This window comes from Triticum aestivum, chromosome 3A (genome assembly GCF_018294505.1).
Source record: "Triticum aestivum cultivar Chinese Spring chromosome 3A, IWGSC CS RefSeq v2.1, whole genome shotgun sequence".
Taxonomy (NCBI): Eukaryota; Viridiplantae; Streptophyta; class Magnoliopsida; order Poales; family Poaceae; genus Triticum; species Triticum aestivum.
In genome coordinates, this window is record NC_057800.1 from 628,468,988 (window position 1) to 628,541,076 (window position 72,089).

General features: G+C 47.4%; 2 protein-coding genes and 1 long non-coding RNA gene across 3 annotated transcripts; 2 read left to right on the forward strand and 1 right to left on the reverse strand.

Moving 5' to 3' along the window:
* The first annotated feature begins 7,551 nt into the window (after nt 1-7,551).
* On the forward strand, nt 7,552-31,733 carry LOC123062722 (sterol 3-beta-glucosyltransferase UGT80B1). The gene is made up of 14 exons (XM_044486359.1): nt 7,552-8,054; nt 9,254-9,387; nt 9,767-10,009; nt 10,627-10,738; nt 11,037-11,207; nt 12,529-12,592; nt 13,423-13,480; nt 13,630-13,804; nt 14,575-14,705; nt 15,852-15,954; nt 29,646-29,722; nt 30,257-30,304; nt 30,896-31,045; nt 31,221-31,733. The coding sequence occupies exons 1-14, from the start codon at nt 7,994-7,996 to the stop codon at nt 31,419-31,421; spliced, it is 1,728 nt and encodes a 575-aa protein (XP_044342294.1). The 5' UTR covers nt 7,552-7,993; the 3' UTR covers nt 31,422-31,733.
* Nucleotides 31,734-35,167: 3,434 nt separating this feature from the next.
* Nucleotides 35,168-36,621, reverse strand: LOC123058838 (peroxidase 2). The gene is made up of 2 exons (XM_044481517.1): nt 36,328-36,621; nt 35,168-36,241 (listed from the first exon to the last, which is right to left on the reverse strand). The coding sequence occupies exons 1-2, from the start codon at nt 36,553-36,555 to the stop codon at nt 35,471-35,473; spliced, it is 999 nt and encodes a 332-aa protein (XP_044337452.1). The 5' UTR covers nt 36,556-36,621; the 3' UTR covers nt 35,168-35,470.
* A 3,876-nt stretch (nt 36,622-40,497) lies between these two features.
* LOC123058839 (uncharacterized) lies at nt 40,498-42,180 on the forward strand. Its single transcript, XR_006427307.1, has 3 exons — nt 40,498-40,661; nt 40,734-40,868; nt 41,779-42,180. It is a non-coding gene; the product is annotated as an uncharacterized lncRNA (long non-coding RNA).
* Nucleotides 42,181-72,089: the final 29,909 nt, after the last annotated feature.

Genomic DNA, 72,089 nt, shown 5'->3' on the forward strand with positions numbered 1-72,089 from the left:
CGCGATACATCAAGATCGTTCCGAATCAAGAACTCGAGAGAGAGAGAGAGAGAGATCAAACACATAGCTACTGGTACATACCCTCAGCCCCGAGGGTGAACTACTCCCTCCTCGTCATGGAGAGCGCCGGGATGATGAAGATGGCCACCGAAGAGGGGTTCCCCCCTCCAGCAGGGTGCCGAAACGGGTCTAGATTGGTTTTCGGTGGCTATGGAGGCTTGCGGCAGCGAAACTCCCGATCTAGGTTATGTTCTGGAAGTTTGGGTATATATAAGAGGTTTTGGCGTCGGGAACAAGTCAGGGTGGTCACCAAGGCGCCCACAAGGTAGGGGGCGCGCCCAAGGGGTAGGGTGCCCCCCACCCTCGTGGGTGCCTCGGGACTCTTCTGGCCCATCTTCGATACTCCGTGGGCTTCTTCTGGTCCAAAAATAATCTCCGTGAAATTTCAGGTCAATTGGACTCCGTTTGGTTTTCCTTTTCTGCGATACTCAAAAACAAGGAAAAACAGAAACTGGCACTGGGCTCTAGGTTAATAGGTTAGTCCCAAAAATCATATAAAATAATATATGAATGCATATAAAACATCCTAGATGGATAATATAATAGCATGGAACAATCAAAAATTATAGATACGTTGGAAATGTATCAGCGGCCGAGGAGAGGATCACAGTTTGGCCGCATACACATCAACCATGATAGAGCGGAGGGTCATGCGAAGATCATGAGAGACTACTTTGACCCAAAGCCAACCTATCCGGAGAAGTATTTTTGCCGGCGCTTTCGGAGGCTATGCAATCAATGACTATGTCTGCATTGGTGAAGACACAATCTTGGAGGCTGTTCGAAGGTTCACTAAAGTAGTGATCGCTGTCTTTCGCCTGGAGTACTTGAGAGAACCAACCGAGGAAGACATCCAGAGGCTGATGACTGAGGGTGAAGTAAGAGGATGGCCTGGGATGCTTGGATCACTTGACTGTATGCATTGGACATGGAAGAATTGCCCTGCAGGGTGGATAGGGTCAGTACAAAGGCCACTGCAATGATCCAACGATCCTTCTTGAGGCAGTTGCATCGAAGGATCTTTGGATATGACATTCATTCTTTGGTTTTCCTGGCTCTCACGTTGACTTGAATGTGTTGTCGAGATCACTATTGTTTTTTAGGCTTATTAAAGGTGAAGCTCCTGCTTGCAACTACTGGGTCAACGGGCACAACTACTCGATGGGTTACTACCTTACGGATGGCATCTATCCACCATGGGCCACCTTGGTCAAAACAATTATGCGTCCAAAAGGTAACAAAAACATTCACTTTGCCCAATGTCAAGAAGTTGCTAGGAAAGATGTTGAGAGAGCCTTCGATGTGCTTCAGAAGCATTTTGCAATTGTTCATGACCCTGCTGAGTACTGAAACTGCAAGGTTCTATGGCGTATCATGATTTGAATAATTCGGTTTGTAAGCTTTGAACTCAGTTTGTAAACTATATTCGTGATTTGCTTGAACATTCAAATTTATGTTTAGTTCCTATATATGTGTTAATATGTAGTTGCAATATATACTAGAATTGTAAATTGCAAAGTTTAGAAAATACAAAAATTTACTCTGTTATATATAGGAAATCGGCTAGGTCCGGCCAAAATTTATTGAAATATCCGCATAGTGGAAGAAGACGACGATGACTTCACTAAGGGTTTACTTCACCGGATACTCCACTTTTTTTGGGATATATTAGTAATGTCCTTATAGAGGTATGATATACGTGTGTGCGTTTATAGGAACGAGTATTGCGAGCATCTCCGACTGTGCTGTGTTATTGAAAAAGTCAAAACGTCACAATGTGTTTTTTTTGAGACAACCTCGCGAAGCTTTTTATTATGCCGTCACAATGTTTACAGGGACGAAAGAAAGGTCACCCGGATTGCCTAACCACACACGGCGGCCAATCCCAAGTGAAAAAGCATGCTTCGCTAAGTTGTGAGCCTCGAAATTCGAGCTCCTAAATTCGTGATTGAAAGAACACAAAGTAAAAGTTTTAGAGTGGTCTATAATCTCACGAATAACAGCACCATAAGTAGTTGCGCTGCCCTTGTTGATATCCTCGATAACCACCTTGCAATCGGAAGATACAAAAATCCTGCGCTCATAAAGATCTTCAGCCAATGCTAGCGACTCCCGGACTGCAATTGCCTCCAGAGTTGTAGGGTCCTCAATTCCCGTTAGAGTAAAAACGGATGCACCCAAAAACAAGCCCTGATGATCCCTGCAAATTGCTGCAACTGCTCCTGCAACATGTCTTCTGTTAATCACCGCATCTACATTGATCTTAACCATGTTCTCTGGAGGGTGGATCCAGTGATTCAGTCGGGTCTGCACCTCCCGTGGTTCACTTGTTGGCTTCTGTAGCACCTGAAGATCTCTTATAAAGAGTTTACAAAAGCATTTGTGGCAAAAGGAGTCTGATGTATATCCTCGTGAATCACTTTCCTTCTAGCGTACCAAATTGCCCAAAGTGTAATGCCCATCCTTGTAAATTCCTCATGAGATAGAAGATTTTACATGTTGAACAACCAGCTTCTAGCATTTGTGTTTGCATCCCTGCTCATCTGCTCCACTATGGAATCCGGCGCCAATGCCCATACTGACCGCGCCATGGAACACTCGAGCAGCCCATGTCGCCAAGAGTCCACCGAGCCGCACAACCGGCACATCGACGTAGTGGCCATATTGCGGTGGTGAAGGAGATCGCTAGTAGGGATTGATTCCCTGGCCAGGTGCCAGAGAAAGACACGGATCTTGTTTGGTACTTGCGTGCGCCACAACATGGTCCATCCGTTGCTCTCATCGGCGCTGGATGGTCCTCCCGTCTGATATAACCAATCCTCTCTGGTGAGCTTAGTTTTCGGAATCATTCTGTATGCAGAGCGCACAGAGAAATTGCCCCGAATCTCCTTGCTCCAGGCCCAAAAATCATCAACATGTCTCGTACACAGCGGTATTTTAAGTATTGCCTCTGCATCTATGGGTATGAAAACAGACCGGACCAGCTCCTCCTTCCACGATGAGGTAGTGTGCTCAATCAGCTCGTGCACATACGTTGGCGGATCGGCCACCAGAGATGTCATAGGCCGCATTATATCCCCTCTGGGGATCCAGTTGTGTTCCCATATGAGAGTATCTTCTCCAGTCCCAATCCTACGTATGACACCTTGCTTCATTATATCTCTGCCGTCCAGTATTGCACGCCATATTTGAGATGGATGTGAGCCCAACTCAGCATGTAGAATATCACAGTGAGGAAAATATGCAGCCTTAAGTATGAGCGAGCTGAGAGTATTGGGAGTTTGAAGAAGCCTCCATGCCTGTCTCGCTAGCAACGCGAGGTTAAAAAGCTCGAGGTCACGGAAGCCCAATCCTCCCATGTGTTTAGGCCTTGTCATAATATCCCATGCCACCCAGGATGGCTTGCGTTTACCTTGTTTACTGCCCCACCAGAACTACCTAATTATCGAAGTGACATTCTCACACAGGCCCCAGGGAAGTCTGAAGCATGCCATTGAGTAGACAGGAATTGCTTGAGCAACTGATTTAATAAGAATCTCCTTCCCCGCTGCTGAAAGAAGCTTCTCCATCCACCCTTTAATCTTCTCCCACACACGGTCACGCAAATATTTGAAGGTACCATTCTTTGAGTGTCCCACATCCGTTGGCATACCCAAATATTTATCACTCAATGATTCCTTATGGACTCCCACCGCTTGTTTAACATTATCACGCACCACCTGCGGGCAACCTCGATTGAAGAAAATAGATGATTTCTCATTGTTCACCCTCTGACCCGATGCTCCACAGTAAGCATTCAGCAGGTTTGATACCGCATGTGCCCCCTCTGCACATGCCTTGAAAAACAACAGGCTGTCATCTGTAAACAAAAGGTGGTTAATAGACGGAGTTGTGGGTGCCACCTTGATTCCGCCAAGTACTGATGACTGAGAACTGGATTTTAAAAGGAATGAAAGGCCCTCTGCTGCAATCAAAAAAAAGTAAGGGGAGATGGGATCTCCCTGTCGAATACCTCTCGAAGGTTTAAACTGATCTAGCTTCTCTCCATTAAAAAGAGCTGAGAAGGATACCGAAGTCACCATGTTCATTACTATGTTCACCCAAGACTGAGCAAATCCTAACTTGGTCATGATAGCCTTCAAATATTGCCACTCCACCCGATCATAGGCCTTTATCATGTCAAGTTTGAGAGCACAGGAACTATTCGATTTTGCTCTAGACCTTTTCATGAAATGCAAGCACTCATAGGCACATATGATGTTATCAGTTATGAGTCTCCTTGGGACAAAGGCTGATTGCTCCTCAGAGATGATGTCCGGAAGAATCTGCTTGAGCCTGTTTGCAACCACCTTCGAAGCAATCTTGTATAGCACATTGCATAAACTGATAGGTCTAAACTAAGGGAGTAGTGTTGGATTCATTACCTTTGGTATTAGAACCAAAACAGTATCATTTATGCTCTCAGCACTCTCCTCCCCTCTTACAATTCTGAGGACGGCTCTAGTGACCTCCTCCCCGCATAAAGACCAGTGTCTTTGGTAAAATGTGCTGGGAAACCATCAGGACCCGGCGCCTTTGTTGGTGCCATCTGAAACAGGGATGTTTTCACCTCGTTGCTGGTATATGGTGCGCATAAAATATCATTCATCCCTGATGTTACCTTCTGCGGTACATGCATCAACACCTCGTCCATGCCCGTCACTCCTTCCGATGTGTACAGGTTCTGGTAAAACTCATTGACCATCTCCCTTAGGTCTCCAGGATCATCAATAAGCACGCCAAGTGAGTTAGCCAGTGCCTTAATCATATTCTTCTTTCTCCGGATGCTTGCTCTCAAATGGAAAAATTTTGTGTTTTTATCCCCTGCGGCCAGCCACTCTATCCTGGATCTTTGACGCCACATCAACTCCTCCCGATGGTAGAGCTCCACCAACTTATCATTGATCTTGATCTCCGCATGTGACAGTCCAGTCCTCCCCGGATTCCCTCTCAAGCGCTCAAGTTCAGCTTTAAGAGATTTTATCTCCTTTCGGACGCTGCCGAAAGTGTCATTGTTCCACCTAGACAGGTCTGTAGCAAGATCAGACATCTTCCTCCTAATCTCCTCAACTGTATGGCCCGGGTGTTTTGAGTTCCACCTCTCCAGAATGGTGTCCCTCCACTGCTCGTGGGTCTCCCACATGGTCTCGTACCTGAAAGAACGTTTACATGTAGGCCTATGATGCTCATTAATCTCCAGTAGAATAGGACAATGGTCTGAAGTTGCAGCAGTGAGGTGTGATAGGCTTGCAAGAGGGAATTGAGCGCTCCACTCAGCCGATCCAAGAGCCCTATCCAGCCTCACACGGGTAAAAGTTCCTCCAGCGACCTTCTTCTCGAAAGTCCAAAAGTGTCCCTTATAACCCAGGTCCATCAACATGCAAACATCAAAAGTGTCTCAAAAAGCCTGAATTTGGGCATTGCTGCGCTGTCCAATACCCACATGTTCGTCCGGACGTAGAACCTCGTTGAAATCACCAATACAGAGCCAAGGGAGTGCACTCAAAGTACTTATATTTTTTAACACTGTCCAAGTTTGGTGTCGGAGATGCGTTTGTGCCTCTCCATATACACAAGTAAGCCTCCATGGATCCTTGCCAGGATCAACAACCGAGCAATCAATATGATAACACAAGTAACCCAAAATATCAAATTTTATTGGATTGTTCCAGAAAACTCCAATTCCTCCACTCCTCCCTTGACTATCTATAGCATAACAATTATCATAACCCAATGTTCCAGCAAGAGCTTCTACCCTACCTCTCTCTACTTGAGTTTCTACGATACAGAGGATAGGGGGGCAAACTTCTTCGCTAGATCGTGAAGCTCATTAACTGTCACGGCGTTGCCCGCGCCACGACAGTTCCAGCATAAGGTATTCATTGCACCCGGCGTTCCTCCGAGGTGGAGGACGCCGATTTGGGATCTAGGGTTGTAACAATCTTTTGTAACCTTCTCTGTTGACATCTTGGTCCGCTTCGGCTCTTGCTTGGAGCTTGGACTGACTGGAGGGGGGGGGGGCGCCAGTAGCATCAGCGGGGTCTTCCCTGCTAAAATATTGGCGTCTGCAGGTGTCACATGCGCTGGAGGGTTTGCCACCAACAGCTTTGCCTTCATATCATCTTGGGTATGCTTCCGGTTCTCATCGGCCTCTTTCATCGCCGTGTCATGCTCATCTTCTGCTTCAGAGTAGAACTCTGTTGTTGCTCCTCTCCCAGCAGTTTGTCCCGTCCTTCCTGCACCTCTTCCACGACCTCCACGAACACCTCTTCCCCCATTGGGATTCTGCCCCGGTCCCGGTCCAGCACCTCTGAACCACCCCGCGCGCAGTTCTTTAAACACTAAAGCAGATTTGGCATGGATGCCGTCGCCGTGCTCTTTGTACTGATGTCCCAAGTGGCCGCATACCGCGCACCAGTCCGGTGACCTCTCATATTTAACCTTGAAGATCTGCCGCTTCCCCTCATGAACCAGACTGACAGCATTCTTAAGAGGCTTGTGTACATCAATGCGGATTCTCACTCTGTAGAAATTACCCTCGAAATCTTGTGACTTAGGTTCAGCATATATATATTCTCCCACCTTCCTTGCAAGGGGTTTGATGAGAGGGTAGAAGCCATCAGGTAGATCATGTATCTGCAGCCATATCTCCAGGGAATCAAGCTTGACCAGCGACGGCTTTGTGAACCCGTCATATTCAGCAAGAATCACCGCATTGCCTTTGTAGTTCCAGGGCCCCTCATCCATAGCTCTCTCCCAGTCGCCTAAGCATGCAAATTGCAGAGTATAGAGGTTCTCCTCGAGGGGTCGAAACTGCACTGGTTGGGCGAGATCCCATGCTGCCCTCATTGTCTTGAAGAAACCATATTGACTGTATTTCTTTTCCGTATGGACTCGCGCTATGGACATCCATCGAGTTTCCGTCGGCGGCAGCGGATCTTCCTTCTCCACCACCACATCATCCATGTCCTCCTCTTGGAGTCCCAATTCACTCATCAGCGTCTCCAGGTCCGTCGCAGCGTTGGAGCTCGACGCCTCAGACGCCATCTTCTTTCCCTGACCCGAAAAGAGAATCGATCGGGTACTTTGTGACCTAACCCTAGCAACCCCCAACGCCAGAACCCGAGCGCCAAGACTGGGCAGCGCTCCAAAGAGCACCCCCTTGATCAGTCCGAACGCTACCGGCCGGCGAGAACGGAGGGAGGGGAGATGAACCCTACAGTGGCGATCAAATCGCCGCCGAGGGGAAGAGAAACCCTAACAGGAGGGAACGCGTGCGAGAGAAAGCAGCGCACTGTCACAATGTGTTTGTGGACCGCAGTAAAAAACTGGATATTTTTATGTCCAAAACGAAGCCCAAGTTGCTACGTTTTTTTTTCCGGCACGGTCTGCCTGGTCCCGCGAGCACGTTGCCAGCTTCCAGTCGGCCAGGAGTCCATTGACTCCCCCACGCCAGCGGAAACGGCATCTGGACGGGCTCCACCCGCCCGTCGTCGCTCCCGCACCAAACGCCAGCGAGTCCACCTCCACCTCACCCTTCTCGGCAGCGAGCCGGCAGCCTCGTAGCTGCACGTCCCTCTCCGCTCCCCCACCTCGCGCCGCGCCCATACTCCCCAAGGGCCTCGAAGCTCCCGCCTCCACGCGGCGCGGCCAATGCGAACGCGGCGTCGCGGGCGCCAGTAGCAGTAGCACAGCATCTCCCCCGGCCGGCCCGGTCAACCCCGTCCTCGCCTTCCACGAGGGGGGCATGGGGTGCAACAGCGAAACGTAGGTGGCCGGAGAGGGGACCGGGAGCGGCGACCTTCGGAGGAGGAGAGCGGGGCGGGACGGGGCGGGCGCCTCGTCGTCCTCCTCCTCCTTCGCCGAGGGGACGAGGGAGTTCGTGCTGAGCTCCATGGACGAGCGGTTCTCCGGATCGGTCGACGCCGATGGGTTCCCCTCCTCGCGCCGGGAAGGTCTGCTTCGAGATTTTGTTTTCTGTTCTATGCTCAGTGGGGCGTGTGATTTGTTAGGATTCAGCATACATCAGGGGTTTACAGTCAGAAAGTCAAACCTTGCCTTGTGTCTCCAAGTTCAGTATCACTGACAATGTAAATGTCTGGCGGATTGGGTGCTTTACGTTTTGATGAAAAAAGGGGGCTGCCTTTATGCTTTAGTCAAGGTAACCTCCAAATGTTGAAGGGCAGTTCGAGCCAAGGTGTAAACTGTAGTGTTCAGTGTAGCAGGTTGCTGCTTTCGGTTTTCCAATTTCGCTCCTACTGTAGAGAACCAGTGGACTGGCTATCATTTGTTTTTATTTTGATTTGTGCGGTTTACTAGCCATGTTCTCTATTTATAATTGGGTCTGTCTAGGACACATCTAGATGTGACACCTGATGTCCACTATGTTTGTGGTCTATTTCTTTTATCCCAGCTTTTTTTTTGTTCCTTGTTGCTGCCTTATTTGTTGGAGCTTAGATGTGGCATCCTTAGAAAACATCTGGATGTGAATTAGACAAGCTGTTTATAATTGGGTGTGTCTAGGGCACATCTAGATGTGCTCTAGTTATTGCACATCTAAGTGAGTGAATCAAGTATAGAGAGGAAAAAAAATTAAAAAATATCCACACGAATCTCAACGTAAGATCAATGACATAGGACTTAGATGTGCAATACTTATGGCACATCTAGATGTGCTTTAGCAAAACTGTTTATAATTAGTATGTGCATCAATCTATTGCACTTTCAGTTCCCCTTAAGGAACAACGACGTTTTCAATGGAACTGTGCGGAACACCATGTAGAAATCATCTGTCTCAGACTCTCAATATTAAAAAAGGGCAGCCCCAGTGCATGTAGCTCCTGCTTGCGCAGGGTCTGGGGAAGGGTCCGACCACTTTGGGTCTATTGTACGCAGCCTTTCCCTACATTAGTGTTGAGAGTCTCAATATTAGTGTTGCAAAATTTAGTTCCCAATTGTATCAGGTAGTCCGACTGATGACGCCACTTTGCACTCTATTCAGAATTAAGTCATTTTCTCTTGTTAAACAATATCTGGAAAATCGCCTAATAGAACAACAGAAATGTCAACGTGCATAGTAGAATTGGCTTATTCTGTACATGTGTATTTTTAGCTCTGAAACATCATTGTTCACAGCTGTTCTGGTTTTCTACAGGATTCGGTCATAGTAAATCCACAACTGCAACTTCTAGTCGTTTTAGAGGGCAAGATCACGATTTTGTAAGGTCATACTCTGATAGGTTGCTTAAGTGTGACCTCACGTTGGATATGCTATCAGAAAATGAGAAGGTAAGCCTGCTAGCACTTACTTTGATTGATACCTTTGCACATTTAGTATAACATGTGTCATTTTTCCTCAAAAACTGTTAACACACTGTGAAATTGTTAGTCAGTCTGTATTTATACCAGTGATGTAGTAGTTTTGTTGACCTTCTAATATTAAGAGTTGGTGCTAGTGCATACTAGTCTCCTCCAGTGGAGCAATATATAGCCGCAGTTATGACTCTGTCTGCTTGGTTATGCTGGTCCCGAAAATAGATTGATGTTTGGTCTGCTGTTTACCACAATCTTGGCGGACTAGAGCTTGGTTTTAGTTGAGAAGAATTTGTGAACATCCAGTTTCGTCATACTACTTGTTATAACTATTCTTTGTTGTTTGGTATTTCAGATGAAGATAATTGAGAAATTGGTAAAGATCCAGAAAGATGGTACACTGGAGGTAGATGTGACCCGTAGTGCCCTTGTCGCATCAGAGCTCTCAGAGATTGATGCTTTTGGTTCTGTGCCACGTGACGTTGAAGAAGTTAAATCTGGATTTAGCAAGTCTGTCCCGAAGTTGAAGATTGCTATACTTGTCGTTGGAACACGAGGGGATGTTCAGCCGTTTATAGCATTAGCTAAAAGACTTCAGGCAAGTGAACCTGCAACTGCCCATTAGATATCCCAAATAACAAACGGGCATTCTTGAAAAAATATATGATATTTCTGTACTTTATTGGTATGCACTCAAATAAATAGGAGTTAACTTCACATAATTTCTCTGGAATTTCTGGATGATGGGATTGTTACTGCCTGTCCCACGGTTGACATTATCAGCGAGCTGATGCCTGTTTCGCTATTCTTTGAAATCACAACTATGTTGATTGTTTACTTATCTGCAGCACTACCCAAAATTTGATATATCCAACATTTGAGTAGCACTAGTTTTACATGCATAAGGTGGCTTCGTCATCGACCGTTAATTAAAGGAAGAATAACTCAGCAAGTGTCTACCTTGGAGGTGCTTCCGTGCTTGAACCCCCTCGAACTTTTCACAGAAAAGAAAGACATCTGCATTGCTGTTTAAGTTTACAAGTAATCATGATGTCCTACAGCATCTTCGGTCTTCGCAAAGACGAAAAAATATATCTTACAATGTTGTTCAAGTTTCACGTGTAACTGTCAGAAACTAACACACTGATTTTAGCCTACCTTATATGTACATATATATGTTCTTCCTCTTAACAGAAATAATGGTATTTTCTGCAGGAATTTGGTCACCATGTTAGATTGGCATCTCATGTCAACTTCCGTACTTTTGTGAAGTCAGCTGGTGTTGACTTCTACCCATTGGGTGGTGATCCACGAATTATGGCCCAGTGTATGTTTTGCCGTCTATTGCCCTTATATATGCATTTGGCTATCTTTTGTTGACTAGATTGTTCTACTTTTGAGAATGTTTTGCATGTGATAGTCAACTTTTTTTTTTTTATAATTATAAGACATCACAACTTTTACATTGTTCTCTAAGAAACAGATGACTTCTACTCCCTCCGTCCCAGAATGTAAGACGTTTAACGTCTTACATGTTGGCACGGAGGGAGTAATTCTTAAGCAAATTAAATGTGTAAATGTGCACAGTCACACTCGATTAGTAAGGTATGCACTTTCAACTGCAGACATGACAAAAAACAAAGGGTTTTTAATGGCCGCGCCCACAGAGATTTCTGTTCAAAGAAAGCAGGTGAAGGAAATCATTTTCTCTCTTCTACCTGCATGCACAGAACCTGATTTGGATACTGGAATACCTTTCAGAGCTCAGGCAATAATAGCAAATCCTCCTGCTTTAGGTTTGTCTATCAATCACTATACTTCTCCTTAGCCTCATGTTATAAGATTTTTGCAACCTTTGTTGATTTAATTAACATGTTTCTGACTTCTTGTACCAAATCACATGTATATCCTCTGTAATTGTGTGGCTAGTTGCCACAGTAAATACCTTTAACCTGAGAATGGTTTGAAAACTGCACCATACCTCAACCATACCGCACGAATAAACTTGGGAACCCAGCCTCAACTAAACCCATTTGACAATTCCGTCAGTCCAACCAAAACCAAACCAATTCGATATTTCCACCCAAACTGAAGTGAACCGAGGGCCAATCTGGATTGAAACCGTTTGCTGACATTGGTTGAGAACCATTCGCTCAAATGGGTTGAAGCCTATACATTGCTGGGCTGTGCTCTGTCAGCTGCACTAGCTCTCACGGGTTTCGAACTGAGGATAGACACAGAAATTCAGAGAACAAGAAGTTAGTTAAATACATATATTGACTAGAAGCTACAGCTAAGCTAGTGCACTGCTGAAATGCGTGTAGGACTAGGTACTTGCTAAGCACAATATTATCTTGCGTGTAGGATTAGGTACATGCTATCTCAAAGTTGTTGCTGTTCTACTACATCTTCATGGCAGCACGAGCACTGACCGCCGCGGCCTCTATCGCCAGTTGCCTGGTGGCAAGCCAGACCAGGTTGCCAGAGTGCGCCAGCCACGGCGGCGGATGACCGCTATGGGTAGCCGTGGGGCCTCAGCTTGCCGCTATCGGTGCTGTCGCGGAGGTGGGGCCAGCGAGCCATGAGCAGCTGCGGCCGAGCGGGAAGAAGAGGCCAGCAGTCAACCAATCTCACCCACCGGGTGTGACCTATGGGTCTAAACTGTTTGGAACTGGAACAGTTAAAACCCATACCTAACCACACCCAGTTATTTTCTACACAAAACCAAACTAAATCAACCTGTAGTCAGACTCAACCTGTCAATAACCAAACTATACAAGCACAACAGGGGAAGCTGACCCAAAACACCCGGTTAAAGAAAAACCGTTCTCAGGTTTACCTTTATATATGTGGCCTAAGCCTCATATCGGATCTTAATCTCTACTTTATCTTTTCCATTTCACTGAAGACTGAACTAATTTTAGCTTCAAAGTTCTACCAACCTGAAGAGTAACTCAAACTTTGAAGATATAAGTGGTTCATTGACCCAATATCATAGTGTAACCGATTACCTTTCTCCCATGTGTTGTCTTGTGCATTCATACAACATTTCCATAGTGTGTCTCTTAATAGTATTATAGTGTTGTGTCCTCCTAACAAAAAATCGTATAATTCCAGGACATCTTCATATTGCCGAGGCACTTGGGGTACCTCTGCACATCTTCTTTACTTTTCCATGGACGTAAGTCTGTACTGTTCACTGCCAGCTTGAAAACATTTCACAATTTTAAATATGTCGTCATGTTTATCCTGTGAAGACAACAGATCACTTTTTTTTTCTGTGTCTCTTAGTTACTGTTGATTGCATTAGAATATTATGTCTTGTATAGAATCCCTCTGGAACTGCTCACTATAATACTGCACAAAGAACAACGGAACTTATACTCTTCATACTGTTTACTCACCTAATAGAGAATATTTTGCCCATTCCTTAAGAGTACTTCCAACAGCTATCAGCCTATGACAGATTCACAGTTGACTCCCAGGGAAGGTCCAGTGAGTAGTGAGGACTATCCTTTGTAAAGTATAACGCTAGTCAAGAACCTGAATGAGTTGTTATACCTTAAATTTGCACCTTTTAATCTAAATATCTTAACTTGTAGTGAAAAGCCCCAAATGTGCTAACCTTTAGCTTTGTATAGGATGTTAGGCATTTCTCATGCATGCTAGCTATCCTTTGTAAAGTATAACGCTAGTCAAGAACCTGAATGAGTTGTTATACCTTAAATTTGCACCTTTTAATCTAAATATCTTAACTTGTAGTGAAAAGCCCCAAATGTGCTAACCTTTAGCTTTGTATAGGATGTTAGGCATTTCTCATGCATGCTAGCTTATCTCTTTTGGCTACAGTGCTAACAGGGTCATGAAACATGTAATCTTTTGAAATTGTAGCGACTCAATGATACTGTAAAAAATAGAACAACACTCTGCTTACTAATAAATATTTGTGATGTACTACTATTTAAGTGAGGTTGCTATATATATTTCCTAATTGTTAATGTTTGTAGGCAGGCCAACTAATGAGTTCCCTCATCCATTGGCTCGAACGCCTCAGAGTGCAACCTACAGGGTACATCCTTAACATTTTCACTATTGTGCACATGCCTTTTAAACATGTGAATTAGTCCATTTCTGTATATATTTGCGAAATTGTTCTGTCTCAGTTTTCCTCCAAAATGTGGACATTCCGATTCTGACATCTTTACCCCTTGGCTTCAGCTATCCTATCTTATTGTGGATTTAATAATTTGGTGGGGCACAAGAGGATTCATAAATGATTTCAGAAAGAAGTTAAACTTGCCCCCTATTGCTTACTTCAGCACGTACCATGGATCCATATCACACTTACCTACAGGATACATGTGGAGTCCTCACCTTATGCCAAAGCCAAAGGGTATCCTGATATTACTTCAGTTAATTTTGCGATCTTCAGTATTTATCAGTTAATAAATTTGAAATTGTTTATCACATCTGTATCCATTATGAAACAAGCTTCCACATGCATACGGCATAATATCTATTCTTTCCTATGGATCCTCACTTTTTTTGGGTTTATGTTGAGTGTAAGCACATGCCTATACTATCTTTATTCCGATAGATTCCTTTCTGGTTTATAAACTTTGGTTAGCTGTATCTTATCAATGAACTTTTCGAGGAGACACAAGTTGAAACTTTATGTTGGGTCTAGGAAAGGTTAATTATCCAAGGTTTCACTGAATAAGCATCATTTGGAAGATTATTACGAACTGAACTGCAATGGCTCAACGCTAGAATGCCCAGGCAGATGACTGAACTCCGTCTAATTGGATAGATTAATTGCATCAAATGAAGGTTTATTTTGTATGCACTTTGTGTAGGAAGAGGAGGATTAGTTGGTTGTGTTTTAAGAACAAACTTCATACAAAGTTTATCCTGTTTCTTAGCCAGGCCAGATTGACTTGCCATGTGTTTGTAGCTTTTTCTTTGGATCCTTGGCTCTTACTGTCGTACATTGTTAGTAATATATTTCTGTAGGGCCCTACCCTTCCATTTACATGAAAATAAAAGTTCTTTTAGATTAGTCATTTGTTAAGTTTTAGCTGACAGAAACCTCATGTTGTTGCAAAGTTTATGCTTTAATAATTGGATTTATGTTGGCCGCACTAACTATATTCTTGTCTGCAGATTGGGGTTCTCTTGTGGATGTCGTGGGTTATTGCTTCTTAAATCTTGGCACAAAGTATCAACCGCCGCTAGAGTTCTCACAGTGGCTTCAAGAAGGTTCCAAACCGATATACATCGGTTTTGGTAGCATGGTATGAACTTTATGTGAAAAGGTCTTATGATGATTATAAAGGACTTCCTTTGCTTTATCTGTACATATAATTTATGAGAAAATTTATAAAAATGCACTGTAGAAACAGGGTAAAAAAAAGTAATTCTGACTGTAATGCATCTCTTTTTTGCTACATGTAGTTACACCTCTGTTTCTTTGGTTCCTTGAACTGTAATTATCTTTCATGAGCATGATTTCACCATTCTTGATCACAATCCATATATATTTTATCTTTTCCCCCATGATGAATGTACTAGCTATGAAATTTTTTTCTAATGTTTTACTTAGATTCTTTTATCTTGGAAGTAAGACCTGGGAATCATTGCCAACGGTGGTCATTACTTGATATACTAATCATGTCATGAACTTATTATGATGTTAATGTCTCTGTTGCTACTTAATAATGTATAACCTACATAGATTGTAAGATCACATGTCTTCAGATTTAATACGGAAGTAGTGGAATTGTTGATTCATCCCGTCATGCGCAATTCGATCTGTATCTTTTAGTTCCATATATTATTAGGATTCTCTTTACTTTGCAAGTTAGCCAAGATTATCTGATAAATATAGGGAGATAGATTGCACGAGGAAATCATAAGTCATAGACCATAAAAGTTGCCAACTCAGAGTCCCACTCAGGGTCTTACGCACCATACTGGGTAGGAAGTCCACCGTGCGCACTTGGTCGAGCCATGCCTCCATCTTCATCTCCCCCTTCAGTGGAGGAGCCAGGATCCGAGGAAAGGTATCAGAAGTCGAAACCAGTTACAACTAAAAAATGTGTCTAAGCACCCCAGTGCTGGATTTTTTCTCAAGAGTTGGAACATCTGGCTACCTTTTTTTATCTACTTTCAATCTAAATTTGTTTTCATCTAAAAACCTGCTATAATAACTAGAATGTACCAAAAACTGAGCTATCAATGTTTTGTTTGGAGTCAAACGAGATGAGTTCACCAAAAGTTTCTGCAAGGCATAAAAAGAAGAAGCAACAACACTATGCAGTAGAATTTACCTAAAACTAAAATGGGTTAGAATATTAGCATATAATTTTCCTCTGCTTTTGTTTTGTTGATACAAGAGTAACTATCTAATTCTTATCATGTGCTGTATTTTATGTTTGAAGCCTCTTGATGATGAAAAAAAGGTCACTGCTATCATTTTGGATGCACTAAGAGAAACGGGACAGAGAGGAATCATTAGCCGTGGTTGGGGAGATCTTGGAAGCTGTAAGTTACCTATTCATCATTTTTAAATTATGGGGCCAACCAGCGGAGAGGGGAAACCCTCTTAGATAGGGCGATAGCCCGGTTGTCGGGGGACTAATCCACGAACACCTATGGGATCGGCGGACCGAGTCCCTTTCGGTTCGGCGGGGGCGGAGGTCGCACGAAGAGCAGATCGAGGCGAATCACACGAGCAGTTTACCCAGGTTCGGGCCGCACAGATGCGTAAAACCCTACTCCTGCTTTGTGGTTTGTATTGAGTTCTTGCTCGGGAGCGCAGAGTGCTACAGTACACACCAGCGGCTAACGAGACCGAGCCTGAGTGTTCTCTGAATTAGCTAACCCCCTCTACGTTGCGTACGGACCTCCTTTTATATGCTCAAGGGGTCACCGACAGGTGGCAACGGAGACGAAGGGTAAAAATGGAAAGGTGCTGCGGTAGGTACAGCTACCCGCTACAGTGTATCATACCTAACCCTGACGGCAGGGGACAAGGGCATTAAATGCCCGTCTGCGTCGCCTAAACAGTGCAAAAGGGACCGTCAGGGACGCCACCGCTTGCCACGATGGCAATCTTGTCAGCGCCGCTTGCCACCGCGCACCGCTGGCTGCACAGCCTCCCGCCACGCACGCCTGGAAGGGTCCCAGAGCGACACGTTGGTGGATGTGCTAGAGCGTGGGCACAGAGTGGTGGCTTGCCGCGGCAAGTGCCTTGCCGCGGTCGTTGTCTTGTCGCGTCCGGGAGCTTGTCGCTCACCGGGCCTTGCCGGGACGCGAGGCGCGCCGCGGCAAGTTCCTTGAGATGCCTTGGGTGGCCTTCCCGGCAAGCTCCTCTTGCCGGGGTCTTGTTTCCTTAAGCGCCTTGTCTTGGTTGGCCTTCCCGGCAAGCTCCTCTTGCCGGGGTCTTGTGGTGTCTTGGTTTGGATACTTTGTTCTTGAATGGCTCTGAAGGAACCACGGAGGTCCTTGGCGGTCACCCGGCAAGCCTTGCCGCGGGATGCTGCGACTGCCCGTGCACAAGTTTGGGATACTAGGGTACCCCTACTCTAGTACACCGACAGGAGCCCCCGGGCCTGGGCCATATACGGTGCCGAGCGCTGTTGGGCCAGGCCCAAAACAGGGCACGGGCACGCGCGGGCTAGGTTACGCCGTATCTCTCTCCGTATCCACCGCGCCCTCCCCGAACGGCACGCGTTGAATGCGGCGTCGTGGGAGAGATCGTGGGTGGTTTCTTTATTCGGAAATGCGGAACGTCCGCCCCCTCCCTCTTTATAAGCAGGGGAAACAGGGGTAGTTCGCCCATTCGCTGGTTGCTGCTTCCAATCTCAGAAATCTCCGCCGCTCCCTCGCCTTCCCAAAGCTGAGAGAGAGAGAGCAGCGCTCCGCCCCCCATCGCCACCAGCACCACCAACGCCGTCGACCTCCTCCACCACTTCCGCCATGGCTCCAAAAGCCGACAAGGGGAAGGTCGTGAAGTCGACCGAGGCGCAGCGGCTTGCGGCGCTGCGGAAGGAGCGGGCCGTCTTCCCCCCCAAGCTTGCCGCGAAGGAGCTGAGGGAGAACTACTACCTCTTCTGGTCGACGGAGACGCGCGCGCATCCGCGCACGAAGGTACTCCCCGCCGCCGCTTGGAAGAAGGCCCCAAACGGATACCCTTTCTTCGCATTGTTCTTCTACTGCGGGCTCTGCCCGCCTTTCTCTGAATTCTTCTGCGACATCATGAATACCTACGGATTCCACCTCCTTGACTTCACCCCCAATGCCGTTCTGACCATGGCAGTTTTCGCACATCTCTGCGAAAACTTTGTCGGAGTCCACCCCAGTGTAGCCCTCTTCCGCCATTTCTTCATACCCCGAGTAGAGAGAGGGGAGCCATTATCCGGCGGAATCGCCTGGATCTCGAGGGCCGGCAAGAAAGAAACCTATCTGGAAGGAGAGTTCCGCGACAAGTGGGAGGAGTGGAGAGCAGATTGGTGCTGGATTGACGAGGAGAACCCGCAGCCATTCACCACCCGGCGCCAAACCCCAGTAGCACGCGGCAGCGATTGGAGTGACGTGGCCCCGAAAGACGACAGGCTGAAGATTGCCGTCACCAGGATCCTACGCCTCAGGCTTGCCGGGCTTACTGTAGGCGCTGTTGGCGCAGACTTTCTTCGCCGCCGCATCGCCCCCCTACAGGAACGAGGGAGACCTGCCTGGGAGTTCAAGAATGCGGCAGATATCATGAGGTTGCGGCCGGGCCTCAATTTCAACTTCACTGTCCTGGAGCTCAACGCGATGCTGCAGGAGCTGTTCAAGTATGACCCCCAACATCCCGAGGTGTTCAGGTTGCCGGGGGGTGTCGTTCCGCTGTGCAACAACTCCTCGCTCGACCGCATCCGTGCAATGATGCCGCTGTGCGACTCGCATGGAATTGTGCCAACTTGGCAGGAGCCTGCGGACGACATCGTGCAGCAGTTCTTCGATGACTTGGTGGAAGTGCCGATCCGCTCCGACGAGAAGGACAGCCTCACCCGCGACACCACCGATGCAGAGATGGCGCTCATTGCCACTAGGCTGGAAGAGGCAGCGGCAGCCGCAGCCGCGGGCGAATTTGGATTCACCGTGGAGGAGGCAGATGCAGCAGAAGCGGCAAGCCGTGCCGAGCGAGGGGAGCCCGCCGGCAAGAAGGAGCTTGCCGGGCGTGACGCCGAGCCGAGCGAGCCCGCCAAGGACACGAGCGGCTCGCTGGAAATCAACTCCTCTTCCTCCTCATCTTCGGGCAGCTCGCCGCAAGCAGAACCTTCATCCCCACCAAGAAGGCGTCTCCGCAAGGCCGGTGATGTAGCGGAGCGGCAAGCGGGTCAACAGTCGCCGCGCCGCGTGACACGCTCCACCGCGGCAAACACCGTTGCCGCGGGAGCGCCTCATGCTGCGACGGCAACTGGAGCGGGATCTAGCCGGACCACCGCTTCAGTTCCTGCCGCTGCTCACGCCGCGCCAGCAGCTGGAGCGGGGCCGTCTCAGACCACCGCCACTGCTCCCGCCAAGCGGCCAAGGGAAGCTTCTCCTCCGCCTCCTCGCGCCGGGCGCGCGCCGGACTTCGACTTCTCCGCGTTCAGCTCCGACGAGGAAGAAGAAGAGTAAGCTTCTCTTGCTGTACTTGTAGTTCTTCAATTCTTGCTGTTTGTCTTGTATCTCATTTGCTTTACTCTGAACTTGTTCCTCTTTAGGACTCTGGCCCAGAGAGCGGCAAAGAGAGCTAAGGTCCCGGTGATCGTCATCGAGGACGAGCCCACTGCGACAGCAGGTGGCGTGCCCGAGACAACCTTGCCGGACTCGGCGACTTTTCTCCAGAGCAGCCCCCAGCGTAAGTGTATGATTTACTTCCCGCTGCGAGGCGCGCATGGGTACTTGTCTTTGCTGATATCTGCTTGTTGATTTGCGTAGGAGCAGAGCAGCCCCACCAAGAGCCAAGGGAGAATCCTCCGACAAGGGAGAGCTCTCCGGCAAGGGAGGGCTTTCCGGTAAGGGAGAAGTCTCCGGCAAGGGACAGCACCAGCGGCCCCCCGACGGTGGAGACCACGACTGCAGAACCCGGCACAGGTAATCCTTTTGCTTCAAAACTTTCCTTGGGTTCTTCTTGGGTTTTTGCTTGATTCTTTTCCCCTTCCCGGCTGTCAGACCCATCTGCTACGGAGCCGATGGAGACCGAGGTTGCCGCCGAAGAAGCAGCCGGTGCTGGCGATCCCGCCGGCGCAGAGGCCGCCAAGGCTGCCGCCGCAGCAACTGGCGAGGGGTTTGGCGATCGCACTGACGGCCCAGAGGCCGCAGGAGCGCCAGGCGCTACGCCGACCGCCGACCCGTCCGCCGAAGCCGCAGCGCCAAGCTCCGAGGAGCCCCAGCCGGGCGTCTACTTGAAGGCCGGCGATGACGTCTTCATCAACCTCCCCTGGGCGTCAAGCTCCAGGGCGCCGGTCGAGGGGGAGATCTTCGACGGGGAGGTGCTCGCCTCTGCTGGGTTGACGGTGGTTGACGCGCCAAGCAGCGGCAACGAGCCTGAGGAGGAGCGGCTGCTGCGGAAGCTGGTGTCGCTCTACCGCGCGCGGCAAGCCAAGCTGGAGTCCCGTGAGGCGCTTGTCGCGAAGGCGGGAGCAGACATCGAGAAGCGCGCGGAGGAGCTCTGGGGCTTCCACCAGGAAGCTCGTCGGTCCTTGGCAGAGGAGCGGGAGCAACTCGACGAAGCGCAGAAGGCCTTCCTCCTTGAAAAAGCTGAAATCGAAAAGCAACAGCGGCTTGCCGCTGTGAAGCTATCCGCGGAGGAGGGCGAGCTGGCGCAGCGGAAGGTTAATCTTGACGCCCACGAGGAGGAGCTTGCCGCGCGCGAGCAACAACTCGGCGGAGCCCTTAAACAGGCGGAGGACGCTGCCTCAGCCGCCGAGGCCGCCAGGAAGGAGCTGGAGATGAAGGTGGCGCGGCTGGAGGCTGATCTCGCCGAGAAGGGCAAAGAGCTCAGCGCCGCCAAGGACTCCAACGCGGATCTTGAGTCAAAGATGACCACTTTGACCAAGACGCTGGACGGCGCCAAGAAGCAGGAGGCGGCCTTGAAGGAGGAGATCAAGGCCGACAAGGCGCTGCTAGAGAGTGTTGCCGCCACCCAAAACGCCTTCAGGGAGACTGTGGAGCACTGGACGGAGAGTCTTGTGAATGCTGCCACAGACATTGACAGGGAGTTGGCGCAGCTGGGGATGGAGGATCTCGGGTATCCCTCCGACAAGAACCTCCAGCCCAGCGCCAAACTCATCTTGTTCTTCAAGGGCGTGGCAACGGCCCTCCAGCGACTCCGGGAGAGGATCCCAAAGCAGCTGGCCGACGAGTCGCGCAAGATCTGCGCGGGAGCTCTTCAGAAAGTGTTGGTGAAGGTGGCCTTCCGCAATCCGGGCCTCAACCTCACCAACGTCCTCAAGACCCTGCCGCCGGATGCTGATCTGGAGGCGCTCAAGGCCCTTGTCGCACCCATTATGGACAAGGTGAGCGGGATCAAGAGGATCGAAGGCGACCGCGTAGATTAGGCCGCCCATTTCTTCTTTTCTTGTCGCTGTTTGTCATGTTATGAAAACAATCTGTTAGAGCCGCGACAAGCTATCTTTGTAATATAACTCTATTCTGGGTAATGATTGCAATGTTATTCCCTTTACTTGATTCCTCCCTTTGTATGTTTTTGCCCTACGCTTTTAGGGAACTTGCCGGTGCAGGCACCTGAGCCGCGAGCGCTGAGTGCGGGACGTCAGCAGCCTGCTGGCGGTGCCGCTACCGACAAGAAACCTTGTCGCAACTAGTTGCAGCTCACTTAAGTTGTTGAGCGGACTCGAAACAAAGTAAGGGCGCAACTAGCTACGAGTTGGTTCCTCCGCGCACAGGTTTTCCATACAAAGTGCGGTCGTTCAAGGGAGATAACTTAAAATTTAAAAAATCTGATTGCTCAAACTTTGGCAACTTAGCTTTTCTGTTGTTTGCTTCCCGGTAAGGCGAAACTTTCTTGAACGACGCCTGGTCCATACCATTATCTTCTCCTTTCCTCCCCGGCAAACTTGTGGGCGAGGGAACCTTCCTTTCCTTGAGAAAAAGAAAGAAGAGAAAATAAAGATACGGAGCCTTACGGCTCGTTATTGCTTACCGTGGAGTAGGTGCTGCACAAAGTGTCAGATCATATATGCCAAAAAATAGAGAGCATGAAATTGACAAAATGTGCGGAGCACATGAGCTTTACTTATGCACGGGGTCTGCGCCCGGCTTTGTACAAAGGATTACATGCAACAGCGGCAAGACTTGTACAAAAGGTGGTTGCCGGAACAGGTTCCGGCAACCGCGCCTTACGGGTAAAACTTACGAAGATGCTCAATGTTCCAGGAGTTGCTCACCGGAATGCCATCTTCGGTCTCAAGGCGGACAGCGCCAGGCCTAGTGACTCGTTTCACCCGGTAAGGGCCTTCCCACTTCGGCGTCAACTTGTTGGAATTCTTGGCGGACTGAACACGCCGAAGAACAAGGTCGCCTTCCTCGAGACTTCTGGCGTTAACTTTGCGGCTATGGTAGCGGCGCAAAGCTTGCTGGTAGCGAGCAGCTCGCACAGCAGCCTGAAGACGGTCTTCCTCAAGGAGCAGCGCGTCATCTTGTCGCAGCTGCTCTTGCTCGAGCTCATCATAAGCGAGCACTCGAGGTGACCCGTATACGAGTTCCGTGGGGATAACTGCCTCTGCTCCATAGACTAGAGCGAAAGGTGTCTGGCCAGTGGCTCGATTTGGCGTCGTCCTGATCGACCAAAGAACCACCGGCAGCTCCTCGATCCAGTTTCTTCCGCACTTGTGCAGCCTGTCGAAAGTCCTGGTCTTGAGCCCGCGCAGCACTTCAGCATTTGCCCTCTCCGCTTGACCGTTGCTTCTCGGGTGAGCAACAGAAGCGAAGCAGACCTTGGCGCCAAGATCTTGGACGTACTGCATGAAGGTGCGGCTCGTGAATTGCGTACCGTTGTCGGTGATTATCCTGTTAGGGATCCCGAAGCGGCAAACAATCGACCTGAAGAACTTGACTGCTGACTGTGCTGTCACCTTCCTCACTGGTTCCACTTCCGGCCACTTTGTGAACTTGTCGATTGCGACGTACAAGTACTCAAAGCCCCCGACTGCTCGGGGAAAGGGGCCGAGGATGTCGAGCCCCCAGACCGAAAATGGCCAGGATAAAGGGATCGTCTGGAGAGCTTGAGCTGGTTGGTGTATCTGCTTGGAATGGAACTGGCACGCTTCACACTTGGTTACTTGTGCAGTTGCATCCTGGAGGGCTGTCGGCCAAAAGAAACCTTGCCGGAATGCTTTGCCGACAAGTGCTCTTGCGCCAATGTGGTGACCACATATGCCTCTATGTATCTCTGCCAACAGCTTTTGTCCGTCTTCCCGGTGAATACACTTCAATTTCACACCGTTGAGTCTTCTTCTGTACAGTGTCTTGTCGACAAACTGGTACATACTTGACTGCCGGGCTACTCTTTCCGCTTCTTCTTGCTCTTCGGGAAGTTCTCCTGTCTGAAGGAAACGGACAATCTGCTGTGCCCATGCTGGAGCTTGTGGCTCGACAACAAGGACTAAAGGCAAATTTGCTGCTGCGGGAACATCCGCTTCCACGGCGAGAACCTGCGGCTCCGCCGGAGCTTGACGTTCCCCGGCAAGCTTGCCGGAGCAAAACTTGTCGGGAGCTTCTGCTTCAACGGAACAAACCCTAGGGCTTGCCGGAGCAGATTGCTCCTCAGCGCAAGGCAAATCTGTTGCTGCGGGAACGTCCGCTTCTACGGCGAGAACCTGCGGCTCTGCCGGAGCTTGACGTTCCCCGGCAAGCTTGCCGGAGCAAAACTTGCCGGGAGCTTCTGCTTCAACGGAACAAACCCTAGGGCTTGCCGGAGCAGACTGCTCCTCAGCGCTCTTGGCGTTGATCTTGGGGACCTTCTTGGCGGCGGCTTCGGGAAGCTCTGCCGGAAAATAGTCACCAGAAATCAACTTCCTCTTCTTGCTCTGTCCAGTTGATGTCGTCACGAACGGTTGAGTCAGCTTGAGCACAAAGATCCCTGGTTCCACAGGTAACTTAAGTGCAGCGCACTTTGACAGGCCATCGGCAATGGCGTTCTGAGCTCTTGGAACATGCTCCATCTGTAGGCCGTCAAAGTGCTCTTCTAGCTTTCTCACTTCGTCGACGTAAGCTTCCATCAACGGACTCTGATAACTCTTGTTCACTTGGCGGACGACAAGCTGTGAGTCACCCCGGACAATGAGCTTCTTGATCCCAAGGTCTGCCGCGATCCTGAGACCGGCAAGCAAGCCTTCATACTCTGCAGTATTGTTTGTTGCTTGCTCCTTGGGAAAGTGCATCTGGACTATGTACTTGAGGTGCTCTCCGGTGGGTGCGATAAGCAGCACGCCAGCGCCGGCGCCTTGCAGCGAAAAAGCACCATCAAAGTACATCAGCCACTCTTTGCTTGCTTCGTTGACGGGGATGCTCGTTTCTGGAATTTCTTCATCTGGTGTTGGCGTCCATTCTGCTATGAATTCTGCCAATGCTCTGCTTTGGATAGTTGAAGTACTCTCAAACTTGAGGCCAAAGCTTGACAGTTCCAGTGCCCACTCAACAATCCTGCCTGTCGCTTCTGGATTCTGTAGTATCCTCTTCAGCGGAAAGCGAGTGACAACTGTGATCTCATGTGCTTGGAAGTAATGGCGCAGCTTTCTCGAGGCCATGAGAAGGCCGAAAAGCAATTTCTGCACGCCAGAGTACCTTGACCTAGCCCCCTGCAGAAGGGAACTGACAAAGTAAACTGGGCGCTGCACCATTTTCTTTTGTATCTCCTCGCGCATCTGCGCAGATCCATCTTTGTCGGGACCAGAGCTTGCCGGGGAAGCCCCTGCTTGTCGCTGGATGCGCCTGCCGTGGTTGCTGGCTCGTCATCTGCCTCCCTCTCTGCTACTAACGCAGCACTAACCACTTGATTGGTTGCCGCTATATACAGCAGCAACTTCTCTTGTGGCTTAGGTGCGACAAGTATTGGAGGGGAGGACAGGTATCTCTTCAAGTCTTGCAGCGCAGCCTCCGCTTCCGGAGTCCATTTCATTGGACCTGCCTTTTTCAATAATTTGAAAAATGGCAGGGCGCGCTCAGCAGACCTAGAGATAAACCTGCTGAGAGCAGCCACGCAACCGGCAAGTCTTTGTACATCCTTGACGCGCTTTGGTGCTTCAATCTGCTCAATGGCCTTGATCTTGTCGGGATTGGCTTCGATTCCCCGCTGAGACACGAAGAACCCGAGAAGCTTGCCGGAGGGGACTCCAAACACACACTTCTCTGGGTTGAGCTTGAGGCTGATCTTGCGCAGATTTGCAAAGGTCTCGTCTAAATCTTGGATCAGAGTTGCCTTGTCCTTGCTCTTGACCACTATGTCATCCATATAGGCTTCCACATTTCTGTGTATTTGTGGCTCAAGAGCGACATGGACTACTCTTGCAAATGTTGAACCAGCATTTTTTAATCCGAAAGGCATCCGTATGAAACAGTACGTGCCACATGGAGTAATAAATGCGGTCTTCTCCTCATCCTCTTCTGCCATGAAGATCTGATGGTATCCTGAATATGCGTCAAGAAATGAAAGCAAATCACATCCGGCTGTGGAGTCAACAATCTGGTCAATGCGCGGCAAAGGAAATGGGTCTTTGGGACAAGCTTTGTTAACATCGGTAAAATCGATACAAAGTCTCCATTTCCCATTCGCCTTGCGCACGACTACAGGATTGGCCAACCACGTAGGATGGAGCACTCCTCTGACAAGGCCTGCTGCTTCCAACTTCTTGATCTCTTCTGCAATGAATTCTTGGCGCTCCACTGCTTGCTTCCTGATCTTCTGCTTGACGGGCCGCGCATGAGGACAAACGGCAAGGTGGTGCTCAATTACTTTCCTGGGAACACCGGGGATGTCAGACGGTTGCCACGCAAACACGTCGACATTCGCCCGCAGGAAAGCAATGAGCGCGCTTTCCTATTTAGGGTCGAGAGTGGCACTGATGGTGAAGGTACCACCAGTGCCGTCCTCCTTGGCGGACACCTTCTTCGTCTCTGGCGGAGCTGCCATTGTCTTCTTACACTTGCCGGTGGAGCTCGATGGTGCGTCCTCGACGGCAGCGCAGCACTCCGAAGAGGTGCGCTTGCCGGAGTGGGCATCAGAACTCTTGCCGGACTTGGTCTTCTTCTTCCCCCCGGGAGCTTCAACGGCAAGTGACTTGCGATCTGTTGCGGCTGCCGCTTCCCGGTAGATCTTGTCGGCGCAGATAAGAGCATCCTTCTTGTCGCCGGGGACAGAGATGACGCTTATCGGGCCTGGCATCTTCAGCATGTTGTATGCGTAGTGAGAGGCTGCCATGAACTTGGCGAGTGCTGGACGGCCAAGTATCCCATTGTAAGGCAATGGAATATCGGCAACGTCAAAAGTGACCCTCTCAGTCCTGAAGTTCAGCTCGCTGCCAAATGTTACTGGCAACGTGACCTTCCCCTTCGGCTTGCTCCTTCCCGGGTTGATTCCTTGGAATGTGCCGGTCTCTTCGAGCTCGCTGTCAGGGATCTGGAGTTTCTGGAGTACAGCGGAGGAGATCAGGTTCAAGCCGGCCCCGCCGTCAACTAACATCTTAGTGACCTTGAGGTTGCGGATAGTTGGTGAAACCAACATCGGCAAGCACCCGACCGCAGTTGTGCGATCAGGGTGGTCCTCAATATCAAAGATGATAGGCGTGCTGGACCATTTCAGAAGCTTGCGTGACTCGACGGGTGGCTCCGCCGCATTGACTTCCCGCACCCACTGCTTGAGTTGGCGGTGTGAAGTATGCAGAGAAGCACCGCCATCAACGCACAAGACCTCTGTGGCTTTCTGGAACTCCTGCTCACTGGTCTCGACATCCTCCATGTCTTCGTCGTCGTCGTCATCTTCATCCTTGTCGCGGCCGCGGGGTGGTCTGTCTCCTTGCCGCTGCTTGGCCTTGCCGCGGTGTCCTCCCCGGCCGGCGCGCTTCTTGCCGGATTCTCCATCGCCACCTTGGGCCCTCTCCTTGTCGCGTCGCTCGTATTCGGCCTTTTGCTGCTGGATAAGCTGTTCGACCTTCTTGCAGCTCTGGAGGTCATGGCCCTTGGTGCGGTGGATCTTGCAATACTGCTTGTCGGTGCCGTCCTGCTTGTCGGCGACTGCCACAGCCTGGCAGTTGGTGCATGCGGCAATCTCCTTGCCGGAGCTACCAACTTTGGCTTTCTTGGCGCCACCTTCGTTGCCGGACTGCTCAACGACTAGCACATCTTTGCCTTTCTTCTTCCTGTTCTGCCGCCGGTTTTTCTTTGCCGGGGCAGCATCCTCGCTGTCAGATTCTCCTGCTCCTGTATTCTCTCCGAGGAGTTTCCTCCCTTCCTCAGCACGTGCACACTTGTCGGCCAGGGCATACAGCTCACTGACGTCTCTGATCTTGCACATCGCCATCTCCTCCCGCATCCTGCGGTTACGCACGTTCTGATGGAACGCGCTGATGACCGCGGCAGGGTGGACATCTGGGATGTTGTGCTGTACACGGCTGAACCTCTGAATGTACTTGCGCAGGGGCTCTCCTTTCTCCTGTATTCTCTCTTGGCCATGAGGTTTGTGGCCGCCTGTAAAGGCGCCGACAAACTGATGGCAAAGGTCTGCCCAGGAGGATATGGAGTTGTCCGGCAAGTGCATGAGCCAGGACCTGACGTTGGGCTTGAGCACCAGCGGGAAGTAGTTGGCAAGGATCTTGTCGTCCCGTCCCCCGGCAGCATGCACCGCGATGGTGTAGATGCTGAGGAACTCCGACGGATGCGACTTGCCGTCGTACTTCTCTGGTACATCTGGCTTGAAATTCTTCATGCTGGGCCACTGGACTTGCCGCAGCTCACGAGTAAACGCAGGGCAACCTACCGCGTACGGCAAGTCGCCTGGTTCCCCTGGCGCATGCATGTCAACAGAGGGCCCAGCGCGCTGGTCCGATTGACGTCGCGCTTCTCTTCGGCGCTCGATGCGGTACGAGCGTCTTCTTGCTGTCGTTCATGAAGAACTTGGCGCTGATCGCGACGAGCTCGTGGATCTGATGACGCGGTGGAGTCGCTGTCGAGGTGGATCCGGCGAGTCGGCGATCTTGGCCTTCGGGGCGGAGAGTGCACAGTGGTTGCACCCCCACCGGTCTTGTCGCCACCGGCTCGTGCCTGGCTGGCTTGCCGCGGCTGCGACGTGCTCGGCTGCTGTTGAGTGTCGCCGTTGGCGAAGCCGATGAGACTCTGAATGGTGGCCCTCCAGTCGTCGATCTTGTCTGCCGTTGGAGGGTAGTCCAGGAGCAGTTGAGCTCGCGCTAAAGCTTCTGCTGCAGTGGCGGGTGGCGGTGGCGAACGGTGCGAGGAGCGGGATATGCTCGGACTTCTAACTATGTTAGAAGGAGCAGTATCCCGTCCAGGCGACCGTGCCTCGCTCGTGCCAGCATGTTGGCGTGCATGCTGGTCTTGAGCACTCCGAGATCCACCAGCTTGATCTTGGTCCAGCAAACGCATGGTACTGTGAGTACCATAACGCTGCCGGTCCCGCGCCTCCTGAGATGGGCGCGGTGCATGTACGGACGCCGAGGTCTTGGAGTGCGCCCGGTCGTTGTGGGAGCCGGCTACGCCGCCGATGGGCAGCGCAGCCTTGTCCTTGGACCTGGCAGCACCGTGAGCTCCCTCGTCGACGCCCGTTCTTCCGCCGGCGTCTGCCCCACCAGCCGTTTGCTCCGGCGGTGGTGGGCTCGGCGCGGACGGAGCAGCTGCCTCCGAAACCTTCTTCTTCGGCGGCATGTTGATGAAGGTGACGAAGATCTAGCTCGCGTGAACGCCGGATCTGGTTCACACAACCTCGACGCCCCCTACCTGGCGCGCCAAAGATGTCGGGGGACTAATCCACGAACACCTATGGGACCGGCGGACCGAGTCCCTTTCGGTTCGGCGGGGGCGGAGGTCGTGCAAAGAGCGGATCGAGGCGAAGCACACGAGCAGTTTACCCAGGTTCGGGCCGCACGGATGCGTAAAACCCTACTCCTGCTTTGTGGTTTGTATTGAGTTCTTGCTCGGGAGCGCGGAGTGCTACAGTACACACCAGCGGCTAACGAGACCGAGCGTGAGTGTTCTCTGAATTAGCTAACCCCCCTCTACGTTGCGCACGGGCCTCCTTTTATATGCTCAAGGGGTCACCGACAGGTGGCAACGGAGACGAAGGGTAAAAATGGAAAGGTGCTGCGGTAGGTACAGCTACCCGCTACAGTGTATCATACCTAACCCTGACGGCAGGGGACAAGGGCATTAAATGCCCGTCTGTGTCGCCTAAACAGTGCAAAAGGGACCGTCAGGGACGCCACCGCTCGCCACGATGGCAATCTTGTCAGCGCCGCTTGCCACTGCGCACCGCTGGCTGCACAGCCTCCCGCCACGCACGCCTGGAAGGGTCCCAGAGCGACACGTTGGTGGATGTGTTGGAGCGTGGGCACAGAGTGGTGGCTTGCCGCGGCAAGCGCCTTGCCGCGGTCGTTGTCTTGTCGCGTCCGGGAGCTTGTCGCTCACCGGGCCTTGCCGGGACGTGAGGCGCACCGCGGCAAGTTCCTTGAGATGCTTTGGGTGGCCTTCCCGGCAAGCTCCTCTTGCCGGGGTCTTGTCTCCTTAAGCGCCTTGTCTTGGTTGGCCTTCCCGGCAAGCTCCTCTTGCCGGGGTCTTGTGGTGTCTTGGTTTGGATACTTTGTTCTTGAATGGCTCTGAAGGAACCACGGAGGTCCTTGGCGGTCACCCGGCAAGCCTTGCCGCGGGATGCTGCGACTGCCCGTTCGGGATAGTAGGGTACCCCTACTCTAGTACACCGACACCGGTTGTTCTTAAATATTCTGTCCAGTGCTTGTCCTGTATTGAGGAATCTTTATATTGTACTCGAACATGTCGGCACTCTTCTATAGCATTGTTGTCGCAGACTGATGTTTCGTTCATCTTGTAGAAACTTACACAGGTAGTTAGAAAGGATTTATCATTAGTACTCCCCCCGTTCCAAGAATTATGGAATGGAGGGAGTACATAGTTTGCCCCTCTGCCTTGTTATTTATCTATGCAACATGCATCTGCAGTTTCAGAAGTTCCAGCTGACGTCTTCATTTTGGAGGATTGTCCTCATGACTGGTTGTTTCCTCGCTGTACGGCAGTAGTGAGTTTACTATTTCAACACCACTATTTGTTGACTTCAGTAATTTTCATAAAGTGGTTCAGCATGATGATAATGAATTTTGTGCACTTTTGTAATGTCAAACAAAAATTAGAAAGTTGTGGAAGAAATTTTCTCTAACTGTCAGAGGTCATTAATATCATGTCAGCAGCTTACTCATTTAAGCATGTCAAAAATGAATTTCTTCATGGCTCTGTCTTGATTACAATAGTTTTGGGCTGCTGGGGAGTGTCTAATAGATGAAAGCATGAAGTAAAATGGGAAGTTGTCTTCTTCTCTATAACAATTACCGTTCTGCTCCCATTATGTGCTATACTTTCATGGCACCGACTTCTATAAAAAAGCGTACTAAAATTATTTAATACAAACCTCCAATTAGCAGCAATATATTAGTTGAACAGGTACTTTCAGTTAAAATCTTGCTTCGGACTGATCTTGTAACACACCCAGTAGTAATAGTGTAGTGCTTCCGTTTCTGGATACAGTTACTAATCAGGTTGTTTGCTTGTTTATAAGGTGCATCATGGTGGAGCAGGTACCACAGCTGCAGGCCTGATAGCTGGGGTAAGCTACTAGTCTGCACCACTGATAGAAACTGAAAGAGTGAAGTGCACTGTAGATTCCTGAACTGTTTTAGGGGTGTCATGTAGTCCTTGAACTGTGAAAAATTGTCATCCAAGTCCATAAAGTGCAATAAGCGTGTCATGCTAGGCAAAATATAGGTCCTGACTATTCTAGTGATGAACTAGTTTGGACCCGGATGGCACACTTATTGCACCTCGAGAACCTAGATGACGATTTTCATAGTTCGAGGGTCTACATGACGCCCCTGAAATAGTTCAGGGACCTAGTTCACTTCACCCAAACTGAATGAACATAAGATCTCTTTGGACATGATGATACCTTCAAACTTTTTTACACAAAACATGGCACTCACCAGCCACCACTGGAACAAAACCATATGAAAGGTTCAGCTGACAATATTATCTGCAATGTTTGTAAAATAAAAAAACTCATTATCTCATGCTTGTTATGCACGACATCCTCGATGTATAAGACCTCTTGTAGTTAGTCTCGAGAAACCTACATTTGTTTATCATTTACTATCACCATTCTTTTGTGAATGTACTTGACTGCTCTTTGTGCTGTTAACAGTGTCCAACCACCGTAGTGCCTTTTTTTGGCGATCAGTTCTTCTGGGGTGAGATAGTTCATGCGCGTGGTGTGGGTCCTGCACCTATCCGTGTAACAGAGCTTACTACTGAGGCACTCTCAAATGCAATCAGATTCATGCTTGATCCTGAGGTAGCACTACTTTTCTTGCTCATTTTATAATCTGTGTTTCTAGACATTTATGATGTGCTCATTGCCATCTTCACTACATAGGGAAGTATGCTGTTAATCTTATGATGGTTAAACACATTCCTTGGTAATGAGCAGATGCAATGTTGTGCTAACTGATCCTGCTACTTTGCTGAAGGTAAAATCACGATCATTGGAACTGGCAATAGCAATAGGGAACGAAGATGGCGTCGCAGCTGCTGTAGACTCGTTTCACCGACACCTGCCTGCAGAACTCCCACTTACTCCACCATCCACCCCTGTAGAAGAAGAGCGACTAGACCTGCTTCAATTGCTTTCTCGATATCTTGAGAAGTGTTGTCTCCCGTTCAATTCTTAGTTGTCCATAGCGTAGATATGGGTCCAATTTATTTATTTATTTATGTGGTTAGGAAACAGAAATGGGTGTCTTGTAAAATTTGAGGGAGTGAAACAAACTGTAGTTCATCATCCAGGCCAATCGTCCAATTTCCCTTTCCCAGTGTGAATATCGGTAATAAGGGCGTGTTGTAGCTTTGGCGAATTTTTTGGTGTATCGCAAATAAGCAGCTTTCTTGTACATGAAATTTCGGATCGCGAAGAATTGTTGTACACATTCACCTTTCCCACCTTTGTTTATCTTGGGGAGTCAAGTACATCTTTGACATTGGTACCTCCAAAAAATGCAAGTTATCTTGGGGAGTCAAGTACATCTTTGACATTGGTACCTCCAAAAAATGCAAGTCGAAGGTAAAGATCCTATACTTTCCGACCCTGTTCTATTTACACCCCCCCCCCTCCCTTTTTTTCTCTCTCTTAATAATAGCAAGGGCATATGTTTCCTCTTATTTTGACAAATACATCCTCCCTTGGAAGCATGGCTATATTTGCTTCATTCCTGGCAATCCACTTTTGTTGCAATCAATCAATCATTAAGAATTTCTTATCTTTGAGGTTTGATTTGTTTGTTAGCTTAGCACAGATAACCACCTAATCTCAAGCCCTTGTCCTATCCTTTAATCTCCAATATATAAGGCACTGAACTTTTGGGCACCAAGCCCTTTCCCTAGAAGATTTACCGTTCGTCTAATTGGCCGAACACCTTGTGTGGAGGAGCTCCTAGCAGTGGCGGCCGATGATGGAGCTTAGGTGGCGATCGTGTGACACACCTTGTGTGTGGAGGAGCTCCTAGCAGTGGCGGCCGATGATGGAGCTTGGACGGCGACCGTGCGACATGGAGGTACGGGAGTCTCCTAGTAGCCTGCAACACCGATTCCCTCGCCGGTGACGAACACGAGCCAGAGGAAGCGATGGCGGCGATGAACTCGGCTGCTTCCGGCGCCGGTGGCTCGCGTGGGTTTACGCTTGGGGTAGCCTACGACATTATGATGCTTTTGACAGTTTCATTCCTAGCGAATTGGGGCTTCGTGACAGCAATGAAAACGAAAATCACGTATTCGGCAGATTTCGACTTCGGCGAGGATAGAGACAATGGGGAGGGAGGCAGAGAGGGGGAGGGGACTGAGATAGACGGCGTGGAAGAGCGAAGTTTGCTGAGAGTTGCTCTTTTCAAAGCAAGTTTAGTTGGGAGGGGATAAGTTTTCAGGGATCAAAAACTATATTTTTGAGGGAGTAGTTTGCAAAACAGCTCAAGGCCGTCATCCAAAGAGGTATCATATCTCACCATGCGTGGTGCTCAGTAGAGGAGTTAGTACTGATCCGGTGTGCGGGATATCGGTCGGAATAGCAGCAGGGAGCAATCTTGGCTTCTCCGCAATAACAGCGAGGAGGCACCGAACAATGAGGCGGTCGTTCATGGTCGGCGTGCTCGGCTCAAGCTGGTACGGGAAGCGGTGTTGAGGGTTGGCACAGTCAAACGTGCGCGTCATCTTCTGCGTCTCGAAGTTCACCACCCCCTCAACCTCAAAGCTGAACTCCGCCGTCGTCAGCGCCTCATCGGCGCCAGTGTGGACGAGGCACAGGGACGTGAACATACGGCGCACATGGGGATTAAGGCATAACTTGAAGAACCATCTGCTCTCTCCTACGGAGAAGTGTGTGGAGTGGGCGCACTCGACGCTCCGGAGTGCCGCCTTAAGCTCGGAGAAGCTGCCGATGGCGAGCTTGTGGGACCCGGCCATGGCGACGGCCTCCGGTTTGCTGGACGGAGTGGATGTTCAGATTCCTTTGGAATATGCACGTTAGAGCTTCAATTCCTATGGTTTTGTTGCAACCTTTGTACCGCCTCTAAAGGGAAAAAGAAACCACAGAAAGAAAACCTCCACATTTTTTGTGAAATTCCTTCATCCCGAATACAGCCTGACCCTTAGTTTGCCGAGTTTTCATTTTTTGCACTCGGCAAAGATTCGACTCGACATACTTGCCTTTGCCGACTAGTGGTCAGTCGAGTCATGTTTGCCGAGTGTGGAAGATCCGATGTGGTAAATTAAACAAAGACGATGCAAATATTCTGGGTACCATCACAATATCTAAAACTACATGAAACTTCTTGAAATTTTGTTGAATTTTGCCATGCTTAATATCAGTGAAAGGATCAAGTGTTAGAACCAGTTTGACCATGTATAAACCGTGAACAGTTCAAGGTTACAATGCGACTATGTAAGGTTTACTCGTTCCCAAGAACATGTCATTCGAGCATTAAGTTTTGTTTTTAAATACATGGCATTCTGCCATTTGGAGGTAGTTTGCACTTTTATATAAAGAAAATATCTTCACAAAGTCACACGCATTCCGCTTGCTATTTTTAGCCTCTTTTATTCTCTTTGGGGAGAAAAAGAGACCGTGAGAAGAATTTGATGCCTTTTTCTATGCGGGTAGGTTCGCTTTTCTACGCAAAGCGTGTAGAGAAAATATAAAACTGGGGGACGGGATTTGTTAAATTTTCAATGATCTTGCTAGCTGTGTGTAGGCGTATGTAGGCCAGCGTGTGGAAGCAATCTTCTAGGCATATCCAACACAGCAGCGACATTTCACTTGCTCTGCCTTCTGGCAATGAACTCGTTCGTTAAAAAATTGCTTGATCGTTACGCTTATACGAGTACTTAGTTATAATGACATTTTATATTGACGGAGGCAGTACCATGAATTGATTCATGGCAGAGGTTAAGATATCGTCAATTTTTTTTGTCATGCTAACTTTGTCTCAACTCGCTGGCGCACACAGCACGACTGATCATTAGCAGACGCATGCACAGTGCACTCGCTCACAGCGACGCATGGGGCCTACTGATAAATTCAGATTTCAGATTGGACACATGCATAGTCCCTTTGTTCGTTCCTAGTGCACTAGTGTTGTTAGTACTCCTACATGGAAAATCATAATGGAACCGGCTCCTTTTCCAGTTGTCGTTGATGGTAATAACATTCTCGATTTTTTTTTTGCAAAAATATCAGATCTATTATGAAGACTTACCAGTAGTACAAAACACTTCAAACATAATAAAAATTACATCGACGTCCATGAACAACCGAACGACCATTGCCGCCGCTAGAACGACCGCAGACGCGCCGCTGTCGCCGCTCCCATACCGGAGCCGGCCTATATAAGTCGAGGCACCAGGAATACCCTCCCCCGCCACCGACCGCCGGAGCGGCAGGCGGAGGGGACGCGAATCCACGGGCTCGCCGGCGAAGATCGAAGAGAAGAAGGCTTTCCTTAGCCGCCTTGCGAGAGGGGAAAGAATACTATGTGCGTACGCACCAACTGAGGTAATTTATGGTTTTGCTAACTCAGGTCCGTAATTTTCTTTTCTGGCGTCGGTCGATTTCAGATCAAAGCTAAAGGCGGGTTTGATCTAAAGGCGGGGACGACATGAGGAACGGCAACAATGAGCGTCGGCCACGACGAGGCTGATCCAGTACCTCGTCGGAGATGGGGCTGCAAGCGGGAGAGAGCTGTGACATTGTTGGGTGCAGGTGTGGGTGCCGCTCATCGAAAAATTGGAAAGCTTGGTAGTTGCAGCGAGGGTAGTATGCAGCAGTACAACTGCTTGTATTCTTCTTGTTTTTCTATTGCTTGTATGCGTCTCATCTTTGTATCGTTGTTATTATGAAAATACAAATAATGCATGCCTATGAGTGTACATCTTTAAAAAAAATTGTTGCATGCATCACTTTATTATTCCAAATACAGAACATTATAACAACATTGCTTTGCAGTCACACATGTACTACCCCATATACACAAAGAATTACGTAGCTCGGAGAGAATTGGACAAAGAAATAACCAAAGGAAAAAACGACAATTAAGAAAAAGAGCGCAGTGAAAGAATTGCCAAATTTTACAATAACATGAACTCGCTTGCAGGTTAGAGCAAAGAATGAATCGAGATTGAGTGATCTTTCACCATGCATGCACCCGTACGTACGTGCGCAGCTGTACCACTCCACTTAGTAGTAGTTGATTGCGCGGCAGTTCTTCCTGATCTGGCCCTGGTAGCCGGTCTTGACCTCGATGCCGGCCATCTTCACCATGGCCTTCTCGAACCTGTCCTCCCACCACCCGGGGATGTTGGCGTTGTCCACCACCATTCTCGCCGTCTCCGCCGACGTCATGAGCGCCGCGTCGGAGGTGAAGAGCACGGTGTGCGACAGCACGTTCTTGTAGTACTGCCTGTCCAGCTTGTTGGGCGTCACCACGTCCTGCATCACCGTCGGGTCGTTGCCGCCCGAGGTCGCGTCGGCCGGGCACTGCCTCCTCAGGAACGCGGCGAGGCCGCCGTTGATGTCGGAGGGGGCGTTGAGGCGGTCGGGGACGAAGGAGGAGCAGTGGGAGCGGCCGATGGTGTGCGCACCGGAGAGGATGACCAGGTCCTCCGCGTTGAGGCCCTTGACGACGAAGCTCTCGATGAGTTCGCCGAGGTTGGACGCCGGTGGGACCAGGAACTTGAGCGGCTCGGAGGCGTTGGAGAAGGTGCCGTCGCGGCGGCCGGACGGCATTTCGAAGTTCACCTTGCCCCTGCTGAGGATGCAGGAGGCGTCACGGGCCGCGAAGGCGACGATGTCGGCGCAGGAGACGACGCCCGGACAGGCCGCCTCGACGGCGTCCTTAATCGCGTCAATCAGCTCGAAGCCCCGCAGGGAAGGGTCGTTCGGCGGGCTGAGCTTCTCCGGCGTCGGGCTGAACGGGGTTGGGTCGAGTAGGACGGAAGCATCACATCCCTATTCATCAACAACTCAACAAAATTAACCAAGCCTGACTAATCGGCTGCAGATATATATGTTTGCAAATTCATTTCTTGCAGTACCTCGACGAAGCAGTCGTGGAAGAGCATGCGGATCATGGCGGCGCCATTGCCGGGGTTCTGGGAGATGGCCTTCTCCATGACGCCCTTGACAACGGCCTCCGCTTGGGGGCACTTGTCGTGGTAGAACCCGATCTGCAGTGGCCAGAAAGGGCTGGCCTGGCACCCCACAGCGAGGAGCAGCAATGCACAAGCCATCAGAACGTGCAGCTTTGCAGCAACAGCCGCCATATTTTCGAAGCTAGCTTGCTTGCTCGACTAAGATTGGATGGGAAGAGAGAAGTGTAAGTGGTCAATCGGTGGAGAATGCGTGTTGCCATAGTTCCAGCATGAAGCTACTTATATAGGTAGGCATTCGAAATTCGAAGACCTAGCCTTGGCCAAGAATGCATATGTTGCCGCGTGCTTAAAATTAACAATGCATTTTGGCTTCGTTGGAACGTTACTATACACCGGTGGTTGCCACCAATCTTAAGCGTCATTGAATTCGCCCAATGTGCTCTTTTTCTTCCCAGTGGCTCCGAAAATTAATCAAAGGGCGTTGATAGTGATATGATACAGAAATAGTGGTAACAAACATTAGCCTGATGGTTACATACAGTTGACTCGACTGATATGTGAACCGGTCATGAACAAGCTGGAGAGCAATAGCTAGATCGAGCAGCTGATTGGTGTGACCAGCTCCGTGTCTCTTTCCTTCCGGTTCTGCATACGATATGATCCGCCAGTGGCAGATGGGGACGCTTGTTTTTCCGGTTGTTGAGAGGTGAGGTTAATTAAGAACGTTTCTTTTGTGTTTCGTCTCCTTCAAATCTGTTGAGGCTTCTAGCTAGAACTCGAATAAATTAAATATACATGCATGCAGTGCGAGAAATTTCTGGTGAGGCCAGTTTGTTTAGGGGCCGGCAAGCGGGAGTCAACTAATACTAATTGGGTGTGTCTAGGACTCATTTAGATATAAGATAACTATGTCACATCTAAGTTGATTTTTTAGCACTTGTTTGTTGCCTTTTCTTTGTTTGTTGTTGTTTTGTCTGTCAATCCCAGCGTGATTTTTTTTTTTGAGAATCAGCCAGCATGAGTAAACCAGGGCCACCCAGAGCGTGCTCGCATGGGCCAGGCCTAGTGCTTCTCCTTGATCGCTACCTCCTTTTCTTTTGTTTTCTTTGTATTTCACGCAATAGTACACTTTTTGCTCAAAAGAAAAGGCAGTACTGCACTCTGTATTTTTTTATAATTTCTTTCTTTTTCTCTTTCAGGTTTAGTGTTTCTTCTGGCTTCCTTCCAGTTTTTTTCTTTTTTATATTTTTTGTATTATATTTTTTCTAATATATGTTGAATATTTTTTCAAATATAGACTAAACATTTTATCATATACAGTGAACATTATTTCTTCGAATACACACTGAACAATAATTTAATATATGATTTAACTTTTTTAATATACATTGACTTTCTTTCCTTTGTACGGTGAACTTTGTTTAATATATCTGGGGTAAACCTTTTACCATCACACATTAAAAATTTCAAAATGCACATTGAAAATTTATGAAATAAATAAATAAATGTAAGGGGAAAATAACAAACCCGTTAGAAAACCCGGAAAATGTTCACATATTCAAGAAATGTTTGTGGTTTTAAAAATGTTCATGTATTCAAGCTATGAGCTAGTTGCGATAAAAGGTAGACTTGCAACTAGGATTAAAAACAAAACACATGCTTTAGTTGTGGGTAGAGGATGGTCTTGCAACTTGGACAAGTTATGAGTCGAGGAGGACTTGCACCTAGGACAACTATGAAACTACGAGCCAGTTGCGAGTCAAGGGTCGACTTGCAACTGGGACGAAACAAGCTATGCGCCCAGTTGCGAGTCAAGGGTGAACATGCAATTGGGATGAAAAACAAATACACCTGCTCCAGTTGCAGGTCGAGGGTGGGCTTGCAAGTCTGACAACTACGAGCCCAGTTGCGAGTCATTGATCGACTTGCAACTAGGGTGAGACAAACTACACGCCTAGTTGCGTGTCAATGATAGACCTGCAATTGGGATGAAAAACAAAAATTCATTCTCCGTTCGCGAGTCGAGGGTAGACTTGCAACTCGGACAACTACGAAACTACGAGCCCAGTTGCGAGTCATTGATCGACTTGCAACTAGGATGAGACAAACTACATGCCCAGTTGCATGTCAATGATGGACCTGCAACTGGGATGAAAAAACACATTCTTCGGTTGCGAGTCGAGGGTGGGCTTGCAACTCGGACAATTATGAGTCCAGTTGCGAGTCAAAGGTGGACTTGTACCTGGGACAACTACGAAACTACGAGCCCAGTAGCAAGTGAAGTGTCGACTTGCAACTAGGATGAGACAACTTACACGTCCAGTTGCGTGTCAATGATGGACCCTGCAACTAGGATGAAAAATAAAAACACATGCTCCGATTGTAAGTCGAGGGTGCGCTTGCAACTCGGACAACTATGAGTCCAGTTGCGAGTCAAGACTGGACTTGCAACCGGGAAAATTATGAAACTACGAGTCCAGTTGCGAGTTAAGGGTCAACTTGCAACTAGGATGAAATAAACTACATGCTCACTTGCGTGCCAATGATGGACCTACAACTAGAATGAAAAACAAAAACACATTCTCCAGTTGCGAGTCGAGGGTGGGTTTGCAACTCGGACAACTATGAGCCTAGTTACGAGTCAAGGATGGACTTGCACCTGGGACAACCATGAAACTACAAACCCAGTTGCAAGAGGATGAGACAAACTACACGCCAAGTTGCACATCAACGATGGGCCTGCAACTTGGACGAAAAACAAAAAACACATACTCCGGACAGGAGTCGAGGGTGGGCTTGCAACTCGGACAACAATGAGCCCAGTTGCAAGTCAAGGATGGACTTGCACCTGAGACAACTACGAAACTTACGAGCCTAGTTGCAAGTCAAGGGTCAACTTGCAACTAGGACGAGACAACATACACGCCCAGTTGCGCATCAATGATGGACCTGCAACTGGGATAAAAAATAAAAACACATGCTCTGGTTGCGAGTCGAGGGTGCACTTGCAATTCAGACACCTATGAGCCCAGTTGCGAGTCAAGGATGGACTTGGAATCGGGACAACTACAAAACTACGAGACTAGTTGCAATTTAAGGGTCGACTTGCAACTAGGATGTACATGTCGAGTTGTGTGCCAATGATTGACCTGAAACTAGGATGAAAAACAAAATTACATACTCCAGCTGCGAGTTGAGGGCATACTTGCACATGGAACAACTACGAAACTATGATCCCAGTTGCGAGTCAATAATTGACTTGTAACTAGGATGAAACAAACTACAGGCCAGTTGCATGTCAATGATGGACATATAACTGGGATGAAAAATAAAATACAGGCAAAATAATAGGGGTCAAAGGTCGGTCAGTGAGAATATGGGGGATAAGCTTCATAGTTAAGCCCCCCAAACGACGACATATATAGGGCCATGTGAAAATAAATGCGACAACACAAAACAAACAGGACAAGAGGACGCGCCACAAAAAAGAACACGCTGACACGGACATGCATGATCGAGTTTGTGCGAACATGATCAAAATGAGATCAAAGACCGCGCCGCGGAAACGCCCAACAAAAGGCGCACATGCGAGCAAGTCGACAAGTAGACACCAAACACACTACGCGACACAAAGCACGCGTGATAAAGTAAACCGTAATCAAGATTTACACGACATTTAAGGCGAACATGTGACAAAGTGAAAACAATTTCATGAATTTTAAATGAATAAATGAAGAATAAAAAAATGAAAAAGGTGAAAACTGAAAATATAAATAAAAACAAAAATGATGAATTTAAAATACTACATAATTTAAAACAATAATGAAACAGGAAAAATAAAACAAAAATGAACAAAAAAATGAATACTAGAAGTCAAATGGGAGTTTGAAAAAAACAACAACTAGAACTGAGTGATGGCACATACATGTGAAAAGAAATGGAAAAACGCAGACGACGTCGCACTAGGAACAACCTTCAGGCCTCGTTTGGCACAAGGGGGTCGGAGGGGTTTCGAGGGGATTAACCCCGCGGGGGCAGAAAACCCCAAAATTCCCCATGGGTTCATTTGGTACACAGGGTTTTCCATGGACAAACCCCGCCGAACCACCGAAATCCCCGTCGATCCACGGGGTTTTGAAGCATCGAGGGGGGACTCGTGGAACTTGGTGGCACGCACAGAACTGGGTGAGGCGGAAACAAGGCGACGCTGCCCGCCGGCTCCTCGACCGTCTCGACGCCGGCGTCCCTCATCTAGCAAGCCGGACTTATCCCCGGAGGTAATCCTCAACGTCCCTTCCTCTACTCCATATAGGCACAACATACTCCACTCACCCCCTCCCGTGAGTCAGAGACACCAAGGTGACAGCGGCGGCGGCGGCGCATCGATCCCGCGCGAGCTCGAGGGCGATGGCGCTGTAACGAATGACTCCGGTGCCCCCTCCGTCGTTCTCCTCCTCCCCCTCTCCCCCGTCCTTCGTTTCTAGGTAAGGTTCTTGGTCTGGTTGTTGATGCGTCCAATGCTTTCTGCTACTGTTAATGTCCAAGGTACGGGTCTGGTGCGATTCATAATTTATTGGGGAAACTTGTGGCTAGTTAGCTTATTTGTGGCTGAGGGCAATCCACTCTTTTTAGTTCAGGGATTTGAGCAAACTGTACGATAGTTTTGTGGTGTTTGATAGGACTAAGAGCATCTGAATCCTTCTGAATTTCATGTCATGTTCATTGGTGTGTGCCTTCAGTAACCAAATGTTTCTGCTGATTTTAATCTACTCCAAGCACCACATTTGATTTACTAATCTGGTCACATTGCTCAGAGCAGCTTGCATGTTTGATCAGTTATTTTCTGCAATCAGTGTTCAGGTTGGCTCCAGTGGTAATGATACCAGTGTTACATATTTGGCTAAATGATATTTATGTTCTGATTGAGAGGAACGCCAAAGTGGCTGGCATTCCTACCTCATAAGTAGAACGAACATGAACATGGCGATTGGTTCATAATGTGTTGTGGGCACACAAAACGTTGGGAGCACTCCTCACAAAATGTGCTCAACTACAAAATTGGACGTTCTCTGCTTCGTATTTTCATAAATTATGGTGCACTGGTACATAAACATGGTTTATTAGTTACTCGTTGTATACCTAAAATCGTAGCATGACTCTGGTGTTGTGTATTGTTCAATGTTCAGCAAGCAAAGGAAATAGTGAAATTAAAGTTACAGTGATTTTTCTGTTCTGAAAAGAGCTACATAGAGTCGAGAATGTCAACTTTTCATTGTACTAATATTGCTTCAGTTTAAACTATCCCACATGATTAAATACTTTTACATCTCCAAGAAATAGAATAACTGTAAAATCCTAGAATATTTGTGAATGATGAGTTTGTTTTGTTGACAGAATAATGGTCGGAGGTGCTTCTGCTGAACCACATTTGTGAATGAGCATAGAACTGCAGAGTTATTTGTTAACATTCAGCTACAGAATTATTTTGTGTAAGATTTAGATCATCTCACTTCACTGTTGCGTGACCGTTGGTCTCTTCCTCTACCATTCTGACTTGTCATGGTTTGTAATTTCCAGCTATATTTTCAACTGGAAATAGATCATAAGAGTTACTTACTTGCCTTTGAGGTACTCATATATGCTTATGTTCATGGCCTATCACAGTTGTATGTTCTTTGCTTATATTGCCATCTTTCTGTAATGAGCTTATTTATAGAAGTAAGTATTTTTAGTGAGAGCATTATGTCCCTGTATGCTTTTAATTTTTGTCTCTTTATATGCCCTAGTGCTTCGTGACATGATTCTCGTGGTGATTCTGTTAATACCTGATAGGGCTAGACATACATATATATATCAGTTGGTTATATTGCTGCTTTTGCTCCACAAAATATCTGATCAGCATAATCAAAGGATATAAGGGGGAGTTAGTTACATTGTAAAGGTTGGATTTTTAGATGTTTGCACCATCTTATGTCAATATGGTAAACCCTGCCTACCAAACATAAATTTTATACAAAGGGGGTTGTGGATGGAGGGGTTTTGGGGATTCAAGGGGATTTGAGGGGATTGGGTGGAAGAGGGGGATTCACTGAATCCCCTGAAATCCCCACCCCCTTGGGGGCTTGAAAACCACTTGTGCCAAACAAGGCCTCAGGAGAACAGACTTGTGTCAAAAAGAAAAGGAGTACAGACTTGTGAAACCCAACAACGGGCCGACCGTGTACTAGCAACGACCTGGACATAGGCTGCACGCGAGACAACGCGTAGCTAGCAAGCTCAGCAGCTAGACCATCGAGTTTTTGCACGAATATTAAAGATAGACGATCCAATGGCCCTGCATTTAGATGTGAGATAATTATTTCACATCTAGATGTGAAATAGCAAATCCAATACTAATTCCATGGTAGGAGCGCATCCTCAACATGAGGTCAATAGCAAAGTTTCTCACCACCCCATGATCTTGGGGACAAGACAAGTAGACACACAATTGAACAAGAACTCATACTTGCGCTTCAGGCCAGAGGCCGTGTTGGGGGTTCCACCAACGGAAACCCTAGCTACCACCAATGAAGAGTGGCAAGAGAGCATTGGGGCTCATCGACTCATTGAGAGGATGGCTATGAATCTTGAAATGAGGGCATGCATTTCGAGGCAACCCTAGCGAAAAGATTTTCTAGCGGAACCGGTTTCTACCGGGTACTGCATGGTCGCCCGATGGCGCTGCGATTGGTGCGTAGACGGCGTGAGGAGTACCGTAGTCAAACTTCAAACAGTGGACGCTCGATTTTCTTATTGCGCGAGGAGTAGCAGTTAGCGACCTCAGCATCTCCTCCTATGCTTCGCTGTTGTCTTGCCGCTCCGTCCTGCCACACCTGCCCCCTCCCCCCTCATTGTGGATCCATTCATGAGAAGATCAGGTAACAAATTCGATGCGCCCAAGCTTTTTCTATCACTGGATTTGTCAGCTGAGCTTCTAAAATCAGATCTATGCCCCCTATTTCTTTGCGGTGGCACAATTCCAAGGGTCAGTAGTCCCGCTCTGATGACGCATGCTGGATTGATGAAACAAATGCCACGTTGTTGATTCAGATGTTCAGTACAGATCTTATTGGAAGGGCATATTTTTACAGGAGTTGTCATAGTTGTATTTGCCCCACCTGATACATAGTTGTTTATGAAGGAAATATGCCCTAGAGGCAATAATAAAGTTATTATTTATTTCCTTATTTCATGATAAATGTTTATTATTCATGCTAGAATTGTATTAACCGGAAACATAATACATGTGTGAATACATAGACAAACATAATGTCACTAGTATGCCTCTACTTAACTAGCTTATTGATCAAAGATGGTTAAGTTTTCTAACCATAGACATGAGTTGTATTTGATCAACGGGATCACATCATTAGGAGAATGATATGATTGACTTCACCCATTTCATTAGCTTAGCACTTGAGCGTTTAAGTTTACTGCTATTGCTTTCTTCATGACTTATATATGTTCCTATGACTATGAGATTATGCAACTCCCGAATACTGGAGGAACACTTTGTGTGCTACCAAACTTCACAACGTAACTGGGTGATTATAAAGGTGCTCTACAGGTGTCTCCGGTGGTGTTTGTGGAGTTGGCATAGATCAAGAATAGGATTTGTCACTCCGATTGTCGGAGAGGTATCTCTGGGCCCTCTCGGTAATACACATCACTATAAGCCTTGCAAGCAATGTGACTAATGAGTTAGTTGCGGGATGTTGCATTGCAGAATGAGTAAAGAGACCTGCTGGTAACGAGATTGAGCTAGGTATTGGGATACCGACGATCGAATCTCGAGCAAGTAACATACCGATGACAAAGGGAACAATGTATATTGTTATGCGGTTTGACCGATAAAGATCTTCATAGAATATGTAGGAACCAATATGAGCATCCAGATTCCGCTATTGGTTATTGACCAGAGACATGTCTCGATCATGTCTACATAGTTCTCGAACCCGTAGGGTCCGCACGCTTAAAGTTCTGTGACGATCCGTATTATGAGTTTATATATTTTGATGTACCGAAGGTAGTTCGGAGTCCCGGATATGATCAAGGACATGACGAGAAGTCTCGAAATGGTCGAGACATAAAGATTGATATATTGGAAGCCTACATTTGGACATCAGAAGAGTTCCGAGTGAAATCGGGATTTTACCGGAGTGCCGGAGGGGTTACCGGAACCCCCCGGGGGTTAATGGGCCTTGTTGGGCCCTAGTGGAGAGAGAGAGGGGCCGGCCAGGGCAGGCCGCGTGCCCCGTCCCCCTCTGGTCTGAATTGGACTAGGAGAGGGGGGGGGCAGCGCCCCCTTTCCTTCTCCTTCTCCCCTTCCTTTCCCCCTGCTAGTAGGAGTAGGAAAGAGGGGAATCCTACTCCTACTAGGAGGATGATTCCTCCTCCTGGCGCGCCCTCTAGGGCCGGCCGGCCTCCCCCCTTGCTCCTTTATATACGGGGTCAGGGGGCACCTCTAGACACACAAGTTGATCATTGATCTCTCCCAGGCGTGTGCGGTGCCCCCCTCCACCATAACTGCTACCTCTTGAGCACTTGCATTGGTTTTCCCTTGAAGAGGAAAGGGTGATGCAGCAGAGTAGCGTAGGTATTTCCCTCAATTTTTGAGAACCAAGGTATCAATCCAGTAGGAGGCCACACACGAGTCCCTCATACCTACACAAACAAATAAATCCTCGCAACCAACGCGATAAGGGGTTGTCAATCCCTACACGGTCACTTACGAGAGTGAGATCTGATAGATATGATAAGATACGATTTTTGGTATTTTTATGATAAAGATGCAAAGTAAAATAAAAGGCAAAGGAAATAACTAAGTATTGGAAGATTAATATGATGGAAGATAGACCCGGGGGCCATAGGTTTCACTAGTGGCTTCTCTCGAGAGCATAAGTATTCACGGCGGGTAAACAAATTACCGTTGAGCAATTGACAGAATTGAGCATAGTTATGAGAATATCTCGGTATGATCATGTATATAGGCATCACGTCCGAGACAAGTAGACCGACTCCTGCCTGCATCTACTACTATTACTCCACACATCGACCGCTATCCAGCATGCATCTAGAGTATTAAGTTCAAGAGAACAGAGTAACACTTTAAGCAAGATGACATGATGTAGAGGGATAAACTCATGCAATATGAAATAAACCCCATCTTGTTATCCTCGATGGCAACAATACAATACGTGCCTTGCTGCCCCTACTGTCACTAGGAAAGGACACCGCAAGATTGAACCCAAAGCTAAGCACTTCTCCCATTGCAAGAAAGATCAATCTAGTAGGCCAAACCAAACTGATAATTCGAAGAGACTTGCAAAGATAACCAATCATACATAAAAGAATTCAGAGAAGATTCAAATATTGTTCATAGATAAACTTGATCATAAACCCACAATTCATCGGTCTCAAACACACTGCAAAAGAAGATTACATCGAATAGATCTCCATAAGAGAGGGGGAGAACTTTGTATTGAGATCCAAAAATAGAGAAGAAGACATCTAGCTAATAACTATGGACCCGTAGGTCTGAGGTAAACTACTCACACTTCATCGGAAGGGCTATGGTTTTCATGTAGAAGCCCTCCGTGTTCGATGCCCCCTCCGGCGGAGCTCCGGAACAGGCCCCAAGATGGGATCTCGTGGATACAGAAAGTTACGGCGGTGGAATTAGGGTTTTGGCTCCGTATCTGGTAGTTTGGGGGTACGTAGGTATATATAGGAGGAAGGAGTACATCGGTGGAGCAACAGGAGGCCCACGAGGGTGGAGGGCGCACCGAGGGGGGGTAGGCGCACCCCCTACCTCGTGGCCTCTTGGTTGATGTCTTGACGTAGGGTCCAAGTCCTCTGGATCATGTTCGTTCCGAAAATCACGTTCCCGAAGGTTTCATTCCGTTTGGACTCCGTTTGATATTCTTTTTCTGCGAAACCCTAAAATAGGCAAAAAAACAGCAATTCTGGGCTGGGCCTCCGGTTAATAGGTTAGTCCCAAAAAATAATATAAAAGTGTATAATAAAGCCCAATAATGTCCAAAACATAATATAATATAGCATGGAACAATAAAAAATTATAGATACGTTGGAGACGTATCAATAACCCACCTCGGTCATACTGTAGCGGTGCTCAGGCGAAGCCCTGCAACGGTAGCTTCATCAACATCGTCACCACGCCGTCGTGCTGACGAAACTCTTCCCTGAGCTCTACTGGATCGTTAGTTCGCGGGACGTCATCGAGCTGAACGTGTGCTGAACGCGGAGGTGCCATACATTCGGTACTGAGAATCGGTCGATCGTGAAGACGTACAACTACATCAACCGCGTTGTCATAACGCTTCCGCTTAATGGTCTACGAGGGTACGTGGACGACACTCTCCCCTCTCGTTGCTATGCATCACCATGATCTTGCGTGTGCGTAGGAAACTTTTTGAAATTACTACGTTCCCCAACAGTGGCATCTGAGCTAGGTTATTGCGTAGATGTTATATGCACGAGTAGAACACGGGTGAGTTGTGGGCGATACAAGTCATAATGCTTACCAGCATGTCATACTTTGGTTCGGCGGTATTGTTGGATGAAGCGGTCCGGACCGAGATGACGCGTACGCTTACGTGAGACTGGTTCTACCGACGTGCTTTGCACACAGGTGGCTGGCGGGTGTCAGTTTCTCCAACTTTAGTTGAATCGAGTGTGGCTACGCCCGGTCCTTGAGAAGGTTAAAACATCACTAACTTGACGAACTATCATTATGGTTTTGATGCGTAGGTAAGAACGGTTCTTGCTCAGCCCGTAGCAGCCACGTAAAACTTGCAACAACAAAGTAGAGGACGTCTAACTTGTTTTTGCAGGGCATGTTGTGATGTGATATGGTCAAGACATGATGCTATATTTATTGTATGAGATGATCATGTTTTGTAACAGAATTATCGGCAACTGGCGGGAGCCATATGGTTGTCGCTTTATTGTATGTATGCAATGCAATCACCCTGTAATTGCTTTACTTTATCACTAAGCGGTAGCGATAGTCGTAGAAGCAATAGTTGGCGAGACGACAACGATGCTACGATGCTACGATGGAGATCAAGGTGTTGCGCCGGTGATGATGGTGATCATGACGGTGCTTTGGAGATGGAGATCAAAGGCACAAGATGATGATGGCCATATCATATCACTTATATTGATTGCATGTGATGTTTATCCTTTATGCATCTTTTTATTCTGCTTTGTTTGACGGTAGCATTATAAGATGATCTCTCACTAAATTTCAAGGTAAAAGTGTTCTCCCTGAGTACCTGATAGTATTTTGCTTGTCTATGTTATTGTAGATAGATGGCGTGTGATGTTGTTCCGTTGAATTTTAATGTGTTCCTTGAGAAAGCAAAGTTGAAAGATGATGATAGCAATTACACGGGCTGGGTCCGTAACTTGAGGATTATCCTCATTGCTGCACAGAAGAATTACGTCCTGGAAGCACCGCTGGGTATCAAACCCGGTGCAGGAGTAACGCCAGATGTTATGAACGTCTGGCAGAGCAAAGCTGATGACTACTCAATAGTTCAGTGTGTCATGCTTTACAGCTTAGAACCGGGACTTCAACGACATTTTGAACGTCATGGAGCATATGAGATGTTCCAGGAGTTGAAGTTAATATTTCAAGCAAATGCCCGGATTAAGAGATATAAAGTCTCCAATAAGTTCTACAGCTACAAGATGGAGGAGAATAGTTATATCAGTGAACATATACTCAGAATGTCTGGGTACCATAATCACTTGACTTAGCTGGGAGTTAATCTTCTGATTGATAGTGTCATTGACAGAGTTCTTCAATCACTGCCACCAAGCTACAAGAGCTTCATGATGAACTATAATATGCAATGGATGGATAAGACGATTCCCGAGCTCTTTGCAATGCTAAAGGATGCGGAGGTAGAAATCAAGAAGGAGCATCAAGTGTTGATGGTCAACAAGACCACCAGTTTCAAGAAAAAGGGTAAAGGGAAGAAGAAAGGGAACTTCAAGAAGAACGACAAACAAGTTGCTGCTCAAGAGAAGAAACCCAAGTCTGGACCTAAACCTGAGACTGAGTGCTTCTACTGCAAAGGGACTGGTCACTGGAAGCGGAACTGCCCCAAGTATTTGGCGGATAAGAAGGATGACAAGGTGAACAAAGGTATATGTGATATACATGTTATTGATGTGTACTTTACTAGAGCTCGCAGTAGCACCGGGGTATTTGATACTAGTTTTGTTGCTAATATTTGCAACTCGAAACAGGAACTACGGATTAAGCGAAAACTGGCTAAGGACGAGGTGACGATGCGCGTGGGAAATGGTTCCAAAGTCGATGTGATCGCCGTCAGCACGCTACCTCTACATCTACCTTTGGGAATAGTTTTAGACCTGAATAATTGTTATTTGGTACCAACGTTAAGCATGAACATTATATCTGGATCTTTTTTGATGCGAGACGGTTATCCATTTAAATCTGAGAATAATGGTTGTTCTATTTATATGAGTAATATCTTTTATGGTCATGCACCCTTGAAGAGTGGTCTATTTGTGTTGAATCTCGATAGTAATGATACGCATATTCATAATGTTGAAGCCAAAAGATGCAGAGTTGATAATGATAGTGCAACTTATTTGTGGCTCTGCCATTTGGGTCATATTGGTGTAAAGCGCATGAAGAAACTCCATACTGATGGACTTCTGGAATCACTTGATTATGAATCACTTGGTACTTGCGAACCATGCCTCATGGGCAAGATGACTAAAACGTCATTCTCCGGAACAATGGAGCGAGCAAAAGATTTGTTGGAAATCATACATACTGATGTATGTGGTCCGATGAATGTTGAGGCTCGCGGCGGGTATCGTTATTTTCTCACCTTCATAGATGATTTGAGCAGATATGGGTATATCTACTTAATGAAACATAAGTCTGAAACATTTGAAAAGTTCAAAGAATTTCAGAGTGAAGTGGAAAATCATCATAACAAGAAAATAAAGTTTCTACAATCTGATCATGGAGGAGAATATTTGACTTACGAGTTTGGTTTACATTTGAAACAATGTGGAATAGTTTCGCAACTCACGCCGCCCGGAACACCACAGAGTAATGGTGTGTCCGAACGTCGTAATCGTACTTTACTAGATATGGTGCAATCTATGATGTCTCTTACTGATTTACCGCTATCGTTTTGGGGTTATGCTTTAGAGACAGCTGCATTCACGTTAAATATGGCACCATCAAAATCCGTTGAGACGACGCCTTATGAACCGTGGTTTGGCAAGAAACTAAAGTTGTCGTTTCTTAAAGGTTGGGGCTGCGATGCTTATGTGAAAAGGCTTCAACCTGGTAAACTCGAACCCAAATCAGAGAAATGTGTCTTAATAGGATACCCAAAGGAAACTGTTGGGTACACCTTCTATGATAGATCCGAAGGCAAGACATTCGTTGCTAAGAATGGATCCTTTATAGAGAAGGAGTTTCTCTCGAAAGAAGTGAGTGGGAGGAAAGTAGAACTTGATGAGGTAACTGTACCTGCTCCCTTATTGGAGAGTAGTTCATCACAAAAACCAGTTCCTGTGACACCTACACCAATTAGTGAGGAAGATAATGATGATGATCATGAAACTTTAGATCAAGTTACTACTGAGCCTCGTAGGTCAACCAGAGTAAGATCCACACCAGAGTGGTACGGTAATCCTCTTCTGGAGATCATGTTACTTGACCATGACGAACCTACGAACTATGAGGAAGCGATGATGAGCCCAGATTCCACAAAATGGCTTGAAGCCATGAAATCTGAGATGTGATCCATGTATGAGAACAAAGTGTGGACTTTGGTTGGCTTGCCCGATGATCAGCAAGCCATTGAGAATAAATGGATCTTCAAAAAGAAGACTGAAGCTGATGGTAATGTTACTGTCTACAAAGCTCGACTTGTTGCAAAAGGTTTTGAACAAGTTCAAGGACTTGACTACGATGAGACCTTCTCACCCGTAGCGATGCTTAAGTTTGTCTGAATCATGTTAGCAACTGCCACATTTTATGATTATGAAATTTGGCAAATGGATGTAAAAACAGAATTCCTGAATGGATTTCTGGAAGAAGAGTTGTATATGATGCAACCTGAAGGTTTTATCGATCCAAAGGGTACTAACAAAGTGTGCAAGCTCCAGTGATCCATTTATGGACTGGTGCAAGCCTCTCGGAGTTGGAATAAACGTTTTGATAGTGTGATCAAAGCATATGGTTTTATACAGACTTTTGGATAAGCCTGTATTTACAAGAAAGTGAGTGGGAGCTCTGTAGCATTTCTAATATTATATGTGGATGACATATTATTGATTGGAAATGATATAGAATTTCTGGATAGCATAAAAGGATACTCGAATAAGGGTTTTTCAATGAAAGACCTCGGTGAAGCTGCTTATATATTAGGCATCAAGATTTATAGAGATAGGTCAAGACGCTTAATTGGACTTCCACAAAGCACATACCTTGATAAAGTTTTGAAGAAGTTCAAAATGGATCAAGCTAAGAAAGGGTTCTTGCCTGTGTTACAAGGTGTGAAGTTGAGTATGACTCAATGTCCGACCACTGCAGAAAATAGAGAGAAAATGAAAAGTGTTCCCTATGCTTCAACCATAGGCTCTATCATGTATGCAATGATGTGTACCAGACCTGATGTGTGCCTTGCTATTAGTTTAGTAGGGAGGTGCCAAAGTAATCCAGGAGTGGATCACTGGACAGCGGTCAAGAACATCCTGAAATACCTGAAAAGGACTAAGGATATGTTTCTCATTTATGGAGGTGACAAAGAGCACGTTGTAAATGGTTACGTCAATGCAAGCTTTGACACTGATCGGGACGATTCTAAATTGCAAATCGGATGCGTGTTTATATTGAACGGTGGAGCTGTCAGTTGGAGCAGTTCTAAACAAAGCGTCGTGGCGGGATCTACGTCTGAAGCAGAGTACATAGCTGCTTCGGAAGCAGCAAATGAAGGAGTTCATATCCGATCTAGGTGTCATACCTAGTGCATCGGGTCCAATGAAAATCTTTTGTGACAATACTGGTGCAATTGCCTTGGCAAAGGAATCCAGATTTCACAAGAGAACCAAGCACATCAAGAGACGCTTCAATTCCATCCGGGATCAAGTCCAGGTGGGAGACATAGAGATATGCAAGATACATACGGATATGAATGTTGCAGACCCGCTGACTAAACCTCTTCCACGAGCAAAACATGATCATCACCAAGACTCCATGGGTGTTAGAATCATTACTTTGTAATCTAGATTATTGGCTCTAGTGCAAGTGGGAGACTGAAGGAAATATGCCCTAGAGGCAATAATAAAGTTATTATTTATTTCCTTATTTCATGATAAATGTTTATTATTCATGCTAGAATTGTATTAACCGGAAACATAATACATGTGTGAATACATAGACAAACATAGTGTCACTAGTATGCCTCTACTTGACTAGCTCATTGATCAAAGATGGTTAAGTTTCCTAACCATAGACATGAGTTTTTATTTGATCAACGGGATCATATCATTAGGAGAATGATGTGATTGACTTGACCCATTTCATTAGCTTAGTACTTGATCGTTTAAGTTTACTGCTATTGCTTTCTTCATGACTTATATATGTTCCTATGACTATGAGATTATGCAACTCCTGAATACTGGAGGAACACTTTGTGTGCTGCCAAACATCACAACTTAACTGGGTGATTATAAAGGTGCTCTACAAGTGTCTCCGATGGTGTTCGTGGAGTTGGCATAGATCAAGAATAGGATTTGTCACTCCGATTGTCAGAGAGGTATCTCTGGGCCCTCTCGGTAATACACATCACTATAAGCCTTGCAAGCAAATGTGACTAATGAGTTAGTTGCGGGTTGTTGCATTACAGAACGAGTAAAGAGACTTGCCGGTAACGATATTGAGCTAGGTATTGGGATACCGATGATCGAATCTTGGGCAAGTAACATACCGATGACAAAGGGAACAACGTATATTGTTATGCAGTTTGACCGATAAAGATCTTCGTAGAATATGTAGGAACCAATATGAGCATCCAGGTTCCGCTATTGTTTATTGACCGAAGACATGTCTCGGTCATGTCTACATAGTTCTCGAACCCGTAGGGTCCGCACGCTTAAAGTTCTGTGATGATCGGTATTATGAGTTTATATATTTTGATGTACCGAAGGTAGTTAGGAGTCCAGGATATGATCACGGACATGATGAGGAGTCTCGAAATGGTTGAGACATAAAGATTGATATATTGGAAGCCTACATTTGGACATCGGAAGAGTTCCGGGTGAAATCGGGATTTTACCGGAGTGCCGGAGGGGTTACCGGAACCCCCCGGGGGTTAATGGGCCTTGTTGGGCCCTAGTGGAGAGAGAGGGGGCCGGCCAGGGCAGGCCGCGCGCCCCTCCCCCTCTCGTCCGAATTGGACTAGGAGGGGGGGTGGCGCCCCCCTTTCCTTCTCCTTCTCCCCCTTCCTTTCCCCCTCCTGGAGTAGGAAAGAGGGGAATCCTACTCCTACTAGGAGGAGGATTCCTCCTCCTGGCGCGCCCTCTAGGTCCGGTCGGCCTCCCCCTTGCTCCTTTATATACAGGGGCAGGGGGCACCTCTAGACACACAAGTTGATCATTGATCTCTCCCAGCCATGTGCGGTGCCCTCCTCCACCATAATCCACCTCGGTCATACTGTAGCGGTGCTTAGGCGAAGCCTTGCAATGGTAGCTTCATCAACATCGTCACCACGCCGTCGTGCTGACAAAACTCTTCCCCGAGCTCTACTGGATCTTGAGTTCGCGGGACGTCACCGAGATGAACGTGTGCTGAACGCGGAGGTGCCGTACATTTGGTACTAAGGATCGGTCGATCGTGAAGACGTACGACTACATCAACTGCGTTGTCATAACGCTTCCGCTTAACGGTCTACAAGGGTACGTGGATGACACTCTCCCCTATCGTTGCTATGCATCACCATGATCTTGCGTGTGCGTAGGATTTTTTTTGAAATTACTACGTTCCCCAACAGTTTAGGGCAACTCCAACCGACCGGCCCAAATAGACACGGAATTTGTCCATTTTTTGTCTGTTTGGGTCACTAGGAGGGGCGACGTCCGCCCCCTGTTAGCGCTTTTCTGGGCAGTGCGCCCAACAGGGCGACCCATTTGGTATGCCCCGTCTGTTTTTCCCATCAAACATAGCAACTAGATTTAGCAAAATAAATCTAGCATTTTTTTGCATAGTACCGTATGTCATGTCGACATACAACATTGCACCAAAATAAAATCGCACGAGCCCCGCAAGTGCCACGACTATAGTTCATGCATCTCTGGCATGATTACGCATCTCAATCCATCATGAACTTTTGTTTCCTCTCAAACCAAACCCACTTTTTGGGGGGCATGTTGCTCAAGTTGGCCACCATGATCTCCACTTCCTTGAAGATTAGTGCAAGCTCCACCTGCTTTTGCTTCACCTTCACTTCCTTGGCTCTTGGCCGAGCATTAGCGTCATCGATCTCGAGTTTCTTCTTTTATAGGTCAAATAAGTTCTTCATGGCCTCCTCTTTCTCTTGGAACTTCCTCTCTTCCCTCTTCTCACTTGACACCTCCTTTTGGGCTATGAACCACTTCAAAGTTTCTTGCAAGGAAGGTCTCGAAGCATCACACTTTGTATCCACCTTGGAGTTGGTCTTCTCGCTCGTCTCTTCTCACTTGGGTCGATGACCAATGACCCCCCACCTTTTTTGGGCCACATATTGGTCCTTACACTTTGGGCACTCGTTGATTTTCATCCAACAATGGGTCAAGGTAAATGGTTTGACCCCATGTTCACCCATTAAGGTTTTCAAAGCTTGAAACACCTACATATATAGATGAAACCAACAAGATATATTTTATGCATAGGAGGATGGTATGTGCTCATATGAAGAGGGGAACGAATAATATACCAAGTCCTTGATGCCAATGCCACTCATGGACCACGCAACGACATGATCATCGGAGCCACAAAAATTGTTGCACTCCAACTGGATGAAGCCCCGCCTCTTTTTAAGTGACACGTCACTCCGGTCATTCTAAAATTTGCATGGCTCAAACTTCCTATGTTCATGAAAGAAATCATGGACCCTCTTCCAAAATGTTGAACCATTTTGCTTGGCGCCGGTTTTGGGATATTGTCCAATTTCCATCCAAGCCTCGCAAAACAACTTGTCCTCATCCTCCATGTATGCTCCAGTCCTCATGTTTTGCCGCCTCTTTTGTGACCAGGCTTGATGAGATAGCTCCTCCTTAAATAATGGCTCTTCCTCGAAGTCGACACTCTCTTGGCCTTCGGTCTCTTGGCCTTGAGTGTCTTTGCCACCATCCCCTTGGTCACTCTCATTGATCATCTCCTACATGAGATCATCAAAGTAGTTCGGGTCATTTGGCGTTGGGGTCGGCATTCCATCAAACAAGTTGCTGGCATTGGGTAAGTTGGTCGGGAAGCACGGGCGCTTCCTCTGCGTCCCGATGGACAGGCCGGACAATGGTGTGGCATTAAGATCAACCACATAGACGACCGACACGGAGTCATCTATTTCCGGTGAGTCGTTCTGAGGTGAGGTGGAGAAGCGTCCCTGAAAACCCTAATTATATCGAAGTTCTTCTATTTCCATTGCCAAACCTCACTGTTCCATGATGATCCCATCTGGAGCCTTTTCCGATACTCTGCCAGAGGGAGAAATCATCACGGTGTCCATCTCCATCAACTTGAAGCTCATCATGCTCGCTCATGAGTAGTTTCCTTTTGACTAATAGCTTGTTGGTTTTCTCTCCCATGTTTCTCAATACAAAGGTCGCATGAGCTACCCTACATGATTGTGATCCATCTAATGCAACTTGTTGGTGTGTTTGTAGGGATATGATGAATTGTCACTTTATGATCGAATTTATCCATTTATTCTTGTGAAATCTACTTGGCTTCTTTGCAGCATAATTATTATTCGTATATATGCTCTTCGATCTATTCTTCTTTCTCTGGACAAGTATCGGGTTTGATCTTCAAGAGGGAGTTGTATATGATAATTGGGTTCAATCTTGCAAGTAATCTACCGCAGTGATAGAAAGTGGAAAAGACTTGCATTGTGTTGTTGCCACTAGGGATAAAATGATGGTTGTGTAGTTGTCCTTTGAACACGTGGTGAAGATAATATAGCATTCACTTCATGTCATCATACTTAATGCAATACTCTATTTTTTACTTAATACTATGAGATGCATACTAGATGGCAGTCTTGGGGTGGAGTATTAGCTATAGATGTCGTTGGATAACGGTTTACATATATTGATACGTGACTCTCATATGTTTATTATGCCATGTATATTCATACTCATAATATTGCAATTTTATCGAAGTTCAAATGTATTTTGTTCTCCATACCATGCTATCTTTTGGATAGAAATCACTAGTTAACCTATGGATCGCGGTCCATCTTCTTATTATAATTTTTCCATCGCAGTTTACTCTTTACTTTACTTTCTTTTTGCAATCAACTTCCGTACACTTGTACTTTTAATTCCTTATAACTAGCAAAGAGAGTGAGATTGACAACGTCACTAGTTTCATTGGGGGCCAATGTAGTATTCTATCTGCGTGTGCAGATGCTGGTCATTAGTTGTGTACTCAAACTCCTATTGGTTCGATCAATCTTGAGGTCACTAGAGGAAAATTGATGCTTGTTGCAAACCCTTGCACTTGTGGGTGCAACACCTTCCTAGTCGAGAGGTAACACTCATCAGTAGAGGAGATCATGGTGGAGTGGGGGCGCCCATAGATGGCAGCGGGTCTTCACTAACCTTCCTCTATTTTTGCTGATCAAAAGGTGGCCAACCCTATTCCTCCCGGCATGTCCCACCAAATGGAGGAATATTGAGCGTTTGTTTGGATGCCATGGCGTGCAAGTGCTACAGCCCTGGTGACTTTTTGCCCCAAGTGGTTCGGCCAGGGAGACGACGAGGTTTAATCCAGGTAGACGCTAACAAGGACCCGATTGTGTTTCTATCTTTTTGTTTGGGACCCTCCTTGTAAGAATCAATGAGTTGTCTTAATTTCATGTTTCCTTTGGGTTCTGTTGTAAGCTATATCGCCCCACCACTTTGTTAGTGGAGGGGCTTTCCAGGCCCTAATGGTACAAAAATGTACCAAGACAAAATCGAAGATTAAGTTCAGGTGGCTCCGTGGCCGAGAAGGGTCGGTGCGCTCCAGCCAAGCCAACACATGCGCAAGGCCATCCCATCATGATACCTGTCGTGGGTTTGTCACGGCAGATGTCCTTGTGAAAGGACTTAATCGTGGAGCCATCGTGTAACGCCCTCGATGCGGCTATATCTCCTACGTGTCGAAGCACGACTTAGAGGCATAACCGCATTGAAAGCAATGTCACAAGTGAGGTAATCTTCACACAACCCATGTAATACATAAGGGAAAGAGATACATAGTTGGCTTACAATCGCCACTTCACACAAATACATGAATAAAGCATTACAACATCCAGATACAATCAAGGTCCGACTACGGAACCCAAAATAAAAGAAGAAACCCCAAATGCGACAAGGTCCCCGATCGACCCCAACTGGGCTCCACTACTGAACAACTAGAACGAAACAACACAAAGGACAAGATCTTCATCGAGCCCCTCCTTGAGCTTGGTTGCGTCATCTGCACGGTTCAACGGCACATGCAAGCTGGTTTTGGAAGTATCTGTGAGCCACGGGGACTCAGCAATCTCGCACCCTCGCGATCAAGACTATTTAAGCTTATGGGTAAGGTAAAGGTATGAGGTGGAACTGTAGCAAGCGACTAGCATATATGGTGGCTAACATACGCAAATGAGAGCGAGAAGAGAAGGCAAACCACGATCGAGAAACTATGATCAAGAAGTGATCCTAGAACAACCTACGTCAAGCATAACTCCAACACCGTGTTCACTTCCCGGACACCGCCAGAAAGAGACCATCACGGTTACACACGCAGTTGTCTCATTTTAATTAAGTTAAGGTTCAAGTTATCTACAACCGGACATTAACAAATTCCCATCTGCCCATAACCGCGGGCACGGCTTTCAAAAGTTCAAATCCCTGCAGGGGTGTCCCAACTTAGCCCATGACAAGCTCTCACGGTCAACGAAGGAATATACCTCCTCCCGAGACGTTCCGATCAGACTCGGTATCCCGGTTCTACAAGACATCCTTGACAAGTTAAAACCAATCCAGCAACACCGCCCGAATGTGCCGACAAATCCCGATAGGAGCTGCACATATCTCGTTCTCAGGGCACACTCAGATGAGCCAGACATCGGGTGGGCCAGCCCAGAGTTGCCCCTGGTAGCTCCGGACATCGCTCAGTTTGACCAACACTTAGAGAAGCACTGGCCCGGGGGGGGGGGTGGTTAAAATAAAGATGACCCTTGGGCGCGCGACCCCCAAGGGAAAATAAAAGGCTAAGTGGCAAATGGTAAAACCAATGTTGGGCATTGCTGGAAGAGTTTTACTCAAGGCGAACTGTCAAGGGGTTCCCATTATTACCCAACCGCGTAAGGAACATAAAATCCGAGAACATAACACCGATATGACGGAAACTAGGGCTGCAAGAGTGGAACAAAACACCAGGCATAAGGCCGAGCCTTCCACCCTTTACCAAGTATATAGATGCATTAATTAAATAAGATATATAGTGATATCCCAACAAGTAAACATGTTCCAACAAGGAACAACAACTCCATGCTCCAACAAGGAACATACTTCATGTTGGAAATATGCCCTAGAGGCAATAATAAAAGCATTATTATTATATTTCCTTATTCATGATAATTGTCTTTATTCATGCTATAATTGTGTTATCCGGAAATCGTAATACATGTGTGAATAAAAGACACTAACATGTCCCTAGTAAGCCTCTAGTTGACTAGCTTGTTGATCAACAGATAGTCATGGTTTCCTGACTATGGACATTGGATGTCATTGATAACGAGATCACATCATTAGGAGAATGATGTGATGGACAAGACCCAATCCTAAACATAGCACAAGATCATATAGTTCGTTTGCTAGAGTTTTCCAATGTCAAGTATCTTTTCCTTAGACCATGAGATCGTGTAACTCCCGGATACCGTAGGAGTGCTTTGGGTGTACCAAATGTCACAACGTAACTGGGTGACTATAAAGGTATACTATGGGTATCTCCGAAAGTGTCTGTTGGGTTGACACGGATTAATACTGGGATTTGTCACTCCGTGTTACGGAGAGGTATCACTGGGCCCACTCGGTAATGCATCATCATTATGAGCTCAAAGTGACCAAGTGTCTGGTCACAGGATCATGCATTACGGTACGAGTAAAGTGACTTGCCAGTAACGAGATTGAACGAGGTATTGGGATACCGACGATCGAATCTCGGGCAAGTAACATACCGATTGACAAAGGGAATTGTATACGGGGTTGCTTGAATCCTCGACATCGTGGTTCATCCGATGAGATCATCGAGGAGCATGTGGGAGCCAACATGGGTATCCAGATCCTGCTGTTGGTTATTGACCAGAGAGCGATCTCGGTCATGTCTACATGTCTCCCGAACCCGTAGGGTCTACACACTTAAGGTTCGGTGACGCTAGGGTTGTAGGGATATGTATATGCAGTAACCCGAATGTTGTTTGGAGTCCCGGATGAGATCCCGGACGTCACGAGGAGTTCCGGAATGGTCCGGAGGTAAAGAATTATATATAGGAAGTCTTGTTTTGGTCGCCGGAAAGGTTTCGCGCATTATCGGTATTGTACCGGGAGTGCCGAAAGGGGTCCGGGGGTCCACCAAGGGGGTCCACCTGCCCCAGGGGGCCACATGGGCTGTAGGGGTGTGCGCCTTGGCCTATATGGGCCAAGGGCACCAGCCCCAAGAGGCCCATGCGCCAAGAGATCAGGGAAAGGAAGAGTCCTAAAGGGGGAAGGCACCTCCTAGGTGCCTTGGGGGGGATGGACTCCTCCCTGGCCGCACCCTTCCTTGGAGGAAGGACCAAGGCTGCGCCCCCCCCCCCCTCTCCCTTGGCCCTATATATAGTGGGGGGAAGGGAGGGCAACCACACCTAAGCCCTGGCGCCTCCCTCTCCCTCTCCAACACCTCCTCCTCCTCCGTAGAGCTTGGCGAAGCCCTGACGGAGTACTGCAGCTCCACCACCACCACGTTGTCATGCTACTGCTGGAGCCATCTTCCTCAACCTCTCCTTCCCCTTGCTGGATCAAGAAGGAGGAGACGTCACGCTGACCGTACGTGTGTTGAACACGGAGGTGCCGTCCGTTCGGCACTAGGATCTCCGGTGATTTGGATCACGTCGAGTATGACTTCCTTATCCTCGTTCTTTGAACGCTTCCGCGTGTGATCTACAAAGGTATGTAGATGCAATCCGATCACTCATTGCTAGATGAACTCATAGATGGATCTTGGTGAAACCGTAGGAAAAATTTTGTTTTCTGCAACATTCCCCAACAGTGGCATCATGAGCTAGGTCTATGCGTAGTTCTTTTGCACGAGTAGAACACAATTTGTTGTGGGTGTTGATGTTGTCAACTTTCTTGCTGCTACTAGTCTTATCTTGCTTCAACGGTATTGTGGGATGAAGCGGCCCGGACCAACCTTACACGTACGCTTACGTGAGACCGGTTCCACCGACTAACATGCACAAGTTGCATAAGGTGGCTGGCGGGTGTCTGTCTCTCCCACTTTAGTTGGAGCGGATTTGATGAAAAGGGTCCTTATGAAGGGTAAATAGAAGTTGACAAATCACGTTGTGGCTTTCACGTAGGTAAAAAACCGTTCTTGCTAGAACCCTATTTCAGCCACGTAAAACTTGCAACAACAATTAGAGGACGTCTAACTTGTTTTTGCAGCAAGTGCTTTGTGATATGATATGGCCAAAGTTGTGATGAATGATGAATGATATATATGTGATGTATGAGATGTTCATGCTATTGTAATAGGAATCACGACTTGCATGTCGATGAGTATGACAACCGGCAGGAGCCATAGGAGTTGTCTTTAATTTTTGTATGACCTGCGTGTCATTGAGAAACGCCATGTAAATTACTTTACTTTATTGCTAAACGCGTTAGCCGTAGTAGTAGAAGTAATAGTTGGCGAGCAACTTCATGGAGACACGATGATGGAGATCATGGTGTCATGCCGGTGACAATATGATCATGGAGCCCCAAGATGGAGATCAAAGGAGCTATGTGATATTGGCCATATCATGTCACTATTATTGTTTTGATTGCATGTGATGTTTATCATGTTTCTGCATCTTGTTTACTTAGAACGACGGTAGTAAATAAGATGATCCCTCATAATAATTTCAAGAAAGTGTTCCCCCTAACTGTGCACCGTTGCGACAGTTCGTTGTTTCGAAGCACCACGTGATGATCGTGTGTTAGATTCTAACGTTCACATACAACGGGTGTAAGACAGATTTACACATGCAAACACTTAGGTTGACTTGACGAGCCTAGCATGTACAGACATGGCCTCGGAACACAAAAGACCAAAAGGTCGAGCATGAGTCGTATAGAAGATTCGATCAACATGAAGATGTTCACCGATGTTGACTAGTCCGTCTCACATGACGATCGGACACGGCCTAGTTAACTCGGATCATGTTATACTTAGATTACTGGAGGGATGTCTATCTAAGTGGGAGTTCATTGAATAATTTGATTAGATGAACTTAATTATCATGAACTTAATTTTTTTTACAATATGTCTTGTAGATCAAATGGCCAACATAGTCCTCAACTTCAACGCGTTACTAGAGAAAACCAAGCTGAAAGACGATGGAAGCAACTACACGGACTGGGTCCGGAGCCTGAGGATCATCCTCATAGATGCCAAGAAAGATTATGTCCTACAAGCACCGCTAGGTGATGCACCTGTTCTCCCTGCAGAACAAGACGTTATGAATGCTTGGCAGGCACGTACCGATGACTACTCCCTCGTTCAGTGCGGCATGCTTTACATCTTAGAGCCGGGGCTCCAAAAGCGTTTTGAGAGACACGGAGCATATGAGATGTTCGAAGAGCTGAAAATGGTTTTCCAAGCTCATGCCCGGGTCGAGAGATATCAAGTCTCTGACAAGTTCTTCAGTTGTAAGATGGAGGAAAACAGTTCTGTCAGTGAGCACATACTCACTATGTCTGGGTTGCATAACCGCTTGACTCAGCTGGGAGTTAATCTCCTGGATGACGCGGTCATTGACAGAATCCTTCAGTCGCTTCCACCGAGCTACAAGAGCTTTGTGATGAACTTCAATATGCAGGGGATGGAAAAGACCATTCCTGAAGTATTTGCAATGCTGAAATCAGCAGAGGTAGAAGTCAAAAAGGAACATCAAGTGTTGATGGTGAATAAAACCACTAAGTTCAAGAAGGGCAAGGGTAAGAAAGCCTTCAAGAAGGACGGCAAGGGAGTTGCCGCACCCGGCAAGCAAGCTGCCGGGAAGAAGCCAAAGAATGGACCCAAGCCCGAGACTTAGTGCTTTTATTGCAAGGAAAGTGGTCACTGGAAGCGGAACTGCCCCAAATACTTAGCGGACAAGAAGGCCGGCAAAACGAAAGGTATATGTGATATACATGTAATTGATGTGTACCTTACTAGTACTCGTAGTAGCTCCTGGGTATTTGATACCGGTGCGGTTGCTCACATTTGTAACTCAAAACAGGAGCTGCGGAATAAGCGGAGACTGGCGAAGGACGAGGTGACGATGCACATCGGGAATGGTTCCAAGGTCAATGTGATCACCATCGGCATGCTACCTCTACATTTACCTTCGGGATTAGTTTTAAACCTTAATAATTGTTTTTTAGTGCCAGCTTCGAGCATGAACATTGTATCAGGATCTCGTTTAATTCGAGATGGCTACTCATTTAAATTCGAGAATAATGGTTGTTCTATTTATATGAGAGATATGTTTTATGGTCATGCTCCGATGGTGAATGGTTTATTCTTAATGAATCTCGAGCGTAATGCTACACATGTTCATAGTGTGAGTACCAAAAGATGTAAGATTGATAATGATAGTCCCACATACTTGTGGCACTGCCGCCTTGGTCACATAGGTGTCAAATGCATGAAGAAGCTCCATGCTGATGGACTTTTAGAGTCTCTTGATTACGAATCATTTGACACGTGCGAACCATGCCTCATGGATAAAATGACCAAGACTCCGTTCTCAGGAACAATGGAGCGAGCAACCAACTTATTGGAAATCATACATACTGATGTGTGCGGTCCAATGAGTGTTGAGGCTCGCGGTGGCTATCGTTATGTTCTCACCCTCACTGATGACTTGAGTAGATATGGGTATGTCTACTTAATGAAACACAAGTCTGAGACCTTTGAAAAGTTCAAGGAATTTCAGAGTGAGGTTGAGAATCAACATGACAGGAAAATCAAGTTCCTGCGATCAGATCGTGGAGGAGAATACTTGAGTCATGAGTTTGGCACACACTTAAGAAAATGTGGAATAGTTTCACGTCTCACGCCGCCTGGAACACCTCAGCGTAATGGTGTGTCCGAACGTCGTAATCACACTCTATTAGATATGGTGTGATCTATGATGTCTCTTACCGATTTACCGTTATCTTTTTGGGGCTATGCTTTAGAGACTGCCGCATTCACTTTAAATAGGGCTCCGTCGAAATCCGTTGAGACGACATCGTATGAATTATGGTTTGGGAAGAAACCTAAGCTGTCGTTTCTAAAAGTTTGGGGATGTGATGCTTATGTCAAGAAACTTCAACCTGAAAAGCTCGAACCCAAGTCGGAAAAATGCGTCTTCATAGGATACCCTAAAGAAACTATTGGGTATACCTTCTACCTCAGATCCGAAGGCAAGATCTTTGTTGCCAAGAATGGATCCTTTCTAGAGAAGGAGTTTCTCTCGAAAGAAGTAAGTGGGAGGAAAGTAGAACTTGATGAAGTATTACCTCTTGAACCGGAAAATGGCGCAACTCAAGAAAATGTACCTGAGGTGCCTGCACCGACTAGAGAGGAAGTTAATGATGATGATCAAGATACTTCTGATCAAGCTCCTACTGAAATTCGAAGGTCCACAAGGACACATTCTGCACCAGATTGGTACGGCAACCCTGTCTTGGAAATCATGTTGTTAGACAACGGTGAACCTTCGAACTATGAAGAAGCGATGGCGGGCCCGGATTCCGACAAATGGCTGGAAGCCATGAAATCTGAGATAGGATCCATGTATGAAAACGAAGTATGGACTTTGACTGACTTGCCCGTAGAGCGGCGAGCCATAGAAAATAAAGGGATCTTTAAGAAGAAGACAGACGCGGATGGTAATGTGACCATCTATAAAGCTCGGCTTGTCGCTAAGGGTTATCGACAAGTTCAAGGGGTTGACTACGATGAGACTTTCTCACCGGTAGCGAAGCTAAAGTCCGTCCGAATCATGTTAGCAATTGCCGCATTCTACGATTATGAGATATGGCAAATGGACGTCAAAACGGCATTCCTTAATGGTTTCCTTAAGGAAGAATTGTATATGATGCAGCCGGAAGGTTTTGTCGATCCTAAATATGCTGACAAGGTGTGCAAGCTCCAACGCTCGATTTATGGGCTGGTGCAAGCATCTCGGAGTTGGAACATTCGCTTTGATGAGATGATCAAAGCATTTGGGTTTATGCAGACTTATGGAGAAGCCTGCGTTTACAAGAAAGTGAGTGGGAGCTCTGTAGCATTTCTCATATTATATGTAGATGACATACTTTTGATGGGAAATGATATAGAGCTTTTGGACAACATTAAGGCCTACTTGAATAAGAGTTTTTCAATGAAGGACCTTGGAGAAGCTGCTTATATATTAGGCATCAAGATCTACAGAGATGGATCAAGACGCCTCATAGGTCTTTCACAAAGCACATACCTTGACAAGATATTGAAGAAGTTCAATATGGATCAGTCTAAGAAGGGGTTCTTGCCTGTATTGCAAGGTGTGAAATTGAGCTCAGCTCAATGTCCGACCACGGCAAGAGATATAGAAGAGATGAGTGTCATCCCCTATGCCTCAGCCATAGGGTCTATTATGTATGCCATGCTGTGTACCAGACCTGATGTAAACCTTGCCGTAAGTTTGGTAGGAAGGTACCAAAGTAATCCCGGCAAGGAACACTGGACAGCGGTCAAGAATATCCTGAAGTACCTGAAAAGGACTAAGGAAATGTTTATCGTTTATGGAGGTGACGAAGAGCTCGTCGTAAAAGGTTACGTCAACGCTAGCTTCGACACAGATCTGGATGACTCCAAGTCACAAACCGGATATGTGTATATTTTGAATGGTGGGGCAGTAAGCTGGTGCAGTTGCAAGCAGAGCGTCGTGGCGGGATCTACATGTGAAGCGGAGTACATGGCAGCCTCGGAGGCAGCGCATGAAGCAATTTGGGTGAAGGAGTTCATCACCGACCTAGGAGTCATACCCAATGCGTCGGGGCCAATCAAACTCTTCTGTGACAACACTGGAGCTATTGCACTTGCCAAGGAGCCCAGGTTTCACAAGAAGACCAGGCACATCAAGCGTCGCTTCAACTCCATTCGTGAAAATGTTCAAGATGGAGACATAGATATTTGTAAAGTACATACGGACCTGAATGTAGCAGATCCGTTGACTAAACCTCTCCCTAGAGCAAAACATGATCAACACCAGAATTCCATGGGTGTTCGATTCATCACAATGTAACTAGATTATTGACTCTAGTGCAAGTGGGAGACTGTTGGAAATATGCCCTAGAGGCAATAATAAAAGCATTATTATTATATTTCCTTATTCATGATAATTGTCTTTATTCATGCTATAATTGTGTTATCCGGAAATCGTAATACATGTGTGAATAAAAGACACTAACATGTCCCTAGTAAGCCTCTAGTTGACTAGCTCGTTGATCAATAGATAGTCATGGTTTCCTGACTATGGACATTGGATGTCATTGATAACGAGATCACATCATTAGGAGAATGATGTGATGGACAAGACCCAATCCTAAACATAGCACAAGATCGTATAGTTCGTTTGCTAGAGTTTTCCAATGTCAAGTATCTTTTCCTTAGACCATGAGATCGTGTAACTCCCGGATACCATAGGAGTGCTTTGGGTGTACCAAACGTCACAACGTAACTGGGTGACTATAAAGGTATACTACGGGTATCTCCAAAAGTGTCTGTTGGGTTGACACGGATCAAGACTGGGATTTGTCACTCCGTGTGATGGAGAGGTATCACTGGGCCCATTCGGTAATGCATCATCATTATGAGCTCAAAGTGACCAAGTGTCTGGTCACGGGATCATGCATTATGGTACGAGTAAAGTGACTTGCCGGTAACGAGATTGAACGAGGTATTGGGATACCGACGATCGAATCTCGGGCAAGTAACATACCGGTTGACAAAGGGAATTGTATACGGGGTTGCTTGAATCCTCGACATCGTGGTTCATCCGATGAGATCATCGAGGAGCATGTGGGAGCCAACATGGGTATCCAGATCCCGCTGTTGGTTATTGACCGGAGAGCGATCTCGGTCATGTCTACATGTCTCCCGAACCCGTAGGGTCTACACACTTAAGGTTCGGTGACGCTAGGGTTGTAGGGATATGTATATGCAGTAACCCGAATGTTGTTCGGAGTCCCGGATGAGATCCCGAACGTCACGAGGAGTTCCGGAATGGTCCGGAGGTAAAGAATTATATATGGGAAGTCTTGTTTTGGTCGCCGGAAAGGTTTCGCGCATTATCGGTATTGTACCGGGAGTGCCGAAAGGGGTCTGGGGGTCGACCAAGGGGGTCCACCTGCCCCAGGGGGCCACATGGGCTGTAGGGGTGTGCACCTTGGCCTATATGGGCCAAGGGCACCAGCCCCAAGAGGCCCATGCGCCAAGAGATAAGGGAAAGGAAGAGTCCTAAAGGGGGAAGGCACCTCCTAGGTGCCTTGGGGAGGATGGACTCCTCCCTGGCCGCACCCTTCCTTGGAGGAAGGGCCAAGGCTGCGCCCCCCCCCCTCTCCCTTGGCCCTATATATAGTGGGGGGAAGGGAGGGCAGCCACACCTAAGCCTTGGCGCCTCCCTCTCCCTCTCCAACACCTCCTCCTCCTCCGTAGAGCTCAGCGAAGCCCTGACGGAGTACTGCAGCTCCACCACCACCACGCCGTCATGCTGCTGCTGGAGCCATCTTCCTCAACCTCTCCTTCCCCTTGCTGGGTCAAGAAGGAGGAGACGTCACGCTGACCGTACGTGTGTTGAACACGGAGGTGCCGTCCGTTCGGCGCTAGGATCTCCGGTGATTTGGATCACGTCGAGTATGACTTCCTCATCCCCGTTCTTTGAACGCTTCCGCGCGTGATCTACAAAGGTATGTAGATGCAATCCGATCACTCGTTGCTAGATGAACTCATAGATGGATCTTGGTGAAACCGTAGGAAAATTTTTGTTTTCTGCAACGTTCCCCAACACTTCAATCTTCACCTGCAACTAGCAACGCTATAAGAGGGGCTGAGCAAAGCGGTAACATAGCCAAACAACGGTTTGCTAGGACAAGGTGGGTTAGAGGCTTGGCTCAACAATATGGGAGGCATGATAAGCAAGTGGTAGGTATCGCAGCATAGGCATAGCAAAAGAGCGAGCAACTAGCAAGCAAAGATAGAAGTGATTTCGAGGGTATGATCATCTTGCCTGGAATCCCGCAAAGAAGAAGAACGAGTCCATGAAGAAGACAACTGGATGTAGACGAACAGGTCCTCACAAACGCGATGTTACCGGAACCAACCCGAAGAAGCAAACACCGGAAAGAAGCACACAACATAGTAAACAACCAACACATGAACATGGTATGATATGCGGGATGCGGTATGCGATGCATATGCATGATTTAACAAGAAATGAATGAACCTGGCCTCAACTTGGGAATCCAAGTGTGCCACTGGAAAGGTGAGATGAAATCGCTTGAAAACGATATAAAGAACACCGGAATCGGAGTTACGGTTTGGAAATGGCAAGCAATTCAAATATGGCACCAGTCTGCGATGTACAGCAAGTAGCCATATAAATGCAACAAGATGAACATGCTACAGCACTCAAACATGGCAACAAAATACATGGCAGGGATCCATACATGATGCTTAACAAAAGAGGAACACTGAGCTACGGCCAATTCATCCATTAACAGGTTCAAACAAGCATGGCAAAAATGCATTTGGCAAACAGATTTCATACTTGCTGAAATTAACACTTATCTAGAATTTTAGATCAGGTAGCACACTTTGGAGCATGAAAACTATATGCTACAGGGCCTGAACATGGAAAATCAAGACATGGCATGGAGCTACTCAAAGAGCTTGACAAAAGTCCCTTAGTGACCTTGAGCCAAAAGGGATCAGAAACTACAATTGCAAGCATGCGAACATGGCAAAAACATAATCAGATCACAGACTTAGAGAAAAACTGGAGCATGCAAATCAGATATCAAGAAGGCATGTTTACGAGCTCGATGCACTCCCTACAAAGCATGTAAAGACAATCTAAGCATACACCCATCAAGAATACACATTATACAAGCTAGACATGGCAAGAACAATAACATAGCATGCACGGATCAACTACAACATCCTCGGCAAAATCGCTAACAAGTAGACGATCTGCCCAGATTCACGAAATAGCAAAAGTAGAGCTCGATTGACTCAAGCTAGGGTGCTCCATAATTGCAAACAAAGACATGGATGGATAGAGCACTACAAGATTAACAAAACATCCTTACTGATCATCCTCAAAAGAGGCACAGATCACTAGGAAACAACATGAACATATGGCATATTGATATAAACAGATCAAGGACTTAGTGGAATTGCTAAGTCCCTGAAATCAGCATTAACGAATGCACCACTTTGCAAGCTTGTGCTAGTCACCACACATATCACAAAAATACATGGATAGCACCTCTGGATAGATGGCAAAGCATATAACAAAACTCATGAAGAGCTCAGGGGCATATCATGCACACAATAATCATGGCAAAAATGACAAATATCTAATTGAAGCAGCAGATCTGACAATCATCTCAAATAGCACTCTTCCAACAGCATTTCAGGCATCAAGATGAACTCAAATGAAAATGATGCAATGAGATGAAATGATGTACTCTCTGAGACGAACATTTTGATATGCTATATGCATGAATCGGAGCTACCGATGCAAAGTTACGACATGATGAACATGGGCATTTGAATCTGGAAATTTCGGGGACTTCGTAGAAATTATACCTCCGCGAAAAGTCAACGCGGGATGGCGCGGTGCGGGACGACGCGGATCTAGATCGGAGGGACCGTTTGGATGGGCGAAGTGGTGGATCTGGTCCACCCGACCAGATCTGGAGCGGATCGGGTCCGGCGACGGCGAGGTGGCCGGAGGCGTGGGAGACGGCGGCGGAGAGCGGGTCCAGCGAGGAGGCGCGCTGCGGGCGGCGCTGGCCAGGAGGCGTCGCGGGGCGCCGGCGGCGGGCGGAGCGGCGAAGGGGCGGCGGCGCACGGCGGAGGCGGTGGGGCGCGGAACCCGGCGATGGTCGGTGGCTATCGCCGGCGGAGAGCGGCACGGCTTCGCCGGTGGGGATCTCGGGCGGCTCGGGCGCGCTTGAACGGAGGCGGCGCGGCAAGATCGGGCCCGGGCGGGCCTGTCCTGGGCCCGGCGGGCCGTGGCGGCGGGGAGGAGGCAGGAGGCCAGGTGGCGGTGCGCGAGTGGAGGAGAGGGGCGGCGGAGCTGACGTGGCGGTCACTGATTGGACGGAGCGACGTGGAGGGGCGCGGTGGACATGTCCGGCGCGGTGAGGACGCGTCTGGCGGCGCGGGGAGGTGGATCTAGGGTTTTGGGGAAGGGGAAGCAGGAATTTCGGAGGGGGGTGTATTTATAGGCATAGAGGGAGCTAGGAGTGTCCAAATGAGGTGCGGTTTTCGGCCACGCGATCGTGATCGAACGACCGAGATGATGGAGGAGGTTTAGGTGGGTTTTGGGCGAAAATGGAGGGGTTTTGGGCTGCAACACACAAGAGGCCTTCTCGGTCCCTCGGTTAACCGTTGGAGCATCAAACGAAGTCCAAATGGTACGAAACTTGACAGGCGGTCTACCGATAGTAAACCAAGGCCGCTTGGCAAGTCTCGGTCCAATCCGGAAACGTTTAACACCCGCACGTGAAAAGAGGTAGAAAGGGACACCGGGCGACATAGGAGCGCCGGATTGCAAAACGGACAACGGGGAAAATGCTCGGATGCATGCGACGAACACATATGCAAATGAAATGCACATGATGAAATGATATGCAATGCATGACACGCAAGCAATGACAAGGCAACAACAACGAATAACTAGAGGACACCTAGCACATTGGTCACGGGGCGTTACACATCGCAACGGGTTAGCTTAAAGGGGTTAAACCGGACAAGGGGACACGGGGAGTTTTATACTAGTTCGGCCCCTTCAATGAAGGTAAAGCCTACGTCTAGTTGTGATTGGTATTGCTAGGGTTTCGATGACCAGGGAGCGAATCCGCTTTGACTGGCTCTCGAGTTGTTGTCTCTCGTCTCTAAACCGCTGCCGGGTCGTCCCTTTATATTCATAGGTTGACGCCCGCTGGTTTACAGAGTCTCGAAACCGGATCATAAACGTGTCCGGTTCGGTCTCTATACTTCCTATCTTACAATGCAAGTTACATAATAAGGTCGGTTTACATCTACAGGCCTTAACTCACCTTTGGGCCTTGGGCCTTCATAACGCGCCATCATTCTTACGTCTTCATGGGCTTCTAACCTTCATAAAGTTAATCCGGCTACTCCTGGCCGGTTTACGCCCAACAGTAATATCCCCAACATTAGGCCCCAGATTGGTTTGAACTTGTTCATGTCAATCTTCAATACTTAGAAAAAACTCCTCCTTTGCATCTTCACCTTGATCTTGTAAATCGGCGTGACGTGATACTCCAGGATCATGATAAACCGCCCTGACGTCATCTATCCGTTGAAGCTGAAGATTACCTTCATTAATGCATATCCAGTCATCGAGGCGACACCATTATTAACTATCCATTTTTGAGCTCCTCGATTCCCGCACTTGTCGCTTTATCGCTTCGCCTTATAAATAGGACCATAGGTCCTTCTCCTTTTTCCCCTTTGTATCCTTCACTTCTTCTTCCTCCTCGCGATATCTCTGCCCCTGAGCGCCGCCGCCATCACCGAGCTTCACCTCTGCTTCGACAAAGGCCGCTGCATCAACCTGACCATTACCAGAGATACGCGGTGATCCTCCGCTGCTTCTTCCTGCACCACTAAGTTCCTCTTCTCCTCACCCCAGATCCGCCATTAGGGTTCAGTGTTCTTCATAACCTGAAGTTGTTCCTCCTTTAGTAACACCAATGGCTAGTTAGATTTGATTGTTTTCAGCGCCCTTTGTAGCTTAAACTCCTTTCTTCTTGTAAAGGCATCTGCTTGATATCAAACTCATCTGAACTTACTGAACCTTTTGAGCGCTTGAGACTAGAACAGAATATATTTTGATTATCCAACACACGGTAGATCTGAAATTCCCATGTCAAACTGTGAAATCTGTTTTACCTTACTTAGCCCTTTTTCACCTTAGATCTGTATCCTCTTTACCATATAGACGGTTTACCCTTGTAAAAACAATCTATCTCATACCATTAGTCCCCTGGTAAACCGGCAAACCTCCTTTACATTCATTGTAACAGTCCGGTTTAACAACACATGTATACCCTGGGTATGACCTTGTCATTCATTATTGTATCAGTTTCCAGTTTACGCAACTTAACATATATGTATATTTTTAATCCATTGCATCTTGCGTACCACCATGAATGATCTGTAAACCGGTATTTCTTTTTCAGCATTTCGTTTCATAATGGCCAAACAATTTTTTGCTTGTAACTGGGCTCGTTCCCGGGTCACTGCAGAACAGTTGAACGGAATGGTCAATGTCGGCACCTTGCCTAAGAAAACTGAAATTTGATGGCGAGTTCCAGGAACAGAGAATCCTCCTACCCCGAGGCAGGGTGAGGTAGTGGTCTTTGTCGACCACATAGGTCGTGGTTTCAAACCACCCGGGTCGATATTTTTCCGAGATGTGCTTGCCAGTTTGCAACTCCATCCTCAAGATATCGGACCCAACTCGGTGTCCAATCTATGCAATTTCCAAGTCTTCTGTGAAGTGTATTTACAAGAAGAACCAACTGCTGAGCTGTTCCGAGACTTTTTTCATCTGAACCGGCATACAGAATTTGTAAACGGTCCCAACACTGAACTTGGTGGTGTTTCTATTCAAAAGCGGAAAGAAGTTGAATTCCCTCATGCCAAACTGCACAGTCACCCTAAGGAATGGAACCAGACTTGGTTCTATTGCATAGATACCTCTCCTGAAGATGAGAACCCTCCTCCAGGTTACCATGATCACCGGCTTTCCAACACTCATCCGATGCCGCAATGTTTAAGTTCTGTGGAACGGGCCAAATATGCCCCTCAACTCGCCAAGCTCCGGGCCTTT

Coding starts and splice junctions, on each gene's coding strand:
- LOC123058838 (XM_044481517.1), bottom strand. CDS start 36,555: ATGGCGGCTGTTGCTGCAAAGCTGCACGTTCTGATGGCTTGTGCATTG. Junction 36,242..36,327: donor TCCACGACTGCTTCGTCGAG/GTACTGCAAGAA, acceptor GTTGATGAATAG/GGATGTGATGCTTCCGTCCT.
- LOC123062722 (XM_044486359.1), top strand. CDS start 7,994: ATGGACGAGCGGTTCTCCGGATCGGTCGACGCCGATGGGTTCCCCTCC. Junction 9,388..9,766: donor TGCTATCAGAAAATGAGAAG/GTAAGCCTGCTA, acceptor TTGGTATTTCAG/ATGAAGATAATTGAGAAATT. Junction 10,010..10,626: donor CATTAGCTAAAAGACTTCAG/GCAAGTGAACCT, acceptor TATTTTCTGCAG/GAATTTGGTCACCATGTTAG.